The 62363-nt window shown below is 42.6% G+C and overlaps 4 protein-coding genes across 10 annotated transcripts in view; 2 read left to right on the forward strand and 2 right to left on the reverse strand.

Moving 5' to 3' along the window:
- The window catches only part of c1qtnf4 (C1q and TNF related 4), a gene marked incomplete at both ends in the record, with an annotated part of 29915 nt that extends 25404 nt beyond the window's left edge, over window positions 1-4511 (reverse strand). The window contains one exon of the mRNA XM_079496233.1: window positions 4424-4511. Within this exon, the coding sequence (XP_079352359.1) occupies window positions 4424-4511 (88 nt within the window). The remainder of the gene's footprint in view (window positions 1-4423) is intronic.
- Window positions 4512-7436: 2925 nt separating this feature from the next.
- On the reverse strand, window positions 7437-40314 carry celf1 (cugbp, Elav-like family member 1). Of its 7 annotated transcripts, none has more exons than XM_079497975.1 (17): window positions 40088-40314; window positions 38628-38677; window positions 36605-36741; window positions 29129-29316; window positions 27708-27790; window positions 27068-27116; window positions 25617-25751; window positions 25204-25283; window positions 23841-24002; window positions 23229-23298; window positions 22972-23085; window positions 21775-21891; window positions 20789-20974; window positions 19819-19842; window positions 17881-18024; window positions 16294-16438; window positions 7437-10015 (listed from the first exon to the last, which is right to left on the reverse strand). In XM_079497975.1, exons 3-16 carry the CDS (start codon window positions 36709-36711, stop codon window positions 16311-16313), a joined length of 1587 nt encoding a protein of 528 aa, XP_079354101.1. In that variant the 5' UTR covers window positions 36712-36741; window positions 38628-38677; window positions 40088-40314; the 3' UTR covers window positions 7437-10015; window positions 16294-16310. The 7 variants fall into 7 exon arrangements, with proteins under 7 accessions (XP_079354101.1, XP_079354103.1, XP_079354107.1 ...); XM_079497977.1 differs by lacking the exon at window positions 40088-40314 and adding an exon at window positions 39635-39833; XM_079497976.1 differs by lacking the exon at window positions 7437-10015 and adding an exon at window positions 13729-15541.
- Window positions 40315-45049: 4735 nt separating this feature from the next.
- ptpmt1 (protein tyrosine phosphatase mitochondrial 1) lies at window positions 45050-49659 on the forward strand. The gene is made up of 5 exons (XM_079497983.1): window positions 45050-45350; window positions 45902-46059; window positions 46921-47001; window positions 47625-47816; window positions 48720-49659. Exons 2-5 carry the CDS (start codon window positions 45910-45912, stop codon window positions 48849-48851), a joined length of 555 nt encoding a protein of 184 aa, XP_079354109.1. The 5' UTR covers window positions 45050-45350; window positions 45902-45909; the 3' UTR covers window positions 48852-49659.
- A 579-nt stretch (window positions 49660-50238) lies between these two features.
- On the forward strand, window positions 50239-60388 carry ndufs3 (NADH:ubiquinone oxidoreductase core subunit S3). The gene is made up of 7 exons (XM_079496591.1): window positions 50239-50397; window positions 55419-55508; window positions 56067-56164; window positions 56551-56700; window positions 56952-57077; window positions 58752-58871; window positions 59948-60388. Exons 1-7 carry the CDS (start codon window positions 50343-50345, stop codon window positions 60116-60118), a joined length of 810 nt encoding a protein of 269 aa, XP_079352717.1. The 5' UTR covers window positions 50239-50342; the 3' UTR covers window positions 60119-60388.
- The last annotated feature ends 1975 nt before the right edge of the window (window positions 60389-62363 follow it).

The following is a 62363-nucleotide window of genomic DNA, read 5'->3' on the forward strand; positions in this document are numbered from 1 at the left end:
AGGGAGTATATATTGTCTTTTGTCAAGGTCAATGGAGTGTGTGTGTGAGACGTGTGTGTGTGTGTGTGTGTGTGTGTGTGGGTCCAGTGTTACTGACTGAAGGGGCTCATCCCATTGGCTGGCCAGATGCCGCCAGAATTATTTTTCCTTTTTTTCCCCCATAGACCATTCTCACATGTCCCTGCAGGAATGGGTCGACCAAAGGATGTTAAAACAATACCCACATTTTTTACAGATTTTGCCTTCCATAACAATTTACCACTAAAAAGAAAAAGAGATAGACCTTTATTATCAACATTTAATGATGTGGGATAAATAGCAGTGGTTTTAACACATTCAATCTTCTCTCTCTCTCTCCCTCTATTTCCCTCCCCTCTGTCTCTCTCTCTCCCTCCCTCCCTCCCTCTCTCTCTCATCCATCCATCCATCCATGCAATTCACACTGCAAACACCTTCTAGAACAAGTGAGAGAGAGAGAGACAGACAGAGAGAGAGACAGACAGAGAGAGAGGAGAGAGGGCGAGAGAAAGACTACTGCTTGTGTGTGTGTGTGCGTGCGTGTGTGTATCATTCTCCACAGTTAACGTGCTGTTGCTAAGATACGGGCCGCCCATCTTTACTCCCACGCACAGCCCATGTGTGCATGTGATGTGTGTGTGTGTGTGTGTGTGTTTGGTCTACAGTGTAGACCAAACAGAGGTAAGATATAGCCTACAGTAAGCACACACACACACACACACACACACACACACACACACACACACACACACACACACACACACACACACACACACACACACACACACACACACACACACACACACACACGTGACAGGTGTCAAGAGGATGTTTTTCTTTTTTTTGTTTATTCCCTTATCTTTATTGTCTTTTGTGATTCATAATCATTTCGTATGATTTACCTTAATTCGGTAATATGTTGTCTCATGTACTGTTACCGTCTGATTATGTAGATGTGTTGTACGTGTGTTGTTTAACATTTGTGTTCTTGAACGTCCTCTACCGCTGATGAGTGCCGGTTCTCACTTCTGGCGGGCCTATGGAAGTTTGAATGGACAAGCGACCAGTCTTAACCCATTTAGACCTGAGGACGAATCTACAAATGCCTTCTAAATTCTGACAGACAGACAGTAGGCAGAGAGGTTGTGTGTGGGAGAGGCTCTGTGCGAGTGAACACTGCCGAGGACTGTGCCAGTGAGACGGGGGTTGACAGACGGTTTCCACGCCATCCCTTCGAGTTGGAACCAGGACAACTCGAGCGTGACCGTGTAGTGAAGTTAGTGAGTGAAACTAGTGAAGATAGATAAGTGACAAGTCATTCTGTGACAGGCATCGCTGTGAGGAGAATCCAGTGATCGAGACCAGGAGAAGACTAACCCAGACGGAGACGACCTTTGGAGAGACGAGAGAGCTGGAAGGAGGAGCGGGTACTGCACGCCGTGTTCAGAAGGGAGGCAGGGTCAAACATGCCTTCGTCTGTAAGTAACCCATCTACGCAGTACCTTGGCTATTCACCTGTCCCCAGAATCGTCATGTGGAACAGTTGAACTGGTGTGAGCTATTTGTGTGTTGCAGTACAAGAAGTAGACGAATGACCAGAAGCACCAGGCTGGTTTTTCCCCCTGACGTCTCAGCACGTTAACCTAATGAACCTCTGAGCTATTTCCCATTTTGTCTATATTGCAAAATTGTCTGAATGATATTTTAAAGGAAGTTATATTGATTTGATTTGGTTTCTTTTCTTTTCGTTAAATTGTTATTTTTAGGATTTAGTTTAGTTTAGTTTTAGGGAATCATAGCTTCAAATTGACATATTGGTTGTTCAGTTTGACCCACCAATTTTGGAGATCTGACTTATAGAGTAATGTCTTGCAGAAAACAGCGAGTTGAGAAAACAGGCTTGAAAGGTTCACTACGAGTCTGCCTGTGCTATTAACTCATTTTGGGGAAAAAAGGTTTTTCTCTGGTGAAAAGCTGGAGTTTGTGCAATGGCAGGCTCTCAGTCAAATCTGGTCACAAATGATAAAAGTTTCTATATGGCTCATTCGGCCACCAGTCGGTCTCTCACTCAAACCATTAGAAATACGTTTGAGGGACATAGACAATATGATATTAAATATTAAAAACTGTTTTAAAATTCATGTTATAACTGCTTTAAGACTATATTACGGCCCTATTTTCGTCCCCTAAAACGCGCTTGCATTTCTTGAGGGGCGTGCCCAGCTTTCTGGGTTTGTGTGTGGCTGATCACCCCATAGCGAGGATTTGATTGGCTGAGCAAAGTACATATTGAAGCTAAAAATGAGGGCAGAAAAGTAAAGACGCCAAAAGTGGCCGGAACGACTTTTGTGATGATTTGATTGGCTGAGCACGGAATGTGATGTGTGATGATGTATGATGAGATGAAGAGTGCCCCTCACTTGAGGGGTGCTAGCAGCACCTCCTATATTCAGCTTTTAGTGAATATATAGGAAACTTCGTCCTACACAAACATTAAATTCCAATTGACAATGAATGGAGAAATTTAAGTCATAGTGTCTGAGCTACAACATGTCTATTTTACAACATGATGATGTATAATGATAAGAGCGCCCCGGCTGAGAGGAACTGAGAAGTGACATTCTGCTAGTGGTGAGGGTTGACAGTGAGAAGTGACATTCTGCTAGTGGTGAGGGTTGACACTGAGAAGTGACATTCTGCTAGTGGTGAGGGTTGACACTGAGAAGTGATATTCTGGCTAGTGGTGAGGGTTGACAGTGAGAAGTGACGTTCTGCTAGTGGTGAGGGTTGACAGTGAGAAGTGACGTTCTGCTAGTGGTGAGGGTTGACAGTGAGAAGTGACGTTCTGCTAGTGGTGAGGGTTGACAGTGAGAAGTGACATTCTGCTAGTGGTGAGGGTTGACACTGAGAAGTGACATTCTGCTAGTGGTGAGGGTTGACACTGAGAAGTGACATTCTGCTAGTGGTGAGGGTTGACACTGAGAAGTGATGTTCTGCTAGTGGTGAGGGTTGACAGTGAGAAGTGATGTTCTGCTAGTGGTGAGGGTTGACACTGAGAAGTGACATTCTGGCTAGTGGTGGGGGTTGACAGTGAGAAGTGACGTTCTGCTAGTGGTGAGGGTTGACAGTGAGAAGTGACATTCTGGCTAGTGGTGAGGGTTGACAGTGAGAAGTGATGTTCTGCTAGTGGTGAGGGTTGACAGTGAGAAGTGACGTTTTGCTAGTGGTGAGGGTTGACAGTGAGAAGTGACGTTCTGCTAGTGGTGAGGGTTGACAGTGAGAAGTGACATTCTGCTAGTGGTGAGGGTTGACAGTGAGAAGTGACGTTCTGCTAGTGGTGAGGGTTGACAGTGAGAAGTGACGTTCTGCTAGTGGTGAGGGTTGACAGTGAGAAGTGACGTTCTGCTAGTGGTGAGGGTTGACACTGAGAAGTGACATTCTGGCTAGTGGTGAGGGTTGAGAGTGAGAAGTGACATTCTGCTAGTGGTGAGGGTTGACAGTGAGAAGTGACGTTCTGCTAGTGGTGAGGGTTGACAGTGAGAAGTGACGTTCTGCTAGTGGTGAGGGTTGACACTGAGAAGTGACATTCTGGCTAGTGGTGAAGGTTGACAGTGAGAAGTGATATTCTGCTAGCCAGCGCTGAAGGTTGACAGTGAGAAGTGATATTCTGCTAGCCAGCGCTGAAGGTTGACAGTGAGAAGTGACAGGCACTGGCTACTCCACCAGCACACTAGAAGACGGATCACAACAACACAACCTCCTTCAAATTCAGACACACTTTAGAAACAAGCCCCCCCAAAAACTGCACCCCCGCAACTAGTACCAATATTCACAAGAGACTTTACACTACAGACAAGCAAGCCCAAAGTTACTCACGTGAAGTGATGGGCGCCCTCTGTGGCTGCCACATGACATCACTGCTTAAAGCAAACATTGAAATAGACTCGGCTGCCACATGCCGTCACGACTGAAGTCCTGTTTTTTGGAGGGCATAAAAGTCCATAGACTAGGCTGCTACTGTGCCACATGACATCATTCCTTGGAGGCAAAAATCACACCCCAGAGTCAAGTGAGTGGTGCCTTTGATGAGTTGATCTGCTGCACCCACTAGCAACCCTATGGTGTCGTCATAGTAATTTATTGTTCCATTGACGAATGGGAATCGGGGGCGGGCATCTCTGATCGAAAGACACCACCTATAAATGGCAGCGTAGCTAGGCAACGGTTTCTGTTTGGGTGATGTCACAAGAACAGCCTACATAAAACCTTCAGACTCTGATATCTAACAATAAATTCACTTTATACTGAGATAAGTTCTGTAACACACATTCATTTGTACATTTATACAGCCACACACATACAGAGATATCTACAATCAGACAGTGAGAGATAAGTAGAGACATACCTAGAGAGACAACAAGAGTGGCAGAGGTAGAAGGAATGGTTTCTCTCGGTCTTCTGGAAGCAGTGCTGGTCATGTACCCTCTCTGCATTTTCTCCTGCATTGCTATTGGGATAGCCCCTTTCTTCATTAAGTGTTAGTTTTGGGCTTGCCCCTTTTTGCGTTAAAAAGTGCTATTCAGGACTGCAGTTGTCATTAATGGCCAGCAGGGCTCGCCATTTCCCCCCTGCAGACTGCAGGAGTTATGACGTCGTTGATTACAATGTAGGATTTGACCAGACTTCATTTAATTACCATAGTAATCATTGTCATGAGTACTTATACTACTTTATGCTTTCAGTCGCTAGTTTAGATTATCATGACATGTTTTTGTTAGATTATGTAATTATGTAGATCAGGTAATGCTTCTAGAGCTTCTATATTGACTCTACTGAGTAGACCCGCCCCCTCGCTGCCCTTCCAGCCAATATCATTTGTTTTCTGGTTTCATTCGAGACAGGAAATTCCAAGATGATTTGAATTAGCAGAAAAAGTATCTTCAAAACGAATGGGTCACGGTTCCCTTCGTCCCTTCCATAGACTGTAGAGAATAGGGTCCCTTCACACCAGCGTGAATGTAGTTCTCATTAATGGCCCAGCAGGTGCTGCTAATTACCCTCCTGCTGGCTGCAGGCAAAACACTTTAATTCCGTCAAAGTCGATGATGGGAACACAACTCGACTTTACACTTTGTTTTTTTCTTCAGTAAACCTTTTCATAAAGACGCTATGTTTTCAATCGCTAGTTTCGGGGTCTTTCACACAGCGTGATTGTTTGTTTGTTTAAAAAAAAATTATTGGCCCCAATAGTTCAAATTGATGATGAAGGGTATTCTTTCAGGGACGTGGCTATACATTTTGATTGACAATGAGTAGCCTATATAATCTGGGTATACTGAGTATATATACCCAGTGTTACTGAGTTAAGACCCACCCACCCTTGCTACCCTTTACTAAGTTTGTGTTTCTAGGATGAACGGGACAACGGTATGATGTGAAGGAGAGTTACCGCCGAGTGAGCTAAAGCGAGTGAGTCGCCGTGCCGAACGTTGCAAAGTCACCTTCAGTCGACTTGGAGCCATACGAGTTATGTTCCGATAGGGACAGAATCAACACCGCCTCACGTGCGGTCCGAGTGAACACAGCCAAACACTTCCTTCCCCCATCTTAGCCAATCAGAAACCGCCTCTCTCCTCATTCATCCCAGGAACAAAAATATCCCATTCACCCTTCACCTCCTTCTTTATACTCTATGCCCTTCACACCCAATAGGCTCTGAGCACAGCCACAGCAGCCATATTGGAAATAAATTGGGCCTCTTCCTTACCCTACTCACAGGTGTTACAACTGATATTAACAAAAGCTCTGTTCAATTTAGTGTAGCACAAGTTGTTCTCAAACTTTTTTATTTTATTTTATTTTAAGGACCTCCATAACTCAGTACAAAAGGAACAAAATATACTCACGAGACCCAACTCAGCATAGGTAGAATTTGTCTTCAAACCGGCGGCAATAATCCCTTTTTTGAGGGGCGCTATCCCCTCTAATGTCTGGCTTTCGGAATTACGTCGTATGGCACCCAAGTCTATGGACTTTAATGTTTGTTTAGAGCACTTTAAACAAAAAGTATAGCAGCAATGTCTATGGACTTTTAATGTTTGTTTAGAGTACTTTAAACAGGGTACCCGGCCCCCAACTCGGTCAATAGCTCCAAAACCGAAGCCATAGGCATCCTGATCCTCATCACCTTCAGGACCAAATTCAAGATCTTCCATCAGTGCATCTACAGAAATGCCGTACAGATTCTTTTAAATATCTCACTCAAAACATATATTTTTGACAAAGCTTTTTATTAGGTATTTTAATTTAATTGAGGGGTGATAGCCTCTCCATGTCCAGCTTTTAGTGTGTGTGAAAACACAAACTTTGTCCTAACACAAATATTAAATGACAATGAATGGACAATTTTGATTCATTGTGCATATATAATTATATAATGTATATAATTATAATTATTTTGAGGGGCCCCTCCTATGCCAGCTTTCTGGGTTTGTGTGAACACAAACATTGGCTTGTGATTGGCTGATGACCCCGTAGCGATGATTTGATTGGCTGAGCAAAGTACATATTCTCCAAAAGTGATTGGCCGGAATTACTTTTGTGATGATTTGAATCACTGAGCACAGAATGTGATGTATGATGATGTATGATGATAAGAGCGCCCCTAACTTTTTGAGAGGCGCTAGCCCGTCCTACAGCCTTTGTCCACACGTGTTCAAAATATGCCATGTTTTTCTGTATATTGTTGTGGGAATGTTAAGATAAACGTCAGAAGGTGGATATATACATTTAACATAGCCTACGTATGACTATGTATGTTTAATTCTTTATAACAAATCCAGTGTGGCAGGATGGTGTATGTGATTTGAGCCCCTGCCTATGTAAATTGTGCAGCCTTTTATGGCAATAACCAACATTTGGTGATCCAGATAGGGCCGCTAGATAGTGCAGATAAGAGTCCATGGGATTATGAGATGTATGGGGCGGGTCACCCAAGCATGGATTAATTGCGTTAATGGTTTTTAATCTAATTAATTTCAGAAATGAATTAACATTATTTTGACAGCCCCAATATATATATATATATATAGTGTAGTGAATTGATAGGCGCAGGTAGCAGCTTGAACCCCAGACTCCAACTCGCCAGGGCAAACGCACAACCTATCTTGGCAGGGCTACAAATACAATAGCATTCGAATGGGGTGATGTTCTCTTTTTACACGCCCTCTGCTGTTTGCATCACGATTCAAATTGCAATTGCGATTTAATTGCGATTGAATTTGTAGAAACCAGTTTGAAATTGAATCAATTTGAAAACTCTATCCCCCCCCCACACACACACTTTTTGTGATATCATATGCTTTTATCACAAGTGTGTGTACTATGAAAATTAAGACGTCAAAAACAGACATTTAATGTGAATCTTCTCAACCATTTTATTTTATTTGTACATAAAACAAACCAACCAATCAAACACACAAACAAACCAACTGCTTCCAGGGCCTCTACAGCTCCCCCTACTGGAGACAGCAGAGAATGAAAGCCTTAAAAACAAAAAAGCTCAAACATTCAAGACAGAATATCTACCAACCAAAAAAAAAAAAAACATTATTTTGGCCATCTAAATAAATGTCTACGCCTCACATCAAAACCACAACAATTAATGTAAAACGAAAACAAGAGCAAAAAAAGAAACAAACAAAAAATGCATTTAACTTAATGCAGCAAAAAAGGCGACTTCACAGAAATGTCATTTAAAAAAGAAGAGTTGTACGTGACATGTTGTAACATGTAGTACACATTATCCGTGTTGACGACGGGGAGTTTGGTCTTTGTGTAAATATGTCTTCAAACCTCAACATTATTTGTTCTAGTAGAAAAAAAGAAAATCTGTACACAATCTAAACAGAGTCCAAGTTGATCACCCAACTTTGTACCAAATTAAAGACAAATTAATATCTCACAGGATGCTCTCTAGATTAGCAGCAGAAATACTAGAATGGGGGGACGGGGGGTGTTACCTATTTATTACACAACATGATTATTTACTTACATTTATTCCTAGTTTTTTAATTCTTCAATTTATTAGAATGGGATCTGTAGTTTGTTGTTGCTGAGAACGATATGGATTGTCATTTTTTAATCAGACACTTCCGTGTCTGGTGCCGAGTTTGGTAACGTGTGTGATATTGTAACCATGTGTTTTTTTAAAGGCAGTATGCCCATTGCCCTGTTTACATTGTGGTGGTGGTGTTGTTTACCGATAGAAACACACAAGTGTGGTGTTGTTTACCTATAGAAACACACTACAGTAGCGTAAAAGTATTCATTGTTCTTCTACGTAAATGTAGGGCAAAGTTACAAACTAGTCCTTTAAGTGATGGAACTTTTTAGTCGACTAACTTATACATACCAACTAACCACAAAATAATTCAAATGCCATTTGTTTTCTGAAAAAGAGAAAATGTAGCATATCTTTCAGCTCACAAAGTGGCACTTTGTGAGCTTAAATATCTGCTATATTCACTATTTGTGGTAAGACAAAGGTACAGAGGGTCACACACACACACACACACACACACACACACACACACACACACACACACACACACACACCCCGCATCAAAGTGACTCATTTAAATGTGTATAACGTTGTGTAAAACTAGCTTTACCAAACATAAAACACTAGGTTGGATAATGCAAAAGAAACACCGAATAACCTCACCTCTAAGTCCCTATGAAGGGCTCCCAAACCAGAACGAACACACGCACGTACGCGCGCGCAAGGGAGTTGTGTTTAAGGGGAAAAAGAAAGTGCATAAATATTTGGCACCGATTTTATCCTCTTATTTCCAATTCTATAAACAAATGAACTCTCGTCACACGTCGCTGTGAATTTCAGTGCAGATATGAAGGAAACGTGCGCACTAAACAATATAATTACACTGTGACAAAAAAGAGGTAAAGATAAACTCTGCCCCTTGTGTTGTGTGATTGGTTCAATCCAAGACCGATTGTGATCAATGACGCCATCCGTTTACTGATGATGACATGCATGTGCCTGTGGTGACCACACCCCCAGTGTGGTGGCCACGCCCACTCTGAAAAGACTCATAAAAAAGGGTGATTCAAGTGTCAGTTTTCTTCTTAATAATCTCACTCAAATAGAAAGTCCTACAGGTGTGTTTTACTCATGCTAAATGAAGTTACAAAGTCCTCTCACATCCAACCTAATCATCATAAAAGGAACACTTTTTTTTATATATATATATTTTTAAATAATTTACAAGAAAGAGAGACGGGGGAGGGGGGTACAACTGCACTCACACACAAAAGTAGTCTAGAATCTGATTGGCTGCAGAAACAAACCCACAACAAACCAAAAAAACAAGAGTATATTGGGGCGGGGCGCTGGGACGACTGCTTGTTAAAAATGAAAGAAATAAAGATGACAACGTTGTTCGAGGTTGAAAGATAAAAATAAAACAAAATGTAAATAAAGAGATTTTAGTAAAATCTAGTGGTTATGTCGGCAAGTTCTAGAAAAATAGATTCTCTTCGCTCGTTTTTTATATTTATTTGCTCGTAACAATACTAATGTAATTTTAATACATTTTTGTTTGGCAGTCTCTCTAGCGCCCCCCTCCCCTCCCTCCCCCCTTTAAACGTTGGCAGCACAACAAGAGGACTTAATGGGTAAACAAACACAAACACAAGAAAAAAAAAAGAAAAACAACAGACACAAACCAACAGAGAGGGGGTTGTTGTGACACTGGGGGCTCCACTAGGGGGCGCCAGAGAAGCAGCAGCAGCGTAGAGGAGGAGACAGAGAAGGAACTGACGGAGACGATGGAGGACGATGGACGGACGGACGCCAACATCAACATGCTAGAGGAGGAGGAGCTAACCATGGACACAAACCAATAGGAGGGCAGGAGAGGAGGAGCCAACGATGGACACAAACCAATAGGAGGGCAGGAGGAGGAGGAGGAGAGATCTAGAGGAAAAAACAAACAAAAACAAAAACAAACAGAAACACAAACGGAGACAAAAAACCTAAAGTTAAAAAACGCAACAAACAAACAAACAAACATACAAACAGCAACAACAAAACGACATAAAGGAGGGAGGGAGGGAGGGGGGCAGAGAAGAGAAAGTCCAATGAGTGATGACCTGTGTGTGTGTTGGGGCGGGGTTGTGTCAGCTGTCAAAATTGTATACACACACACACACGCACGCACGCACGCACACGCACGTAAATCAGAGGGGGGGCGGTAGGAGCACAAGCGTCATGCTACCAGTGAACTGAGGTGACATGGGGGGTAAGGAGTTAGGGAGGTGGACACTTTTCAGACAGGGCATTAGTCCGACATTCATCCGCATGTCGGACTAGCGTCTGCTCCCGTGCTTGCGGTTATGGTGAGGTTAGGAGATGAGCAACAGTGAAAACACACGTGAAAAAACACACAACATGTGAAAACACAGCATAGGACAACATTAAACATGTGAAGAACACACTGAAAACAGCACACCACCTCAGCATCCTAAAAGTACCGTGACTCTCTGATAATAATGAGTAACTAGGACAAAAACAAACACCCAGCCAGTCGGTCCAAAAGGAGACATGATGTGATTACAAAGTCCTTTTTATGTGTAAGAATTTAGTTGAACTGGGCTGGTCTGAGTTTAGTTGAACTGGGCTGGTCTGAGTTTAGTTGAACTGGGCTGGTCTGAGTTTAGTTGAACTGGGCTGGTCTGAGTTTAGTTGAACTGGGCTGGTCTGAGCTGGTCTGCAGTAATGGTACATGGTCGTAGCTATTCATCAAACACTCAACAACGTCAAAACACAAGATAGTTGGATATTTAGATAGTATTAACGTCGGTAAAGAGATTAAATAGTCATCTACGATAAGCTTTGCCAAGTTCGGTTGAACTATACATTTCTGTCCAAATAATGCAGTTTATTTTGACAGCAAAATTTGATATAGTTTAGTCATTGTCTTTTGAATAAAATGTAATTTAGTCATCTGAATAGTTTTAGTTTTATAAGTCTGCTATTTTCAGAGTGCAACACCTGTGTGCAACCAAGAATAAAATGACTTCGACTTCTCCACTAGTCCCTCCCTAACATTTTAGTCTAGTTCGTATTTGGTGACAAAATTGACACAATAATTAGTCTTTTAGTCATCATAGCTTCGTTTTGATGTAGTTTTTGTCAGTGAAAAAGGTAGTTGCCGAATATAAAAGTTTTAGTCGAGGAAAATAACACATTTGAGGTTCACATTTCTGTCCGACAGATACAAATCTTTCGGTTTATTGTGGACAGTCACAGAGGGGGCGTGTCTTCAACACTGTCATAGTAACATGGTTTAAATTGAGCTATGATTGACAGCAGAGTGACAATCTCAATTGACAGAACTCTTTGGGTTTTCATTTTGTGCTTTTTTGTAGTTTTTTTAAAATAAATAAATAAATAAATAAATAGATAAATGAATAAATAAATAAATGAATAAATAAATAAAGCAACAAAACAAAACGCACATCACACAGTAGTCTTGTGCTATAATATAATGCAGCTAGCATGCTGTAGGCGAATGCTATGTCCTTGAGGGGGCGCTGTGTGCAACACAAAAGAGAGAGTGTTTTCAACGTGCTACTAAGACTCCACAACCAGGAGCAGGAACAAAAGGACACGTTATATTTCACACACAGATGTCTGTATATTACTTAGTAAACCTTTAACACTGAAGCCTCCGTTTTACCAGCGGTACAATGTTGTGATTCCTTTTGATTTGCACCAAAACATTTTGCAAACCACACCCCCATCGGTTTCATTGGCTAGCACTGTCCTCTCCTTGGTCGAACATGTGAGCCAGTATGTTTACATTATGTGTGGGTGTTGCTACACGACCCTCGTACAAAGGCATCGGGTGCCGAACATAACGGATGTACAAGCACACACTCGTGTGAGCTTGTAGATCAGCAAGTTATCTTTGGCACATTATAACAACTCAGGGCGGTTAAGACCTCTGCTGATTGGCAGTAGTAATATTTACATCATGACACAAAGATGCTTCAGTCCATCTGGAGGGGGTTCTGCATTGACCTAGAGGAGGTCCTCCGTCTAGTTCCTAGCGTTGGACCTTATACCCTGGCTTGGTGTTTTATGTTTCCTGACAATCTATCCATACATTTATTTATCCATACATTTGGGGGGGTAATAGGCACACAATGAGTTAATTTAAATATAGACTCCTTTCCTCCATGTTTTGTCCACTTTTAGCAATTTGTGGAAATTCTCCAAACAAACACACAGAAAAGTGTTTAGCAGCACTGGTGGGTCCTACGCATTGTTCCCATGGAAACAATGAAGGGAGGAGAGGGGCTAATGTCACGATACATGCCAAGACTCCCCACCCTAAAAAATAAATAAAAATAAAAAGAACTGAACTCAACTGTCAAGAGTCTCACATTAGGTTCTACAAAATACTGTTGAAGATTCGTCAGTAACTTTTTCTTTTCTTAAACAATTCAGAGAAATAATTTAGGCAATAAATAGTTTCCTGTCGACAAACAGGAGAAGTAGAAAACCTCTATAAAAATAGAAAATGCATAATAATAATAATAGTTTTGTAATATACATCATCTGGACAATTGTCTCCTGCAACTCTTTTGACATTTCTTTTGATTAGTATTAAAAAAGAAATAAGAAAAGGAAAGAAAAAATACATTTTGATGACGTTTCTGAAAAAATAAAAAACAAAAAAAACAAAATAACATCCTAAATTAAAGCCGATTGAATCCTGTTCAATGTTTGGAGTCAGTTAACAAACTTTAACTTCTTCTCCAATGATAAATGATACTTAAACAGAAAGGTACCACAGCGCCCTCTCATGGACCAGCTGGGAGGGACCTCGCCTAAGAATGCACCCATATGGAAATTCTAGACGGACACAGACCAATATTTAAAATGACTTAATAATTTGGCCAATTCTCGTTCATTTTGTTTTCATTGTTATTCATTCCCGTATTGTGCAGAGTGTGTTATGAATCTACAGCTCTGCAGATAAACCAACAGATCACAGTCAACGAGGTGAACATGGTCCAATACGATATACAGGTGCATCTGTAATGATGCAGATCTATGGCCGATATATGGGTGAATCCGTTAATACGATATACAGGTTAGATTTGGATTACTCTCAATAATTCAACATAAAAAAAGTTAAAATATCAATTTAAATGTATTTAATTGTGGAACCACATTTTTTAAAATGGTATGTACAGGGGGAAATTGAAAAAAGAAAATAGATTAAAATAAGTATCTTTATTCGAAGGTAAAAGTCTATATTTCGGTAGGGTCAAATTATTAAAATACAATATGATAATTTACTGTACTAAATATGTGTCCCTTAGATCTGGTGCAACATGAATATGGTAAAAGTTTTTCCAAAATAGCATACAAATTTCACACAATTTCCAACTCAATTTGAACCAATTCGGTAGAATAACTCATATACGGGTGAATCCGTAACGATAGCGATATACAGGTGAATCCGTAACGATACCGATATACGGGTGAATCCGTAACGATAGCGATATACGGGTGAATCCGTAACGATAGCGATATACGGGTGAATCCGTAACGATAGCGATATACAGGTGAATCCGTAATGATACCGATATACAGGTGAATCCGTAACGATAGCGATATACGGGTGAATCCGTAACGATAGCGATATACGGGTGAATCCGTAACGATAGCGATATACGGGTGAATCCGTAACGATAGCGATATACGTCCGATATACCTCCCTGCCTGCGGCCGGGCGTCACCCTGCCCAGCTGGGCCATCACTGAGGCGTAATGATGACATTACAAAACACCTGGATTCAATTACACATCAACACATCATCAGTACAAACAAAAACAAAACAAAAAGAACTAAGCAATAACAATCCAATAACATGAGATCTAATTCCATAACACTTTCACCAGCAGTACATACAGTGTGTGTAGTGTGTGTTACACATACAGTGTGTGTAGTCAAGTGTGTTAGTGTTGTTGTTTTTTACTAAAGACTGCGTTATACTTCCTTGCGAGCCATGTGTCGCCGCACACTGCAAACAGCAGATATACAAGCTCACAATGCCACGCGTTTGAGCTTGTATATATATATCATTCTCACCAGAATAATAGTTTGATGCGAGACATTCTCAGACATGATTGTCATATCGTTTTATTGGTCAGGCTCCTTTACCCATTAAGAGGTAGAGCTGAGGCTGATTCTACAAATGCCTTCTAAATCAGTAGTTTCACTTTTAAGATTTTTCTAAAATGTTCAAAAATAGCAGATGTACAAGCTCGCAGCGTGGCATGAAATGATGCACTGTGAGCTTGTATATCTCCTATTTCTGAATAGCCAATGCAAAAATCTAAAATGACAAAAATTGCTTTCCCGTTTTGTTTAAGGAAGTATAATTCAGATGTAAACTCTCTACTCACAACAACAACAATAGCGCTCCAGTGGAACAAGCTCGTTTTGCTTCCTTTTCTTTGCCATGGCTTCACAATATCTCTGCATTCATTCATTTATTTATATTATCATTATTAGGGGTAAAGCCCGTATTATGGGTCAAGCCCAAAGTGTGTAGATCCCTCAATTTTGTTATCGTGACAATTCCGCCATTTTAGCAGTTTTGGCAGTTCTTTCGTTTTTCACGAAATTCTGCAATATGGTAGAGAGCCGTGAGGATCCCTCAGGAACTGAAGCTCACACTTTTGGAGAGATACTCTGCCACTATCGGACATCGGAACATCTTCCTTCCTTTCTAAACTATAGTTGATGCATGCAATTTTTGGTTGCCGGGGATTTTTTTGGGGGGGGATTATATATTTCCCAACTAGTCCACTTATAGCCTACATCTTCCTCTTGTAAATGCAGTTAATAATAATAACAACAACAATAATAATAATAATTCCCTTGAGAAAGAAAAAACAAGCAAAAAGGAGCTTGTTTTGTCATTTTCTTGTGTTTTGTGGTCAGTCCATCCATCTTGTTAAGGGCTCGTTAAAGGCTGCTAACAACCTCGTTAAGGGTCTTAACAATGCAGGGGTGGGGCTTGGAGCACAGTTTAAAGCAGAAGGTGTATTTTGGCAAATGGCTGTATAATGTGCAACACATCATAACTAAAAGATATATTTATATATAGATATAGATATATAGAACACAGCAAACTGATGACATCTCAACTTAAATAAAACATTACCATTATTCATCTCAAGTAAAAAAAAAAGAATCAAAAACAAAACAAAACAAAATAATTGCCACAACAGAACGATAATAATAATAAGGATAATAATAATATTAATAGCATCCAGTGTGTGAAACGGTGACTCAACATAAATGTTTGTGTCTCTTTTTGCTGCCGAGTAGCGTGTTTTACAAAACGGAGGAGAGCGATTGGATTGGCTGGGTTGGAGTGGAGCCACGCCCCCTCCCCCGGCAGAGAAGAACCTCCCCCTGAAACGCACAGAGTGGTGAGGAGGCGGAGCCACAGTGATGGACAGGAAGTGGAGTACTGTTTTAGTAGTATGGTGTACTTTGGGTTACTGCTTGATACTCATGACTCAATCACTCCACTACATTTCTGACAAATATTGTACTTTTGCTATTTTCACTCTATAATTGATATGTTTTGAAAATAGCTGGAAAATCTTAGCTTTTCTGGGGGGGAGAGGGATTTCAATACAGCAATGCATCAATATTAAAAACAGAATGCACTTTGTACTCTCGAAAACGTTATATATTTCAGTATTGTAGTGGAGTAATATTTCACCAGGAGTATCTTTTGGGGCGGGTAGAGTTGGGATCCTTTAGAATTTTAACCATTCCGGTTCCTTAACAATTCCCTTTAACCATTCTTATATTTAAAGAAATCAATATCATTTTGGCCTTCATTATATGTTTTTGATAGTTACAAATGCAATCATACAAAGTGAGGTCCAGGGACCCTCGGGCTTACTTGAGGGGGTTCCTAAATGGACCCTTACAGGTCTGTAACTCTGAGAGTGTAACAAATGGAACCAAATGGACCTTTACAGGTCTGTAACTGAGTGTACAAATGGAACCAAATGGACCCTTACAGATCTGTAACTCTGAGAGTGTAACAAAATGGAACCAAATGGATCCCAACCCTCCGGAGAAGGTGGGTGTGGTGTTTTGGGGGGAGGTGAGGGTGGTCTTGAATCTTCTCATACAGCAGCAGAACTCACCCTCAGCAGTCTCTCTCTCAGTAAGGCTTGCTGTCATTCTTGGATCGTTTGAGCTGAACCTTGAGTCTCTTCATGCCGATCTGGAATCCGTTCATGGACTGAATGGCAGCCTGGGACGACACGGGGTTGTCATAGCTGACGAAGCCTAGACAGAGAGAGAGACAGACACACGCGCGCGCACACACACGCACACGCACACACACACACACACACACACACACACACACACACACAGTCAAAGGGAGAAGTACTGAACTGCATGTCCAGGTGCGGCATAAACCTTTCACTTAAAAAAAACCCCTCAAAGTAATGATGTACTGTAACTACTGATATACATATCTTAGATACGACTGGACCTTCTCAAAGTGAGGGCCAGGAAGTGGTGTAGTGTTTTTTTTCCCCCCCAGTACCACGAAACGTCACGCGCACGCATCGCGGCATGCACATAGAACAGCTGCATAGCTGTTCTATGTATCTCATACACTATCTTCAATAGTGTATGAGAGTTTTAGACACACAAACACAAAAGTAGACTTAAAATAGTCAGACAAACATCTTTACTGCACACTAGTGAAACAAAAAAGTTTGCTTTGGAGTTTGGACGAATTAATCTCTACAAAACTCTGATGCTGGCATTCAAAGCAACCAAAGGTATGGCTCCCCCATATCTTGCAAGCATGATTGAACCCTACAAACCCTCCCGCGCACTCAGATCAGCCAACGCAGGAAAGCTGGAAGTACCCTCACTAAAAACGCCGGGACAACGCTCCACACGTCCCAAACTCTTCTCCCTTCTGGCCCCAAAACTGTGGAATGCACTCCCCGTTGCAATCAGAACTGCAGCATCACTCCCAATCTTCCGCCGTAGTCTGAAGACCCACCTTTTCAGACTCCATCATGGCCCATAGCACTTATCCTACCCCCTTAGATAGCACTTTTTAGACTTAGATAGCATTTGAAACAGACTTATAGCATGTCATGTAGACAGCACAATAATTGCATTGTATGTAGTCATAGCACATCATAGTACATATGTATAGCATAGTATAGTATATATGTATATTTAATAGGTATAGTGTCATTATATAGATATGTTCTAGTTACGTTCTTAGCTTACGCATGTTTCTTGATAAATGCATTTTATATATGTGATGTATTCCCATACTTTTGTTCTTGCCTAATGTAAGTCGCTCTGGATTAAGAGCGTCTGCTAAATGCCTAAATTGTAAATTGTAAATTGTAATCTGTTCTTTGATGGAGGAGGAGGCATTCTTCCATGGTCCTTGTTTTGTATATCCGTTTTGTATTTTCTGTGTGTTTGCTGTTGTTCTCTGTGTTTAGCTATAGTGTATTTATTTGTATTCTTCTGTACAGCACTTTGTAAACTCTGAGTTGTAAAATGTGCTTGGATTAAAAAGTGGATTGGATTGGACGTGGATATAATTTACCTCCAAGCACAGTGACACGGTGACATGGAGAGAGCGTTGTGGAACGTGATGGACATTGGAAGAACACATGCAAGTGACTAACAATGCTGGCATCATGTTGAAATGAAAACAAGCCCGAGAAGCCAATGGAGGAACATACCGAAACATTTGCTGAGGTTGGTCTGCTTGTCGATGAAGACTTTGGCAGAGATGACGTTCCCAAACGGCATGAACATCTGCAGCAGGTCCTGGTCTCCAAACTCCTGGGGGAGGTGGTAGATGAAGAGGTTGGCGCCCTCCGGACCTACATGAGAAACACCTGAAGTTAGGACTGTTGACCCACTACACCATGAGAAACAACTAGTTAGGACTGTTGACCCACTACACCATGAGAAACAACTAGTTAGGACTGTTGACCCACTACACCATGAGAAACAACTAGTTAGGACTGTTGACCCACTACACCATGAGAAACAACTAGTTAGGACTGTTGACCCACTACACCATGAGAAACAACTAGTTAGGACTGTTGACCCACTACACCATGAGAAACAACTAGTTAGGACTGTTGACCCACTACACCATGAGAAACAACTAGTTAGGACTGTTGACCCACTACACTATGAGAAACAACTAGTTAGGACTGTTGACCCACTACACTACAACCTAAAGTTAGTAAACTTAATCCCTTATAATATAAATAAATCATTATTTATATATAAAATGGTCAATTTAGACCATTCAGCCATGTTCAACTTTATCTTCATATAATTGGTTCTCACTAATGCTCATTATAAGATGACACCATTTCTGTCTACTCACTCTGTGTCTCATTAGTGGGCTGTGGACCGTTCAGAAACACAGTTTACCAGTGACATCATGAATGGGGAATCCAGGCTAATAGTAACTGCAGGTATTTCCAATTATATGAAGATAAGATATAATATAATGAGCATTGGTGAGGACCAATTATATGAAGATAACTAAAAAACTAAAATCTACAAAATCACGATGATGTGATGTATTGTGCGCTTGTAAGTCTGTGATTTTGATCATTTTTGTGTGATACCGTTCCGATCAACTGAATCAATTAGTGTGAATAACCTCTATAATATGTAAATCACACTAATTGATTCAGTTGATCATTTAAAGTGTTTTTCACATTGATTCTTTGATTCTTAAAAAAAAATGGAAACAACCAATAGAATAATCACAAATAAAATGATTCATAGTTGAAACTCTACATGCATGTCTACCTATTAAAACATTAAAGGCATTGTATGTTCCTTTGTTCAACAGATGGTAAACAAATATTATGCTGTTATGAGTTTTTCCCCTAGCAGACGTGCTGTGATTGGCCAGTAGTCACTTTGATTGGCAGTTGTGCCGAATACTCACCCCAAAACATGATTTACTAGACTCTGGTTGCTCGTGTGGCACAACCAAAACCTGGATGTGTGCGTAATGACATCTAATAACACATTCATGGGGGGGAAAATAAATAACTTTTGACCGCAACCAATAGCGTAAAAGTGATATGCTTATGAGCTCCGCTCTATGCTATGAGGGCTGCTGGGGAAACTGGACGACAGGGGAAATTCTGATAAATAGACCCCATGGCAAGACATTGGTTCTTAATGACAATAAAGCTAAAAGGCTCAAAAACAAACAAAACATTGACATCAGACGTCTGGCAGACAAACGGAAACAAACAGAAACATGAGAGACAGACGAGAACAAGCCTTCTGGTATGGACTTCTGCTTGTTTTAAAGGTCTGGTATGGACTTCTTGCTTGTTTGAAAGTGTATAGACTTCTGCTTGTTTTAAAGTGTATAGACTTCTCCTTGTTTTAAAGTGTATAGAATTCTGCTTGTTTTAAAGTGTATAGACTTCTGCTTGTTTTAAAGTGTATAGACTTCTGCTTGTTTTAAAGTGTAAAGACTTCTGCTTGTTTTAAAGTGTATAGACTTCTGCTTGTTTTAAAGTGTATAGACTTCTACTTGTTTTAAGGTGTGAGTGGAAAAACAAACAGAGCATGGTAGAATATATGGGGGGAGGGGAGGGGGTGATGGGGTGTGGTGTGGGCGGGGCTCTTACCGGCGCTGCGGCTACTGTCTCTGGCTGTGGCAGCAGATTAAAACAAGACAAAATCCTTAGCAGAAGGTGACAACAATAACAACAACAACAATAATAACAACACAACAATAACAACAACGATCTATAGACTACATTTCATCCGACCCATACAGAAGCCCATATTTTACCTTTTAAATTATGTTAACAACTTAACACATTGACTGCCATGGACGGAGATCTCTGCCTTTTAATATTTTTAAGGTTGGTCCCTTATTTTACCTTTCAGGTATATATTATGTAGACTACATTACTTCCGACCCATACAAAAACTCTTATTTTACCTTGTAGTATGCAACCGATTAGTCCGCTTTCTGTGTGTCTGTGTACTTACTTTTATTTGTGTATAAACATTTCCTTATAAGCTAAATGTTCTCAGGTAAAGGAACTAATCAAATTACTTATTTCAAGTCAAAACTAAAAAGTCATTAGTAAAAAATACAGACAAACATTAAAGTGAGGAGAAGAACAAACCTTGTGAACAAATAGACACACACACTTCACCTAATCCCCTACTTTTCTATTTTTAAAGCGCAGCTCAAGACCCACTTCTACACTCTTGCTTTTAATTGATCTTTCATTTTTTTTGTTATTCATGTCCTCACTGTATTGCATTACTGCTCTTGTTTTTTTAATGTTTATGCCTTGCTTTTCTTTTTTTTCTCCATTGCTCTGTAAAGCACTTTGAGCTGCATTTCATGTCATGAAAGGTGCTATACAAATAAAGTTTTATTATTATTATTATTTTCAGGGGGTGACCCCCAAAACAATCACATTTACTGAGCTGGCTGAGCCAATAATCTAATGACTGGGTCATCTGACTCAGTATTAGCATCTTTCTGCCGGTCATCACATTATTGGCTCAAAAACAAAAAACATCTCCACGGATACAAGGCTTCATGAGGTTAGGGTTAAATTAATTCAAGCCACCTACCTTCCTTCTGGCTGCCTGCAGCGGAGACGTTCTGCTGGGACAGCAGACTCTGGTTGTAGAGGGAGGGCAGGGCGGCTGCAGCATACTGCTGGATGCCAGAGTACGCCTGGCTGAGAGCCTCCATGGTGCTACCCGACCCGTTGGAGAGCCCTCCACTACCCAGGCCCCCGTTCAGTGCTGCCATGCCTGGAGGGAGGAGACAAGATCAGTGTTAATGACCCGTTGGAGAGCCCTCCACTACCCAGGCCCCCGTTCAGCGCTGCCATGCCTGGATGGAGGAGACAAGATCAGTGTTAATGACCCGTTGGAGAGCCCTCCACTACCCAGGCCCCCGTTCAGCGCTGCCATGCCTGGAGGGAGGAGACAAGATCAGTGTTAATGACCCGTTGGAGAGCCCTCCACTACCCAGGCCCCCGTTCAGCGCTGCCATGCCTGGAGGGAGGAGACAAGATCAGTGTTAATGACCCGTTGGAGAGCCCTCCACTACCCAGGCCCCCGTTCAGCGCTGCCATGCCTGGATGGAGGAGACAAGATCAGTGTTAATGACCCGTTGGAGAGCCCTCCACTACCCGTTCAGCACTGCCATGCCTGGCGGGAGGGGACTAGATCAGTGTTAATGACGTGTTGTTGACTGCGGAATTAATTCATCGCAATGCCCCGTTGACTGCCTAGATTTCACTAACCTTTGAAGAACCAACGCGCCGACGTCATTGTTCCTTTTAATGAAAATCCGCTTTAAAATGGTGTGATCCTGTCGTAGTGTTGAACAACAATCCAAAGTGGCGATCAACCACAACAGAGCGGAGGAGAAACGCACCCACTGAGCGCCACCGCCGCCATTGGAATGCATTGGGCCTCAATTTCCCAGAACCCTTTGCATACCAGTGCGACAAAACATTTTGCAGTGTCATCATCCGAACGTGTTACTAATCCCACTCTAACAATAGGATGTATTACTTAATAAAACAATACGTTGTATAATTTACCAGCCAGTGAACTCATGCTGAGTCCAGCTCCTGCTCCAGCTGCCAGGGATTGCAAGGCTCCCAGAGAGGCCATGGGGTTCATGCTGCTGGAGTTACTGCTGGACGATGGAGAGGAACCTGGAAAACACGGGAGACACTGGAGTTACTGCTGGATCTGGAAGACACAGAGACACTGAGGAGTTACTGCTGGAGGAGAGGAACCTGGAAAACATGGACACTGGAGTTACTGTTGGACCTGGAAGACACCGAGACACTGAGGAGTAATGCCACGTTCACACCAAGGAAGCTAGAAGCCGCTTCGTGCTCCCATGTAATCTCTATGCATACCAGCGTTTTCATTTTGAAGCTTGGAATGAATAGCTTTTTTTTTGTTTGTTGCTTTTTTCTCCTGAAAACTTAACTTTGACGCAGCTTTTAAAAGCTGGGTTCTGGCTTCAAGCTTCTAGAAGCTGCTTCTAGCCAATCAGAGCACAGCGTGGTTTGAGGAGGCGGAGTTTAGCTCATTTGACAAGAGCAGAAAACCTCCGACCGAAGCTGACCGCACCGAGATCGAATTAAATTATTTACTTTTTAAATAAGGGCTGTATATGTAATATGAATGATTTGGCAAGAACATAGCATACTTATGGAAATAAATAAAAGTTTATATGATCAACAAGTTGTCGAAGCGGTGAAAACTGGTTGCGTTCCCAGTGGAATGGCACAGTAGCTGGGGAGAAGTGCCCTACAGTCACCCCCCCCCCGGTTCTCACCGGAGCTAAGCATGGACTGACCACCGAATGCCGTCGCTGACTGTGGACTAAACACACACACGGTTTATAAATTAGCAGATATAGATCTAGACAAAGAACTAAACAATAAAAACCGGTTGTTTTTTCGTGTCTTTTTCCCCAAACGCTCTGTCGGTCGTGTGCACGTCCGTCGTGTGTGTGTGTGTGTGTGATATAATAGCCCTATTAACTATTATTGTTAATGTTAAGTAGCCTAAACAATATCACACACACAACAAGGTTGAAAGCCCTTCCTTCCACAGTGGATATATTTGAAAATGCTCCGTCTCACGTCTCTGTGTAAACATTCACTACGAGGACATGGTAAAACGGGTGACGTTGTGACTCATGTTGGCTCACGCCACGAATGCTGTTACATCGGTCTAAACAAAGCGTACAGTTCTCATTCGTGTCTGTGCGCGCATACCTGAGCTGGTGAGCACGCTGAGCGGGCTGCTGGAGGTGGTCATGGCGTTGGAGCCAGAGGACGTCTGTGTGGCTGCTGCCGCCAACGCTGCCAAGTTCTGCATGGCACTCAGACCTGCAAGCACACACACACACACACAGTGTGTCAAGGTTCCCACACATTTGTGTCTCCGTATCTGACATAGGTTCCTGTGTGTGTCTCCTTATCTGACATAGGTTGCAGGTCAGAGCATTGTGTGTATGTGTGTGTGTTCCTACCTGACATAGGGTGCAGGTTGTTCAGGGCGTTGCCCTGGTTTGCAGACTGCTGTAGCAACTGTAAATAAAGCTACACACACACACACACACACACACACACACACACACACACACACACACACACACACACACACACACACACACACACACACACACACACACACACACACACACACACACACACACACACACACACACACACACACACACACACACACACGTTACTATCCATGCCCTAAAATGTAGTTACTGTGGTTAGGGTGGCAGTACAGCCCAATCAAAAAGCCTTTTGTAAAACTTTTTTTTCCTTCAATATATTATGCATTTAAGTAACGCAGTACTTGACGTTTTTGACTATAATGAAACAACACCCAGGATGAAAGTGGTAAAGAGAGGAACAAAGTGAAGTGAATGATGATGAACACACAAACCACACACACAAGAAGATAGATGATGTTATAAATCAACTGTAGATTTAGTCGACTAAAATCTTATATTTGGTCAACTAGACTCAAACTAAAACATTTCAGATGACTAAAATATAACTAAAACTAAATGGAATTTAATTCCAAAGACTATGACTACAGTGTGTGTGTGCATGTCTTTACTCACTGCCAGGTACTGAGGTCCCAGGCTGTTGAGTCCTGCCAGGTTTCCCCACATGGAGGCAGCATTGAGCTGCTGCATCTGCTGCTGCAGCTGCTGAGCCATCCTCTTCTGTTCCTTATCCTTCTGAGTGTCTGCAAACTTTACTACAATGGGAGACGAACAGCCCTGGAGATACATACATATATTATTATCCTTCTGAGTGTCTGCAAACTTTACTACAATGGGAGATGAACAGCCCTGGAGATACATACATATATTATTATCCTTCTGAGTGTCTGCAAACTTTATTTATTCCCACCATTTTGAATTATATGAAAAACTGTTCAAATCGATCTACTCCCGGGATTTTTTATCAAATTGCAGGGAACTTTCTACACACAAACGAATATTTATGAACATATTGTGCGTTTGTATTTAAGTTTAAAAATGAAGGTTTGTGAGCCAATGAAAATTGCAGTTTTGTGAAAATTCTTCTTCTGCCCCTACATACATGCAGTCACATTTTTAGGATTTTTTTTAATGAAACCTTACAGTCCTTCTATACTTCTCATCAAACAGACAGTTGACCTGTCCAAGCGCGTGGAAGGAACACGTTATTCCAACCAGTTCCTTTCCCCTCCATCAGGCGCCCCGGCTGGCCAGGGGGAGGCAGTTTGTTTAGAGACCAGGATTGTGTTCTATGTTTCTAATAGCTGGGTCTGAATTCGTTAAAATCGTGCAGTTGGTGACAAGTTTTTGATTTTTGGTATGGTGGTATGTATGGTTATAAGGTTTTCAAAAACCATCGCAAACGAGTTGGGAGCGCCCCCTAGTGGTCCGTTTGCAATGAATCTAATATTAAATGGGTCAGTATAGAGTGTCGCAGTCCCGCCTCCTACCCTGGACCAGGAAATGAAACCCAATGCATTATTCTCATAGACATTTCTTAAAGTATTTATTTAAAGACGGTTACGCCGCGGACAAAGCCAACTCGAGTCGTGACAACTCATGACAACACAAACAATATTTTGGACCAAACAAATAATTAGAAAGAAGAAAAAAACGGCAGGTTACAACACTTTTTTTGTTGTTTTTCTTCTTTGTAATTATTTGTTTGGTCTGCGGACTGCGACGCTCTATATGGTTATAAATCAAAATAATTGATAAAAGAGGTTTTTGAAAACCTTATAACCATACCTACCATCATACCAAAAATCAAAAACTTGTCACCAAGTGCACGATCTTGTTGATTTTGGACGAATTCAGACCCAGCTATAATGGCTTATTTTGCATATTGCATAGTTATTTACTTATTGCTTGGCCCCTGTTATCGCTGCTTGCTATATTTATTATTATTATTATAATTATTATTGTAAAAGAGTCTTACCTCCATGGTCTGAGACTGATGCATGGACTTTATGGCTGACAGAGCCATCTGTCTGGCTGTGAACGTGACGAACGCACACCCTGCAACAAGAGGACACTGTTAGTTTAGTCCTATGTTAACAATGTAAACATAACGACACCTTTTACAATAGAATACAAACTTGAGCCCACTCAGCGGCCATAGCAATGATGTTTTTCCCCACACATGAATTAAATGGCGTTTGAATCTATTTTCGGACAACTTTAAAGGGAGGCAGTGTTCCTTCCACGCTAGTGTAGCTGCTAATGTTGTTTGTTACCAGCTGCCTGTGAGCACTCAGCTCGGGGATATCAAAACATCCCGCTTGCTCCGCCCCAGGATGAAGACGAGTGCACCTATTTCGAGTGTGTGTGTGTGTGTGTGCATTTACATACCTCTACTCAGACCGTCAGGTCCTCTCAGTATTCTACACTCCTCTATCTGTCCGTAAGGACTGAACATCAGTCGGATGTCGTTCTCGTTGCACTTCTTAGAGATCATCCCGATGAACAGCTTCCTGTCTTCCACCGCTGCACACACACACACACACACACACACACACACACACACACACACACACACACACACACACACACACACACACACACACACACACACACACACACACACACACACACACACACACACACACACACACACACACACACACACACACACACACACACACACACACACACGGGTTTGGTTACAAACTATTTCAATAAAAACATCCATCAAAGCCGAGAATCGGTGGCGAAGTGGTAAAGTCCCTGCCTACCACCACAGAGGTTGTGGGTTCGAGTCCACCGTGGTGGTCGAGTGTCTGCTTGAACACAATTGTCTCGTGTGTTCGGTGGAGGGAAGCCGGGCGGGGAGGAGGGTGATATTTGTCACTGTACGTAATCCTACAGGCTGGGGGGCGGCACCTGTCAGCAGGGAGTGTTGGGAGGGAGGAGAGGGACCAAGGCTCTACTGTATGTCTTCCCGGTGGGGCCTCCTCACTGGTAGGTGAGTCAGTAGGATACAACAGAACATCCTCCCGGTGGGGAGGATGTTCAACACAGAACTGTGTGTGGTGAATGAGGTGGAATTAATTGGCATAACATACGGAGCCAATCCAAGTTACACAACACACTGATTGGCCGAGCGACACCAGCAAAAATACACAATCCCTGATTGGCCGAGCGACGCCACCAAAAATACACAATCCCTGATTGGCCGAGCGACAACACCGACATATGTGGATGACGTAACCAATTTGAGTTTCAAACGTATATAGGACACTGAAAACATTTAGAACACATTGTAGTGGATATCGCCTGTTTCAATAACTTGATTGGAGTCTGCTTATGGCAAATTAAATTGATTTGACATAACTTAAAAAGTCCATGGATGCTGATACTCTGTCTGTTTCTATTTGCCCATTTGCCAAAGAAGTGTGCAATTTACAATGGAAAAGAGAATACTAGAAATATACATACTAGAAAAAAAACATACTAGAAATCCTCACACGGTCTAGAATAGACCACCAGTCAAACTGGTGGCAGAAGGGAGGGAGGGACGGTAAGTTGACAAGAGTCAGAGGTAAGTTGCGCACTCTGATCACGCACAAGTAGGCCCTTCATGGCCAACTTGGGTGCAAAGCGCAAGTTGACAGCTCGACAGAGTGCATTTCTAGTTAAAATAAATAAATCACACCCATGTGAAGTGAGGGCTGCTATTATTATCTCTCTTATCATCTCATTCTGGCCAATCACAATTTGCGTTCTCACTTTTCCATCTTCACTTTTGTATTTATTTTATACAAACCCGGAAAGCTGGGCATAGGAAAAAACAAAGTTCTCACCGTTATTTTTCTCACTGTCTGCAGGCTTCATCTGGATTGGATGATGCATCTGTACATGAACATACATGTCAACATGGTATAAATCTGTACATGACAATAAATACAAAATGGTTTAAATCTGTACATGACAATAAATACAACATGGTTGAAACATGTACAGTACTGTACATGACAGGATAAATACATGTCAACATGGTTTCAATCATTCTGAAAAAATGTTTGTCGAGCCTAATCTGTGATTTGGGAAATGGCGTGAAAGGAGCCTACCACCCAGTGTTTATTTCGACCAAATTTCGACTAAAACTATGACGAAAAGTGGCTGACGAAAACTAAATAAAAACGAAATAAAAAACTAAGCTATGACGACTTTGGACTATAACTAAGACTAAATATTTTGGCAATTTCGTCAACAAATAAAAACTAGACTAAAATGTTAGGGAGAGACTAGTGGAGAAGAGATCCAGTAGAACTAAAAGACAAGTCATTATATGATCAGTTGTGTGCAGGACTGCACACAACTGATCTACAAGCTCACGACATGTCGCAGCTTGTAGATCGGAACACAGCTGAGTATGAATCAGGCATTTCAACGCAAAATACATTTTAATCGACTAAATCAACTATAGATTTAGGTACTCACCCCTGGCAGGATCTTCATGTTGTGGAGGGCGTTCTGCGCTTCCAGCGCCGCTTTACGAGTGTAGTACGTTATGAAACAACAGCCTGTAAGACACAGTGTAGTACGTTATGAAACAACAGCCTGTAAGACACAGTGTAGTACGTTATGAAACAACAGCCTGTAAGAAACAGTGTAGTACGTTATGAAACAACAGCCTGTAAGAAACAGTGTAGTACGTTATGAAACAACAGCCTGTAAGAAACAGTGTAGTACGTTATGAAACAACAGCCTGTAAGACACAGTGTAGTACGTTATGAAACAACAGCCTGTAAGACACAGTGTAGTACGTTATGAAACAACAGCCTGTAAGACACAGTGTAGTACGTTATGAAACAACAGCCTGTAAGACACAGTGTAGTACGTTATGAAACAACAGCCTGTAAGAAACAGTGTAGTACGTTATGAAACAACAGCCTGTAAGACACAGTGTAGTACGTTATGAAACAACAGCCTGTAAGACACAGTGTAGTACGTTATGAAACTACAGCCTGTAAGACAGTGTAGTACGTTATGAAACAACAGCCTGTAAGACAGTGTAGTACGTTATGAAACTACAGCCTGTAAGACACAGTTTAGTACGTTATGAAACTACAGCCTGTAAGACAAGAGTATTGTATAGTACGTTCAGGGATGGCTCCGGGGGGGCCCATGGGGGGCTTTAGCCCCCTAGATCTGGTGGAAGCTTAGCCTCACTTAAACCCCCCCTCCCCACAAACCCAATTGACTGACTTATATGTAAACCAAAATTCATTACCCCCCGCTCTAAACAGCCAGCCCCCCATAATATTAATATTTGAAATCATGGCCAGGAACACAGAACAGGTCGGAGGGTTCCGTCTCTCAGGACACACCTTTACTCTGAGGAGAGGACAGTTCATACCTTTGCTCTGAGGACAGTTCATACCTTTGCTCTGAGGACAGTTCATACCTTTGCTCTGAGGAGAGGACAGTTCATACCTTTGCTCTGAGGACAGTTCATACCTTTGCTCTGAGGAGAGGACAGTTCATAACTTTGCTCTGAGGAGAGGACAGTTCATACCTTTGCTCTGAGGAGAGGACAGTTCATAACTTTGCTCTGAGGAGAGGACAGTTCATAACTTTACTCTGAGGAGAGGACAGTTCATACCTTTGCTCTGAGGAGAGGACAGTTCATACCTTTACTCTGAGGAAAGGACAGTTCATACCTTTACTCTGAGGACAGTTCATACCTTTACTCTGAGGAGAGGACAGTTCATAACTTTGCTCTGAGGAGAGGACAGTTCATACCTTTACTCTGAGGAGAGGACAGTTCATACCTTTGCTCTGAGGAGAGGACAGTTCATACCTTTACTCGGAGGAGAGGACAGTTCATACCTTTACTCTGAGGAGAGGACAGTTCATACCTTTGCTCTGAGGAGGGTTCTGGCTGCGGTCTCTCAGCACATTGATCTCGTACACAGCCCCATAAGGCTCAAACAGCTCCCTGAGCTGCTCCTCCGACCAGGAGCGAGGAATCTGCCCCACGAACATCTTGATGGCGTCCATGTCCGGTTGGTCGGGGTGGTCCAGAGACCCGTTCATCTTCTTACCTCTGAGGAGCAACACACACATCACAACATACGAATCAACTTCATGGTCACTGGAGTGGTTTCTAGGGATGCTCTGATCAGGTTTTTTGGGACCGATCCCAATCACAGATTGTTTTTCTCAGTCATGATTGGCCGATACCGACCTTGTGCGTAAGAGGAAAATAATTGAACGGCGCTGAGTCGGCTCTAGCGGCCATCGCAACGTCCGACACGGCGACTCTCTTGCCCTACGGCTCGCTCGTATAAACTATTGTACATTCCTGCTAATGTAGAATTTTTTTATTATTAATTATTATATCATTCACCTAATTTACTGAAAAATGTCATATTATTCAACTACTAGTACTGTACTGTAAATTTGTATTATATTATTCACCTACTGTACTGAAAATGCTGTGCATCTCAGAATGAATTAATTGAATACCAAAACTTAACATTTAATTAAATCAACAGAACACTGCTTTCACTTTTCCATTGTGACTTCACCCATTTTCAACCTATCCTACCTATAATTGGTCCTCACTAATGCTCATTATATTTTATCTTCGTAAAATTGGTCCTCACTTTTTTTTGCAACCCATTTTTTCATCCAGTGTCAATTATCTAATGTAATCCTGGACGCTACACTTCCTCTGCCAACCTGGGGGGGCAGCGGACTGACCTCGTGTTTCCTTCTATGCATGAGGAGTCCAAGCTGCTTCTTTTCACCTGACAGGGGGGGAAGTTTCCCCGGTCGGATGTAGCGAGTGGAAGGAACACGATATTCCGACCAGTTCCTTTCCCCTCCATCAGGCTGGCCAGGGGGAGGTAATTGGTCCTCACTAATGTTCATGATAAAATGGTATCATTTGTTTTCTTCTCGGTCTGTGCTTGTCTCAGATGAGGAGATACAGACTACAGAGTGAGTAGATAAAAATGGTTCCATATTATAATGAGCATTAGTGAGGACCAATCATATGAAGATAAAATATAATGAGCATTAGTGAGGACCAATCATATGAAGATAAAATAGTCATCTTCAGGTGAATGAAAAGTCAGTCATGGGTATGAGTCGCACGCACGCGCGCGCGCGCACACGCACACACACACACACACACACACACACACACACACACACACACACACACACACACACACACACACACACACACACACACACACACACACACACACACACACACACACACACACACACACACGGCAGTGTCACAGATCATTGCGGAACACAACTCAACTCAAGTGAAATTCAACTCAAAACACTGGAGTACATGACCTCTGACCTCTAAAGATGAGTACATGGGCTCTAAAGCTAAGCTACCCAAATGCCAAGGTAAAGACAAAAGACCTGTTTTTAGGATTAAAGGATATTGCATTGAGAGATGTAACGCTAATGTACTGCTCATTCATGCAAAAATGTACTGTATGTCTCCGGTCGCCTCAATGTAAATAGATTTACAAAAATGCACTTATCTGGGATTCTTTTCACAGATTGGGGGAAAATATGGTGAAGAGAGTTGGGGCAGATGGAAAAAATAATTCATCAAGTACAGTGAGACTCTGGTCCATTTTACTAAGCATAGAGAGGGTCTAAAGTGGTTAAACTGAAGTGAAACATATTATCAAAGTATTCTGAGGCACCCCTGGACCTGTGGCGTGGCACCCGCTGTGACTGGCAGGATGTGGGACACAGTTACTCACAATGGACTGGAGTTCAGGGAGCAGTGGTCCACCATCATTTCAACTAATAACACAGTTACTCACACTGGACTGGAGTTCAGGGAGCAGTGGTCCACCATCATTTAAAACACAGTTACTCACACTGGACTGGAGTTCATAGAGCAGTGGTCCACCATCATTTCAACTAATAACACAGTTACTCACACTGGACTGGAGTTCAGAGAGCAGTGGTCCACCATCATTTAAAACACAGTTACTCACACTGGACTGGAGTTCAGGGAGCAGTGGTCCACCAACATTTAAAACACAGTTACTCACACTGGACTGGAGTTCAGGGAGCAGTGGTCCACCAACATTTAAAACACAGTTACTCACACTGGACTGGAGTTCAGAGAGCAGTGATCCACCATCATTTAAAACACAGTTACTCACACTGGACTGGAGTTCAGAGAGCAGTGGTCCACCATCATTTAAAACACAGTTACTCACACTGGACTGGAGTTCAGAGAGCAGTGGTCCACCAACATTTAAAACACAGTTACTCACACTGGACTGGAGTTCAGAGAGCAGTGGTCCACCATCATTTATAACACAGTTACTCACACTGGACTGGAGTTCAGAGAGCAGTGATCCACCATCATTTATAACACAGTTACTCACACTGGACTGGAGTTCAGGGAGCAGTGATCCACCATCATTTAAAACACAGTTACTCACACTGGACTGGAGTTCAGAGAGCAGTGGTCCACCATCATTTCAGGCAGAAAGTCCAGCTTAAAAGAAGCCATGATGACGCCGACGGTCTCACAGTGAAGTCAAGAAGAACAACAACTGAAGTGGAAAACGGTCCAATTTGATCGACTGTAACTGTCCAGAAAACTGTCCAAGTTGACCGAGTGTAAAACCAGAAAACTGTCCAAGTTGATCGACTGCAACACCAGAAAACTGTCCAACTTGATAGACTGTAACACCACAAAACTCCAGAGTCACACAAAACGAGACTACCTGTGTGAGAGTTGGTCTCTCTAGACTGGAGAACACAACAGAACGAAGCGACGGAGAGACCAGACTCAAAACGCTAAACACCACGACGATGAGAGACTCGACAGCTTCACTCTGACTCGATCCTCATGGAGACACAAAGTGGGGTCCAAGTCGCGGAAAAAACTCCCCAAAAATGTTGAAATCCACAGAAAAAAAGAAACACGCACACAAAAATAAACTCACACACGCAACAAACACAAAACAAATCTCCTTACTCGAAACAAAAAGCGAGGAAAATGGTTAAATCTGAGGGGTGGGTTTGGGGGGGGGAGAACGTGGAGGTCAAAACACACACAAAGTGGTCAAGCTGCAGGGTTTGGCCTTACTGGACACTGGGACAAGATAGAGAGATAGAGATAGGCTAACTATACAGAGAGAGGGAGGGGGGGGAGAGGCTAACTATACAGACATGAGAGGAGAGAGAGAAGAGGACCCCTAAATTAACCCCCCCTCACTTAATCATCGTTTTAGTCACCATAGCTTCATATTTATTTCATTCTCATCCGGCATTAGTCAGTAATGGAAAAAGTACTCATATTTTTTACTTGTAACTTAACTATCAATGCTGCAATGCAGAAACACTGTTACAAGTAGCCCAAGTAGGGTGGGGGACAGGGGCAGTAGCCCCCCCTACAGGGTGGGAGGGAGGGACAATGAAAGTGCTGATGCTCCGGCTCTTTGTCAGAGTTTTCCACCAGAGCAGCAGATCTGAGCCGAGGATAAAAAGCTGCTGTCAGATGGATGTGTTGATAACAACTCACAGCTAATCCCGCTACGCATCCGACCTGGACCTCAGGACAATCAGGTTCCGGCGTGTTTGTCCTGTTGTTCTAGTGGGCCCGAGTGTGTGCGTGCGTGTGTATGTTCGTTGCGTGTGCGTCTGTCATACAGTTATATTTTGTCGACTAAAACTAAATAAAAAAAAGGCTATGATGACTAAAACTATGACTAAATATGGTTACAATTGCAGCAACAAATAAACACTAGACTAAAATGTGTCTAGTGGAGAAGAGATCCAGTAGAACTAAAAGACAATTCATTTTATGCTTGGTTGCGCTCTGAAAATATTATATATATTTTGTCACTAGTTTGGGTCCCGCACGGCAAAAACCTAAATACATTTTTGGGTTCTCGAATTAAAACATCTGGTAACCACTGTGATTGGTTCCCAATCCTTGATTCTGATTTTCTGGTTCCTGATTAGACCACGTACTAAATCTCACAATAACCTACATCTTAAATCAGTTATATCAATCCCAGGTGATCCAGCATATCTGTACAGTAGGCTGAACTAGAGATGGGGGAGCGCTTGATTTCCTTACAAACCCTGGCCGTGGGGGATTCTAAGCACAGTCCACGCACATAGCATGGTGACTGAGTGACTCCGGGTGGACAGCTTGTAAGGACAGCAAGCGCACCCAATTCCCTTGTCAGCACAGCTGTTTGTCCTGTATTTTGTTAGCTGTTTTTACTTGATGTTCACAGACATATCAGCTACATCTGCATTCAAAAAAATAGGCACATAGGTATTTATCTGGCACTGAATGTTAAAAGCGACAACCACATGTAGCTGTAGCATAGCCTCTCTGGCCTCTAGTCTAATATAGGCTTTTGATTCAGTGGACAGAGCCAAAATGTATGAAATTCTTAAATTATATGGTATCCCCGACAAAATTATCAATGCCATAAAGGTTCTATATACAAATACCTCAGCGATCACCCTTAGGGCCGATTCATACTCCTATTTTAGAGCCGAATAAAAGTCGGTTCGGCTCTGTAGAGCCTACAATGTGACGTCATTTGAGGTTCGGGGGGGCGGGTACCGTCCTAAAGTCGGCTCTTCGGTGCTACTGAAAATTTCTGACGAGCCGAAGTCATTTCGGCACTACAGCGCCAAAACAGCGGTAAAATAGGAGTATGAATCGGCCCTTACTCCTGACGAAGAAACACCATCATTCCCATTCCCATGATTCCATCAGGCTCTCCTTCAGTCTCTTGAGCAGGCCTCCAACTGTGTTAAGGTCTCCACACACCGGGCGCGAATCGGATGCGAATTCAGATTTTTAGCGGCGTTTCTCCATCGGTTTTCCGAAAAACGCTTCCAAACGCGACCACCTTTAGTCTTTATTTCAACGAGACAAAAACTGAATACGTAAATATATGCAAATCCAACAATAACCACATTATAAAAACACTTAACAACACTCCTCTGAAACAGGTTGATGACTACAAGTATTTGGGTTCATATATATCTTCTTCCCAAAAGGACTTTCAAACTAGGAAGGGTATGGCCTGGTCAGCCTGCAATGACATGCATAAGATCTGGTCATCCCAGCTTAGTAAGATGTTAAAAGTAAAAATATTTAGAACGACTGTTGAGCCGATTCTACTCTATGGCTCCGAGACATGGACACTTTCAAAGAAACTAGAGAAACGGTTGGATGGCACTTACACCCACCTTCTAATGAGAGCGCAAAATCTGTCTTGGAAGAGCCACCCATCGACTAATCTAATATACGGCAACCTTCCCCGTGTTTCTTCACTAGTCAGATCCAGAAGAACACAGTTTGCCGGCCACTAGAGCTGACAATGAGGTTATATCTTCCCTTCTTCTCTGGAGTCCTGGCTCAAAGCAGACCAGAGGTAGAAAACTGTTGTTCCCTGATGTCATCGCTAGGGACACAGGCATCAGTAAGCAGGAACTGGGGATGGCAATGAAAGACCGGGAAGTCTGGCGTAATATTGTGAAATCCACGATCTCGGCCGCGGTCGAAAATTATGATGATGAGTCTAGTCACGCTAACTGATAATTTTTATATATATATATATATATACTGTATATATATATATATATATATATATATATATAGCTACATCATACATGTATAACAACAAGTTATAGAAAAAGAGGTAGCATCCGGTTTCAAAGGTAAAACAATGTATAGGTTGCACCAGGTCTAAATGGGTTAAAGACAGAGAGACCCACAGACACACTCTGTATATAGACACACTGACTGACAGACAGACAGACAGACAGGCAGACACACTGACAGACAGACAGACAGACAGACAGACAGACAGACAGACAGACAGACAGACAGACAGACAGACAGGCAGGCAGGCAGGCAGGCAGGCAGGCAGGCAAGCAGAGACAGACAGACAGACAGACAGACAGACAGACAGACAGACAGACAGACAGACAGACAGACAGACAGACAGACAGACAGACAGACAGACAGGCAGGCAGGCAGGCAGGCAGGCAGGCAGGCAGGCAGGCAAGCAGAGACAGACAGACAGACAGACAGACAGACAGACAGACAGACAGACAGACAGACAGACAGACAGACAGACAGACAGACAGACAGACAGACAGAATGAATTCCGGTACCCAAGTCTACTGTCTTAGAGGACGTCTACACCCATTTTCAACATATCTTCATATAATTATCCTCACTAATGCTCATTATAATATCATTATATTTTATCTTCATATAATGCTCATTATATATTATCTTCATATAATTGGTCTTCACTAATAGTCATTATAAAATGTTACCATCATCGATGGGAGATCTGAAGCTAATAGAAACAGCAGGCTTTCTATTCCTGGAAAGTTAGCATGTTATAATGGAAGCCATTGTTCTCACGTTTCCCTCCCATTCACAAGTTATTACACAAGTTAATTGATGCTTTGACATGTCTTGAGTGTACGGGGTTTGATAAGGTCAGATCAACATATGAAATGTTAGAACAGGTCAGCTCCAGATCTAAGGGTGGACATTCTCTTGAGTGTACAGGGTTTGATGAGGGCCGGGCCTTAATTTTCGGGCCTGTTGAGAACTCTAGTTTTCGCCGGTTGCACTAATAACTTTGGGGCAGGCCCGTCTAGAGTTTAAATGGACAGGTATCAGTCAAAAGGGAGACATCGAAGAGGAAGGATGGACAGATGGAATGTCAGAGCAGGTTCTGACATATATCCATATGTCAGAGATCTAAGGGTTTGAGGTCAGATGTAGAGTTGCTGGCCAATACTGATGACATCAGGGATATTCCCATGTATGGGGATATTGAGTGACGGCATCCCATACATGGGGAAATTGAGTGACTGACGGGAAATGTATGATTTTATAGTACGGTAAATCATAGTAAATGTGACCTGCAGGTCGGATACAGTGGGCACCCCTCACTTAACACAAGTGTGATTTGGTTAGGGGCGCTAGCACCTCAAATGCATGGCTTTCCGAAATTACGTCATAGGCCGGCCAAGTCTACGGACTTGTTTGTCGAGAGCCTACTTGTAAATTTCCCGTCCCAGCCAAATCTATGGACTTTATTGTTTGTTTAGGGTACATTATGATGCCATTTGTGCCAGCTAAGTCTATGGACTTAGTTTAGGGTAATGGAAACATAAGACGGCATCTGGCTGATATAAATACTGCCCTCGCTGTGCTCCTCACTTCACACGTGTGATTTTTTGTTTCACATGATCTAGGTTGAAAATGGGTGAAGTCGTTCTTTAAGACCATGCACAAGCCAACAGGTGTGGGGGGCGGGCGGGTGGGTTCTTACCCCCCCAGTGCCACATCCAGCTCGGGGAGGGGGAGCTCGGACTGGGGCTGCCCGGGGTGCTCCGAAGGGGAGGAGAGGTACAGGGTTTCTGGGTCCAGAATATCCATCCAGGGCTGTGCTACGCTGCTACGCTAATACTGGAACACAACACAGACAGTCACAAGACAAAGACACACACACACACACACACAGGACAGAACACACATATGAACATATAACAAGACGAGACATAATTGAACATAAAAACATTCAATAGACATACAGAGATACGGAAGTATTGACTCCGTTACAGCGATGGGACTATGATCATTATTAGCGTTTATTGTGATAACATTTTAAAATCAGACCTGTCTGAAGTGAGTGGTGCAACAGCACCTCCAAGTCTGTGAACTCTAGTATGCTGATGACAGCATGCTGATTGCTCACTCCCCTGAGTCCCTACAGCATGCCCTCAATGTGCTGCCACCTACAGAGCTGTCGGTCTTCAGGTCAACATCAAGAAGACACAAATAGTCCACCAACCAAGCTCTACACACACACCCACACCTGTTTTCTACATTGACACACCCCTCTGGAAAGAAACGGTACCACACTTCCAAGTACCTCGGCAGCATATTCACTAACAGTTGTGTTAATTCAGACACCCAAGCCCGCATCAACATTGCCTCCGACGCGTTTGGTCACCTAAGGTCAGGGTCTTCACCAACAACAACCTGAAGGCATCACCCAAGGCAGCAGTGTACCAGGCAGTAAGTGTGCCCACACTACTGTATGGCTCTGAAGCCTGGACACCCTACAGATGGAAACGATCCCTGGAGGCCTTTCACATCCGCTGTCTGAAGGATCCTGGGCATCACATGGGAGCACCACATGACCTATAATGAGATCTACAAACGCACCAACTCTTGACTTCCAGCATAGAGATGATTCTGGCACGTGCACAACTCTGCTGGCTAAGTCATGTGATCACCCACAGTCCGTCTACCTCGACAGGTCCTCTCCTCTACGGCCAACTCCAATCCGGCCAGAGGTCTGCAGGAGGGCAACAAAAGCGCTACAAAGACCACATGAAGGGACTGCTAAAGAACTGCCAACATACCACCCTCCAGGTGTCGCCCACATGGAGAAGACATCCCTGAGACGAGACACGAAGAGAAGCACAGGCAGCGGCATGAGTGCGCTGCAAGGACTGTCCAACCAGGTTCAACACACACCTGCTGCCCCACGTGTGGAAAAGTGTGTGGATCAGCAATCGGTCATCACCAGCCACATGGGGTGGCATGAGCGCACCAAGCGCTGAAAACCCCCCTTTCCCCCAGGAGATGAAATCATTTATGGACAATGGTGGACTGACATAAGCAAATAAGTAAGTGTGTGCTATGATTGATCTGTGTGTGATCTATCAGGACTATGATTGTTTTATCAGACAGTTATCTATGTGTGATCTATCAGGACTATGATTGATTTATCATCATAGGGCGCTAAGGTCTTCAGAGGCACTTGCCTGACAGGCAAGTACAGGCAATACAATTTCCCAAAGGTTGCCCACTTGCCCGAAAAGTAACTTTTCCATTATAAAATGACACGTAAAATTTGAGCTTGTAGAAAAAAAAGAAAAAAAAGAGTGGCGACAATTACTTTGAAAAACCAGAATGAGTGAAACTGCTAGTTGAGTGCTAATGAGTAAAACGGTAGCATTGTTCTTCATAAATAGCCAATAATATTTAATGAAGACAGAATGCACTTGCCCGCCGGGCAACCTGGAAGAAAACTCCACTTGTCCGGACGTTGTATTTACTAGGTCACTACTAGGTTATTAACCCTAATCAACGGGTAGTCGGGCAACCATTAACCGTAAACCCCAACAGTGTGTGTGTGTGTGTGTCTTTCCAGTCTTTCCAGTCATCTGCACACTCACCAAAAGTCAACAAATTGAGACGTGCCATGGTCATCATCAACTGTGATGGACGGAAGCAAGGAAGGAAGGAAGGTGTGTGTGTGTGTGTGTGCACGCACATCTTACCCTGTGTTCTACTTGTATGAATAGAATCCACTCTACTGTCTTCTTTCTTCCTGTTTAGAAATACACAAAATATGAAGATAAATCTAAATATGTGGATAAATCAACTTACACAATAAACATAGTTAGTAGACTAACATAGTATACTGTATACATGACAGACACGCCCCCTTCCCATACAAACGTTCAAACTCCATTTTAACCATGTTAGATACATACACCCGTCCTTGGTTCTGTTTAGGTTGACCATCTGAGTGGTCCCTCTTTAGTCTCCATCTAAATTCTAAACCAATGAGGTGGATTGAGGATCAGCTGAGTTGCACTCGTGGAGAACATAATTATGTCAACACCAGGCCGCATATACAGTAACATTCTATTTTATTAGACACACACAGAGAACAGAAATATATACAGTATACACAGCAGATATATCACATCCCTCCCTGCTTCATCTCTCTCTCCGATAAGAGCTAAGGTGTCCCTGTAGTTGGGGAAAGTTGGCCAAATTTGTGACCAATCTGAAAAGTAAAAGCTACCAGCTTTCTTCGCAAATGTGTTCATAACTACTGCTTCATCTCTCTCTAAGATAAGGGGTCCCTGCTTCATCTGTCAGATGTAAGCCTCTCTATAGGTTGAGTTTGAACTTTTAAAAGCAGTTTTGTAGCATCAGACAGACAGGCAGCCTGGCTAAATGTGGACTAACTATAGTGGCATTTAAACCTAACCTCACCAGAGCTAACTGTAATGCTAATCCCTAGCTTCTCCTGGCATTTAAACCTAAGATTACTAACCTTTAACCAGAGCTAGCTGTAATGCTAACCACTAGCTTCCCTTCCCCTGGCATTTAAACCTAATATTACTAACCTTAGGACACCTTTAACCAGAGCTATCTGTAATGCTAACCACGAGCTTCCCCTGGCATTTAAACCTAATATTACTAACTTTTTACCAGAGCTAGCTGTAGTGCTAACCACTAGCTTCCCCTGGCATTTAAACCTAATATTACTAACCTTTAACCAGAGCTAGCTACAATGCTAACCACTAGCTCTTCCACGGCGCAGCTAAACTCATCATGACGCATGTATTTCATGTTTTTACTGCTAGTAGAAACATGGAGGGTATAGTTTAGCCCCGTGCAGAACCACAACCCAGACACAGAGCACCAATGTTTGGGTGTTTATAGAAGCAAGCACCGCTGGACTCAAAACATACAGCTGTTGGACGGCTAATGAGCTACAGCTGCTCTGCTAGCCAGCCAGCCAAGGTAACCGTTGTCAACAACTGTCTGTCGTTTGCAAACCTGACTGACAGTTAGCCTAATAGCCAGCTAGCTAAGATAGCCAAACAGAAGTTAAACCAGCGTAGCTTTCTAAGCTGGCTAACTGTTGTTTGGCTAGCTTTAGCTTAGGTGCTAGGTGTGATGTTGATGTTATATAAAGTTGTGGTTTTATAACTTCACTTACCAGAGCCAGTCCTTTATAATCCCACAGGGTGCCACGCACAGTGCACGGCGGTGTGTGTGGTATAGGTAGGCTTGTGTTTGTTATTGTGACTAGTGTTGTTGTGTGGTGTTGCTAGATAGGGTAGCAGCTGCCTATATCATTATTGTTATTATTTTATCATTATTGTCAGCAGAGGGAACTGTAGCTTCAGTCCTGTATGTTGGCTGTAAAATGGCAGTCTGCAGAGCACCCTGGCTGCACAGACACACACCAAGGATACGAGACTGACGCCATCAGAATGCTTCATCGATACCTGGATACGACGCTAACGTCATCAAAAAGCGTGTGTGTGTGTGTGTGTGTGTGCGTGCGTGCGTGCGTGCGTGCGCGCCCACGGAACTTCAACCAAGCTGTAAAGCAGGGGTTCTCAACCTGGGGGTCGCCTCGGGGCTCGGGGGGGTCCCGAAATGATTTAAAAAATATATACCGGTATATATTTTTTTGCAACTGGATGGCTGGGAAATGGAAATGTAGAGTTTACATAGCCTACCGGTAGTTGTACATGTACATGTACATGTACATGTACATGTACATGTACATGCACATAATGCATGCATAAACTTTCCTTAAGGTGTCAGTATTTATTTATGATGTATATTTTATTCAATTTGTATTGGTGGTGGGGAGGGGGCGGGGCGGGAGTCGCGAGACACGGCCAAAGCATTTTCGGGGGTCCCCAGCCAAAAACGTTGAGAACCCCTGCTGTAAAGGACCTGAGAAACAAGGCAAGAAGGGCCTTCTATGCCATCAAAAGAAACATCAAAATATACATGCCCAATTAAAACCTGGCTTAAAATACTGGACTCTGTGATATAACCAATTTCCCTATATGTTTGTGAGAGCTGGGGAACAATAGCAAGACCTCTGAAAAACACCAAACCGAGAGGTCCGAGACCCTAGCCTGGCGCAGCCTATAGGTCCCAGGCTTACTCATCTGCGAAGAGAAAGGGCACAGCCAGCCTTCATCTGCCTTTGCAATACATATCGCAACCCGAGGCTACCGAGACCCTACACACAGAATTGAGAATTCTGCAAATCCATTCTCCGAATCCAGCGGAATACACACATGCAGGGCAGGTGTGCAGGTTGGTGCCTTGCATGGTTTCCTCCGCCATCAGTGTATGAAAGGGTGAATGTAGCCTGATGCACAATCTATGTAAAGCCGCAAGCACCTTGGATAAAGGCGCTATACATGCACAATTTACCACTTTTTGCTTTGACAATGTTTTCTCATGCCAATAAAGCCCTTTAATTGAATTGCATTGTGTGTGGGGTGTGTATACTGTATACTGTCACTGTGTGCGCGCAACTTAATTTGTGGAGCACATTTCAACTTTGACTTGTATGGAAAAGTGTCTTCATTATGAAGACACTTTGGAGCCTGACTTTATATACATGATTCTAGGTCATCTGGAACAAAAGTTCATTTTTGGCTATGGCGCCGGGCGCCATTTTGAATTTGGTCCTCTAGCAAAAAATGCTGGGATTTTTGAGAATCTTTTATAATTGATTGATTGATTGAAATATTTATTAACAGTTTGCAGAATTACAGTACATTTCAAGCACAAACTCAATACAAAGGCTGTTAACTGTGAGTGGACGACCCAATTAAGCATTACACTTGTTTACAAGAGGGTCCACCATGTTCAATTCATCAAAACATTTAGAGACGTACAAATAGACACTTCTAGACAAAGAACAGAACAGGAATTCATCATAATGGAGGTAAAAAGGGAAAAGAAACATATACAGTGAGGGAAAAAGGGGGTGGGGGGATTCAGATTTTACGGGGGCCAGTTTTGAATTGCAGCCATCCGTAGGTGCCCTTTGAGAGCGGTTTTGAAGGGTACCGAGACGACTCGCCCCTTTTCCAACTCGCCCTCGCGAAAAGTGAAGACGGCTCGCCACAGAATTTCGAAAAGTGAAGACGGCTCGCCACAGAATTTCGAAAAGTGATGACGGCTCGCCCCGAGCCGTGGAGAGCCCGCCCCCATAGTGTGGACAGCTCGCCCCACAGCGTGGATATCTCGCCCCAACGCACGGATATCTCGCCCCGTGTTTATTTCATGTTTATTTTACCTTATTTATCATATTAGAACATTGTTTGTCAAAGGAGAACATTTAGAACCAGTTAGAACCCGTTCGTTTGTTGTTGGTCAAATTAAAATTATGCATGGAGCACATTTCAACTTTGACTTGTATGGAAAAGTGTCTTCATTATGAAGACACTTTGGAGCCTGACTTTATATACATGATTCTAGGTCATCTGGAACAAAAGTTCATTTTTGGCTATGGCGCCGGGCGCCATTTTGAATTTGGTCCTCTAGCAAAAAATGCTGGGATTTTTGAGAATCTTTTATAATTGATTGATTGATTGAAATATTTATTAACAGTTTGCAGAATTACAGTACATTTCAAGCACAAACTCAATACAAAGGCTGTTAACTGTGAGTGGACGACCCAATTAAGCATTACACTTGTTTACAAGAGGGTCCACCATGTTCAATTCATCAAAACATTTAGAGACGTACAAATAGACACTTCTAGACAAAGAACAGAACAGGAATTCATCATAATGGAGGTAAAAAGGGAAAAGAAACATATACAGTGAGGGAAAAAGGGGGTGGGGGGATTCAGATTTTACGGGGGCCAGTTTTGAATTGCAGCCATCCGTAGGTGCCCTTTGAGAGCGGTTTTGAAGGGTACCGAGACGACTCGCCCCTTTTCCAACTCGCCCTCGCGAGTTACTTTACTTTCAAAACTCAGAGTCAATAATAAGGCAAAGCAACATCATCACACATCATGTTGTATGTCAAGACTGAAGTAGTCGATCCCAGATAATCCCCCCAATCATCACAAACTACACAGGAATATGCAAGAGCGCAGCACAATCAAACAGCTGTCAGTGAGACATAACAGCTACATGTAAAAAATCTCTCTCTCTCTTTGTTGGGGCGACTTCTCCGGACTTTTGGGCGAATTCTCCGGACTTTTGGGGGCGAATTCTCCACGCGTTGGGGCGACCGCTCTTCCCGTTGGGGCGACCGCTCTTCCCGTTGAGGCGACCGATCTTCGCCACTTTGGGCGAGTTGGAAAAGGGGCGAGCCGTCTCGTATTCTTTTGAAGGAGTCAAGGGATTCGCATGTCTTAATGAATAAAGGGTCCATAGAGGTCAAATCAATCAGCAAAACGTCCTTGCCAGAGGATGGTCACAGAACCTTAGTTTGTGACTCTACTGTCCAAACTGCTCACTCACCAAAATCTGCACATGGCTTATCAATAATAACAAACTCTCACTACACCTGTTTTTTGCAACAATCTTTTCGGATCCAAACATTCCTTCAGTAAGGTCAAAGTAAATGATTTCAAGGTAATAGATGAGATAGTAATCTCCAGCAAAGAAGAGATGACATATTTGGGCTGTATTCTTGACAACAAACTGTCAGGTGAAAGCATGGCAACAAAGGTGATCAAAAAAGTAAATCAAAGAACAAGATTCCTGGGCAGAATTTCCTCTTTTGTCAACAACTGTGCTCTCAAGACTCTTGCAGGTGTTCTAATTCAGCCCTCCTTTGACTATATGCTTCTACCTCCTGGTTCGCCAGCATCACAATGTCACTGCAGGAGAGTCCTTGCATGTGGGCTATCCACCACCTAAAGGGAGAAATCAGAAATGTCATGTTAAAAGTGTGCAAAGTTCTAATTTGCAATTGTGGCAGAGTAATGGAAGTATATGCAGTTCTGGATGATGGTTTGGGGCGAACCATTTTGTTACACACAGTTGCCAAGCAGGTCGGATTGAAGGGTCAACCTGAAGAGTTGCGTATCAGAATCATGAGAGATCTTCAAGTTTTGCACAGGGTGGCTGTATCTTCCGAGGTATCTCCTGCCGCACAGCCAAACCAAGTCAATAATATTGAGGGAGCATTTATCGCCAAAGAGCTTGGATTGTGAGCATACACAGATTGTCAGCAGACTAATGGAGAGATATTAACATCTTCGAGGGTTTCCCTTGTTTAGTTTATTTGATCATCCTTCAGTTTCAAATACAATATTTAAAGACAATGAATGGAAGCTGTTACAAAACTCCCTTGCTGGATAACTATCAGGCCTGGCCTGTTAGAACTTATCCGAAAGAAAGGAAACTTCTGGATACGGTAGGCTATAGATTTCAATGTGAAATCTGGGGTGGCTGTAACGAAGTCTCTCACTTCCAGTCATGTTGTTGGATCTGAGTAGTGGCTCATTGGATATTTAGTCCCCATATGGGGATATCCGACTAGGACATGGGCGATATGACATATGACATGTCTAGCATGACAATCCCTATATTTGGCCCGAGCCGACCTAGTGCTGATATCAGATAGATGTCGTAGAACCATATATGGATAGATCTAACTGGCTTAGTCATCGTGACAAGCATAGTTGGAGAATATATAACAAGGGTCGGCTTCAGGGTGAAGCAGAAGTTGAAGCATCCTGGTTTAAGTTCTAACCGGGCACCACTGCGGCGGTTCGACCTACTGTAAGTAATCAGCAATAGAGCCTTGAGCTATTTTATAAGTTGTATTGTACTATTGTATTGTAGCCTATATATATTGTACTTTTGAATAAACAAACTAATTCAACACGTTGGGACACACCAATCTATTTTAACTATATATATTTTTTAACAATTTATGGTTATGTAGCTTTTAGGCGGTTTTATTTTTGTTTTGTTCTATGACATCCCGTAATCCCTAAAACAACGTGTAGAGGGCAGCAACGCGCCACCGATGCTTCTTTAGACTTTCGGAAAATAAAGAAGAGTCCAGATGCTGCCATCGTCCGAAGGGTTGTTAGCCGCTCTGTGATTGGCTAGTTTGGTTGTCATGGCAACCACATTTACTAATCAGCCAATTACAGGGCAACATCCCCCCGGGCTATGGGTTGAATGCTGGACCTTGGAAGCAAGCTGGAGAACCAAGAAGCAATGTAGAGAGACAGCACAGCATTTTGATGTATAGTGTTTAGTTAGTGAGTTAGTGAATTAGTGTGAGTGATTAAGTGAGTTAGTTAGTTAGCCGACGGACGGGAGGGCGCGGGGCGACCGCTAGTATATGTTATTTTATTTATTTAGTTGCAGATTCATGATAAAGTGTGATTTCAACTAATTAGTGGTTCTGAAACTTCATGTCAAGGACCTCCATCTGAAAACAGACCCCTAAGGACCCCCATATACAAGGTTTGTCTAGTTTTAAAAATAATGATTTAAACATCAGGCAGACTGCTGTTCTGCTGTTCTATGCCAGCCGTTTGTGTGTGTGTGTTCTGTTATTGATGTACAGATATTGTTTAGAGTCCAAACTTTAGACTGATGCTAGGTTCAGTGTCTGATATTAAATGACTAACCTACCTATACATAGTTTTAGGCTTCATATAGCCGCAATTTGCAACACTAGATTTATTTTTAAAATGTTGAATCTAGAGTTGCAACACCAGCCATTGACAGTCCATGCATCCATCTGTTCTACCCTACAACGTTGTGATGTAACCGATTTTGTAACCCATTTTTTCACCCAGTGACGTGTCAATTATCTAATGTAATCCTGGGCTCTACACTCCCTTTGCCAACCTGGGGAGAGTAACGGACTGACCTAATGCTTCCTTCAATGCATGTTTTTTTGTGAGGGTACTGGTTAGTACTACCCTAGGGGACACAGGGAGAACATGCAAACTCCACACAGAAGGGCCTTTTCTTCAACCCCGCTAATATTTATTCTATTTATTTTCTAGGTATAACAATGTTATCAGCAGCAGCAGCCAGGGTGTTGTTCTACCCTACCCTGGCCTACAACGTTGTGATGGAGAAGGTCTCGTCTAGACGATGGTTCAACAGGGTAGACGACACCGTGCTGCTAGGAGCTCTGCCCTTCAGATCCATGACTAAACAGGTGTGTGTGTGTGTGTGTGTGTGTGTGTGTGTGTGTGTGTGTGTGTGACTGACTGTGTGACTGTGACTAAACGGGTACTGATTAATGTAAACATTTTAGTGCATGGTCGGTATACTGTATAACTTCAGTCTATACACACACACACACACACAGTAGAGATGGCATGATTGATATCATTATCTTATTGACGAGGTCAGAGGTCAGATATGATGTTATCTCTATTATCTATTCTATGATGTGTTTCATTCAGCTATACACACATTATTGCACAACATACAGTACATGCATACCTTCACATCACATAAGTCAGTATGTAAGTAAGTAGGTCAAAGAGGGTTATTGTCGGTATTAGCCATCTATCCCTGTTATAATCAGTTTAATCACATCCATATATATGAAAGGTTTAGTTACTGTATTCACAAGGTATAGAAGGTATACTGTAAAGCCCAAACCGTCGCAACTCCTTAACAACCACACCGATGCAATACGTTATACAGTACGTGCTATGACAAACAAAACAAAAAGTAAGAACTTGTATGTCCCCTAGGGAAATTCCAGTGGTAAGCTATGTTGTTTTCACTGCATGAAGGAATAGCGGATTTGGCCAACCTCGAAATACCCGTAAATATGTTGTTTTGTTTGTTATACTTTTGAATCCGGGAGCTACCTCTGTGTCTCATTAGTTGTTGCTATACATGTAGCAACATATTTAAACAAAAATAATAATAATAAGTTGAATAAGAATTTGAAGATTTCCAGAAACCTTAGGTTAGCTAGAATTTGCCTCAGGTCTAAGTGTGTGTGTGTGTGTGTGTGTGCGTGTGTGTGTGTGTGTGTGCGTGCGCCTGCGTGCGTGCGCAGTTGGTGGAGCAGGAGCATGTCAGAGGTGTCGTCACCATGAATGAAGACTATGAGACCCATTATTTCTGCAACTCTGCCACGGTGAGTACATTATTTTATTTGATTAGACATATTGATATGAGCCAATCAGGTGCTCTGAGTCTTTGATTAGACAGATTGATATGAGCCAATCAAGTGCTCTGAGTCTTTGATTAGACAGATTGATATGAGCCAATCAGGTGCTCTGAGTCTTTGATTAGACAGATTGATATGAGCCAATCAGGTGCTCTGAGTCTTTCATTAGACAGACTAGACTTGTACGTGCCTGCCTGTGTCTGAAGAGGGCAAACTGACTGACTGTGAAAAGTGGACTGGTTAAGTAATCAACTCTGAGTCTTTCATTAGACAGATTGATATGAGCCAATCAGAGTAATCTAGAGTAACCAGAGTAATCTAGTAAGAGAGTGGCGACACTAGCGTTGACTCCCATTGTAACAATGGAATGCGGAAGTGCTCATTCTATCTCAATGGGATAGTTCCAATGTTTGGAACTATACATTGGCTATATTCAGAGTGCTCTGAGTCTTTGATTAGACAGATTGATATGAGCCAATCAGGTGCTATGAGGCTTTTATTAGGCCTGGGATACACCTATATGGGTCTTTTGCAAAACGCACATTTCTGGTTAGGGTATGTTAGATTTAATGCTCTGTGTGTCTCTACAGGAGTGGCAGTCTGCCGGGGTGGAGCAGCTGGTTCTGAGCACCGTGGACCTGACGGGGGTCCCCAGTCTGGTGGACCTCCACAGAGGGGTGGAGTTTACCCTCCGCCTCAGAGAGGAGGGGTCCAGTGTCTATGTCCACTGTAAGGCTGGACGCTCCCGTAGCGCCACCATGGTGGCTGCTTACCTTATAAAGGTTAGTCATACCTATACACATGGGTCCATTTGGTTTCATTGATACACTCCCAGAGTTACAGACCTGTAAGGGTCCATTGGTACACTCCCAGAGTTACAGACCCGTAAGGGTCCATTACTCATTTGTTTCCATGTATACACACTCAGAGTTACAGACCTGTAAGGGTCCATTTGGTTCGATCTGTAGTACACTCTCAGAGTTAAAGACCTGTAAGGGTCCATTTGGTTCCATGTGTACACTCTCAGAGTTACAGACCTGTAAGGGTCCATTTGGAACCCCCTCTTTGACAACCACTGTCCTCTTTTTAAATTAAACTCTTGGTATACTATCGAGTCGACCCATACGTAAGCTATGGGTATCGGGAAGTCAGAACAAGTATTGGTACATCTCTACTTTATTTTATACTGAGCTGTGAACTGTCCTCTCCTCTCCACAGGGTAACCAGAATGTTCGCCTTAAAACATGCTTGCCCTCATTTCTCCACGCCGACTGCACCGTTCTTGTATTCTTGTATTTGTTTTACTGAGGTTAAGGTTAGAAATAAGTTTAGGGTAAGTAAGGCATAGTTTTACTGAGGTTACGTTTAGGAATAAGGTTAGGTTTAGTTTAGGCATAGTTTACAGAGGTTAAGTTTAGGAATAAGGTTCGGTTCAACAGTTTAGGCATAGTTTACGTTCAGGAATACTAGGCAGAGACCGTTCTACCGTTCCGCCAGCTCTACGGCCGAGGCGACTGTTGAGGCGTTCTGGTATTCCTCCACAGAGACGTATACAATTGTATGTTATACTAATGTGTGAACTGTGAACCTCTCCTCTCCACATGTGTACACACATCTGTACTGTATGTGAACTGTCGTCTCCTCTGCACAGCTCCACAGATGTAAACTCTTCTCTCCTCTCTCAGCTGCACAGAGTCAGTCCAGAAGAAGCGTGCTCCAGGCTGTTCTCCATCAGACCTCACGTCCTGATCCGCTCTGCTCAGATGGACATGCTAAGGACGTTCCACCAGGATGTGTGTGGAGCACAGAGTCACTGATCTATGAGGACATACCACCAAAAAGTTATTTCTGAAGGAAGAGACGCTGCTGACGTCATGGATACGCCATGACGCTTTTATGGGCGCTTCCATGGGTGGCAAACCGAAAATGATGTCTGTGGCCTTACCTTCTTTTTTAATATACCTTGCATACCACAAGGATGTCTGCGGAGCACAGAGTCACTGATCTGTCCAAATTATTGTTCAGAACTCACAACTTATACGTTTACAAGATGGTGAAAATGGCCAATCTTTTTTTATGACATACCTCTGCCATCACAGTGAAACAAAACAAACCTTCTGGAAGGTGTTGATTGAACCTTTCTAGTATAATAGAGATGACCTGTACTGTTATTATTATACTAATATTACAGTCAGACTCCAGACTGTTAATATTATTATTGACATTGTGGGTGATTGTTATCAATACAATGCATTGTGATGAGATGACGGGGTGATTGTTGTTATCAATAGTGTGTGTGTGTGTGTGTGTGTGTGTGTGTGTGTGTGTGTGTGTGTGGTACCTCATTCTACAGACAGTGAGATGATTACTATATGTATGGGCCTATGAGATGAAAAGGGGGGAAAAAACTGAATAAATTAAATTGTTGTACCAACGTGTCTTAGAGTAATAGACATCACTCTGTCTCCATCATCACTGTCCTTAAAGTAGTATTTCACCCAACAAGTACTTATTTGCTATCAATTACACACCCCACGAAGTGAGACAAATATCAAGTTTAGTATTGAGGGTTTATGTTGACAGTAAATCCACAAAAGTCAAAATGACATTTTATTGTGTTCCAAATGTGGAAATAAAAATATTGGAAACAAACAATCTGTGGAAGTCAGAACAGCGCCCTCATGTGTTCACACTGTAATGATCTAATACCTTCACAAAGTCCACCATTACATAATATAAACAGCATTAAGACACAACCCCACGCCCCATACAAGTGTAATTAAAAAAAATAATAGCCTACATCTTAAAAGCAAAAGGTGAGGGGGGGGGGGGGGGGAATTATATAAATAACAGTCACATGATCACAGATGATCGCCCACCCAATAGGTCTAAATCTTGGGCCACGCCCACAAATGCCCTGTGTCACAAAATATTTTCAGATGGGGGTCTGACCTAACCTGACTCCGCCAGATGGGGCAGCAGAGAGTACACCCAGTGTACTCTCTGCTGCCCCATCTGGCGGAGTCAGGTTAGGTCTGACCAACATCCATTCCAAAATACATTATCATTGTAGGGGACTAGGGTCCAAATACATAGAAGTCCAAATACAATTTGTGGCGGGGTCCTTGAGAACTACACATGATGTAACTATTCAAAAAGGAGCTACCCGTTTGCTTCGATTCAGAGTCATTCAGACGGTTCAGACCAGTAAAGGTATGACTCCTCCACACCAGTAGGCGGCGTGGTGTTCCAACGTGTACAATCAGGGAGTAGAAGAAGAAAACAAGCATCGCGTCAGAGGTGCAAACATGGCGGCGTCTTTGGCCCGTTTGTTCAGAGGAGGATTCTCCAGGGGTCTCAACTGTACGTTTATTATGATATTTTATATTATGATGTGTGTGTGTAATCTGTGTGTTTAGTGCGTAAACAACAGTGTACAGTAGCCATTCAAAAACAACAGGCACAGACTGTGCTAATGTTGTCTGCTTGACCTTCGAGCTAAAGCTATTGCTAATGTTAGCCTGCTCCAGCACTGACAGAAACTGATCCCTGTTATAATGTGTTTCCCTGTATGATTAAATAATAGGCTACTGATGTAGGTCTGGATGTTGCTTCCCTCACTTCCCTGTTAGAATGTGTTCCCCTGTTTGTATGATTAAATACTGCTGCCTGTAGGTCTGATGGATGTTGTTTACTTAGAATGTAGGATTAGATACTTCTCTGTAGCTCTACAGGTTGGTTCCCTGTTAGAATGTGTTCCCCTTCCAATATAATGTATGGTTTATAGGTCTGATAAATGTTGTTTCCCTGTTAGAATGTGTTAAATACTGCTCTCTGCTCTTCATCTCTGTGGAGTGTGAGAGATGAAGCAGGGACCCCCTAAGCTGAGAGAGAGATGCTTCATCAATGCGTTGTGAGCTTGTAGATCTGCAATTTTTGGCTAATGTTAACCCGAGAATAGGAATGCTAGGCTTCAAGTGATTATAGCCCTGAAACAACTGTCAACTCAAAATGATGTCAGACAGTCTCATGCAGCAACTTCAGCCTGTTTTTTGGGACCCACTACATTTACAGAGCAAAACGTAAATAAATGTTCATATTTCAAATATAAAGCGATCACCCAAGTGCCACGGATGTTAGAATTTTGCTGGTCGAATGCACGGCACCCGTGGTGCAGTCCGCGTTGTTTAATAAAAGGCATTTTTATCTGAGCGCCCGGCTATTTTTCTCAAATGGGGTACGTTCAGAAAACTCAGTTGCACACCAGGAGCGTATTAGTTTGTATTGGCAGTGCGGTCAGTGTGCCTATATCGAACACACCCAGTGTATCAGAGTGCAACACACCTCCCAACCGATATAGTGCGGCGGTTAAGCTCATATATGGAAGGTATTGTGCATTTTATGACTAAAGCATGAAACTTTCAGAATATCATCTACACACCCCAAGGTTTGATTTCAGACGTGGAACCACTTTCTGACTGACTTCTGGTGACCTTGAGGGTTCATTGACCTCAGAATTGCATTTTTGCACGTTTTGCTCCATTATTTTCCACTATAATAATTATTTATGTTTGTTAAATGGAAGTTTTGTTCTAATGAATGACAACTTAAAGCCCAATAGTCTACAGAGATGGTGAATCATGTCAACTTTTATGATATAAATGTTATGACATTGTAATAACATTAAAAACATCTATAGAGAGCGGTTAAGCTCATATATGGAAGGTATTGTGCATTTTATGACTAAAGCATGACACTTTCTACAGTGCTAGCAAAATAAAATAAAGATGCAGCTCTTCATAGAGCTACAAAAAGGACTGTATGAAGAGGTATAAGGAGATGGTCAAAGCCAAGAAAGCTGCACAGGAGCTTGTGGCAGTGAAGAGTAAAAAATGACAAGAACCACAGAAGAGATAGTTGTCGTTATTTTAACATTAAGTTATGGAAGAAAAAAATACAGAAAGACTTGATTGATGAGTTATTTTGGTTTTTATATCCAATGAATATCGTTACAGTATATTCAAAGGTGCTATAGGGCATAGCAGTGGTGGCTATTTTATGGTTCCATCCATCCAGACTCCATTCATTTTTCACATATAGAGATTTCCAAACAATATATATATCAATCCAGGATCCAGGATCCTGGTAATTAATGACCATAAATGCTGTGAAAAACAAAGGCTATTGTATATTATATAATTCAATATTTAAAAATAAATCACAGAATCAAATGTTTTAACGTCATGATTCAGTACGGTCCTGGATCGCTTGATTCTATGGGCTTATTTTTTTTTTTTAATAAATATTCGTAGAAATCTCTATGGGGGAAAAAACAATGGGGTCTGGAACGATGGAACCCGAAAATGGCTGCCACTGCTATTGTATGCCCTATTCATCTCATGATTTTGGTTTTGGGGGCAGCATGGCGAGCTTTCAGGGTTCATACGTTTTGGGGGCAGTATAACTGTTGGATACTCTTAAGCCTTCTATACCAGGTGGCAGGAATTTAAGGAGATGTTGGGAGATAATATGGTACCATTTCTGTCATAACACTTGCTACCAGTGACATCGATGGAGAATCCAAGCTAATATAAACTGAAGACTATATTTTTGGAAAGTTAGCTATTATAGAAGTCATTGTTCTCACATTAATACAAAATCAAATTAAAACATTTAAATGTTCGAAATGAAAAACCTGCCTACCGACAATGTCACCGGTAGGCAAGTCTCTGAACTGTCCACAGCCCTACTCTGAGACACAGACTGAGTGGACAAAAAATGTACCATAATGAGCACTAGTGAGTTCACTTAGAACCACAACCTCACACTCAATGGTCTTTTTCCACTATCTTCATCATCTCTCTCCTCATTCCCTTCAGCCTCTACATCTTCTTTGTCTTCATCTTTGTGTATTAGACCTTATATTAACCATATTGGAAAATTCTGTTTTCTGCTTCAATTAGGTTATTGCTGCTCAAGGCCGTCAGACCTTTGAGGTCAGGGGTAGTTGGGATTAAGGGTCTTGCTTATGTATACCTCGACACATTGCCGGGGCCTGGAATTGAACCTGGGACCTTCTGTTTCCCAGGTGGCTCATTCAGCTATGGCCATCCTTCTTGTGAATGGGTTGTAGAAGTTCCAACAGGAACTGTATTGAGAGACTAGGCATGGTACTTTCTCACAGGGTAGGAGAGTAAGGAGACAGTATCACAAGCACAAGCATCTGATAACACTCGATGCCTGCTTTTATCACATGCAGACATGTTCATCAATGTTCCAATGCAGAGTGTGCATCATGCCGTGCTTTCAGATTCCAAGACGTCCGATCATCTACCTCATGAGCCACTGCTGCTCCGTCACTCCACTGGATTAGACATGTCATAAAATAGACCGAAAGACGAATTATTATATACTTTATGCAAATTATGCAAATGAGGAACAATTTCATAATGTAGTTATGGCAAGAGATTCATTTATGTAACATACTATAGATGTAGACTCTAAAACAACCTTGATATGTTGACTAAAAGCAATAACACTATAGCTAATTCCTAATTTGTTTTACATAATTTATGCCAATTATGCTAATGAAGAAAGGGTGTATGACTTCACCATAATAACAGATGCATTTCTGGATATCACAAACATAGACTTTGACTCTTAAGTCACCTTTCAAAGTTAAATGGATGCAAAATGATAGCCATTTCCAGTTAATTTGCTCATTAAGCAATTGATTTGCTCATTATGCTAATTACTCAAATTGTCCAACATATAACTTTTAGCAAACAATCATCATCTGCCAGCCTATAGATGACCTTTTAATTATAGAAGTTTAAAGCAAAAAACATTTCTGGGTTTAACATGGGCAGTTTACAGCATGGTTTGACAGCCCGAAATGTGTACAGCCTCTGACAATTTCCAGATGTAAATTCAGAAGTGTTTCCACGTCTAAAACCAAACTTCATGGTATATAGAAACACTGTAGAAAGTGCCATGCTTTAGTCATAACATGCACAATACCTTCCATATATGAGCTTAACCGCCGCACTCTCTCTCCTAGATGTTTTTAATGTTATAACAATGTCATAACATTTATATCATAAAAGTTGACATGATTCACCATTTATGTAGACTATTGGGGTTTAAGTTGTCATTCATTAGAACAAAACTTCCATTTAACAAACATAATAAATTATTATAGTGGAAAATAATGGAGCAAAACGTGCAAAAATGCAATTCTGAGGTCAATGACCCCTCAAGGTCACCAGAGGTCAGTCAGAAAGTGGTTCCACGTCTGAAATCAAACCTTGGGGTGTGTAGATGATATTCTGAAAGTTTCATGCTTTAGTCATAAAATGCACAATTGGTTTGGTTATCCGCCGCACTAATAGAGGCACGTAATTGAAAGCCTATGGCGGGAAAAAAACAGCTCGGATAAAAATGATTTTTATTAAACAACACGGAATGCACGGGCGCTAATCAAGGGGCCAGTGAGGCACTCCAACGTTGAAGCACTGGGCCCTAGTGGTAAGAGGAGGGACTACAGGCGGACCCATGGATTCATGACCGGGAAACCCTGTGTAGCTGGGCTTTAACATTGAGCGCTCGGTTGCACTTCCGCATTGGACCACCAAAATTTGGTGGTCCAATGCGGAAGTAGACGTTTTGAAACGGTCCTTCCGGGTGCTTCAAAACGCCACTGAGCAACTTCCACTGACATGAATAGCGGAGGGGGCGGAGCTTCGCGCCAGATCAGTCTCTATCCTTCTTTATACTCTATGGCGCTAATAGCCGATACAGGAAATTTCTAACATCCGTTTCCCAGGGGTGAGCACTTTTATATTTGAAATCTGAAGGTTTATGTACACGTTTGCTCGGTAAATGTAGCAATCCCAAAAAACAGACATGACGCTCGTGAAGTACGAGTGTCATGTGAACCATGGCTGCAAGTGGTTATAATATAAAAACAACAACAAACTAGAAATGCACTCTGTCGCATTGCACACAAGTAAGCCTACTTGTGCGCAAGCAGAGCGTGCCATGAGTTGCACTCACCACTGCTGGCACGACTGCTGCTCTGAGTCCTAAAGCTCTCTGCTGCTGTCTAGGTTTGAAATACAGCAGTGGTCAGTGGTCCCTCATTGCCGGGTGGAGTACACCAACATATACATACCCAGCCTATCGCTGTTCTTCGTCCCTGATTGGCCGAGCGACGCAACCGACATACATACATACATACTTGTTCCGTGATTGGCCGCACGACGCCACCGACATACGCAGCCGATTACAGTACTTGCACGCTCTTCTTGCGCAAGTACTCTGTAGTGACTCTGGACCTCCGTTGAAGACCCCTGCTCTAATATAAAGTGTTTTGTGTTTTTCAGTTGCAGGTGGCAGTGCGTCATGTCTCCACCATCCAGTAGGTGGCAGTGTGGTCAGGTTGCAGAGCAGCAGTGCTGAGCCTGAGACTAGACGTGAGTATGTTCTAGTGATAACGATTGTTGACAAATAAACCCTGACAGGATGATTAATAGATCTATAAACCCTGACAGGATGATTAATAGATCTATAAACCCTGACATGATGATTATTAGATATATAAACCCTGACAGGATGATTATTAGATCTACAAACCCTGACAGGATGACTAGATCCCGACGTGGAGTGATCTAATCATTGCTTATTACCGGGCTAGTTTTTTTGTTTTATATTGAATTAAGTTTGATCGTTCTCTTCTCCAGCATTTGAATAGCTCTCGGTTGCTAGCTGATCCATAAAAAGGCTCCCCCCCCCCCCAGCCCGGTCATTACATCCAATGACCAATATCATCCTCCTCCCAGGGGTCCCCACCTGGCTTACCTCCCCGAACACGAGCCAATTGTGCTCGCATAGACGCCCGACAAAGCCGCATGCACCACGGTGGATTCGAACCCAAACCTCTGTGCTTGGAGACAGGCATTCAACCATTGTGCCACCTGAGCGCCTCTCATCCTCAGTGTGTTAATATTAACCCTTGTCTTCTTTTCTTGCAGCTACTGTGAGGCCAAAGGATGCTGTCATGCACAGCCAGCTGGCTGCGTTCGGGGAGTATGTGGCCGAAATGATGCCCAAATATGTGCAGCAGGTCCAGGTTAGTGCACTGTGTGTGATGAAAAGTAATTCTGTCAGAACCTTACCCTAAAACACCCTGGACAACGATCCACACGACCTAGACTCTTCTCTCTTCCCTAAAACACCCTGGACAACACTCCACGTGTCCTAGACTCTTCTCCCTTCCCTAAAACACCCTGGACAATGCTCCACACATCCTAGACTCTTCTCCCTTCCCTAAAACACCTTGGACAACGCTCTACAAGTCCTAGACTCTTCTCCCTTCCCTAAAACACCCTGGACAACACTCCATGCAGTGTATGTTGTTTACCTGCTATCCTATAGTGTCTATTGTCACTATGTACACTGTCTCTCTGTGTCTGCATTCTACTTATGTGAATATTTTTGTGTGTGTGCGCGCGTCAGGTGACCTGCTTCAATGAGCTGGAGGTGATGATCCACCCGGACGGGGTCATCCCCATGTTGACCTTTCTGAAGGACCACAGCAACGCTCAGTTCAGGAACATGATCGACCTGACCGCCGTGGACATCCCGTCTCGCCAGAACCGCTTCGAGGTGCTTCATGTCTGATATAACAGTGGTTCTAGAACTGTTTAATATGAAAGACCGCATTACTCGCTGGTTTTGCTTCAGTGCCGCTGGTCCCCCCCCCCCCCCCCCCCCCAACACCGACCAATTATTGGCAGTGGCAGAAGAGCTCCAAATCATATTTATAGGACGCACAGATACATTTCCGAAAATAGGTGAAGTTGTGACTATGTCATGTCATGTTTATAACTCTACTGTATGTCATGTGATGTTTCCAGATCGTCTACAACTTCCTGTCTCTACGTTATAACTCTCGTATTCGCGTGAAGACGTACACTGACGAGTTGACCCCCATGGACTCTGCTGTTCCTGTCCACATGGCGGCCAACTGGTACGAGAGAGAGGTGAGGGGACTGCTTATATTATGTAACCATTCCACACACAGTGCTTATATTATGTAACCATTCCACACACAGTGCTTATATTATGTAACCATTCCACACACTGCTTATAGTATGTAACCATTCCACACACACTGCTTATATTATGTAACCATTCCACACACACTGCTTATATTATGTAACCATTCCACACACAGTGCTTATAGTATGTAACCATTCCACACACAGTGCTTATAGTATGTAACCATTCCACACACAGTGCTTATAGTATGTAACCGTTCCAAACACAGTGCTTATACATGTAGTATGTAACCGCTTCAGACGCAGGGCTTAATCTCCTGCACTCTGGTACCTCTAGATAGAAGGCCTACCGTCACCTCAAAATTTAGACTATTTACTATTAATTCAGCTTTCACATTTCCCCCTCAATATCCCTTCCTGCAATGGAAAAGGGACCGTGGATGAAATTAAACTGAGTTAGGTTTGTAAATCTTCACAAAAAACAAAACAAACAAACACTATTATCCGATGTTAGAAAAATTGCGGGTGGTCTGATCGAGTCCTACGCTAGGTGTGGAGAGCTCCTGCTCCACCTCCACCTCATGTCAAAACAGTTGTCAATGTTTACAACTTGACTTGATGAGAAGACATGTGGACATATACTTATGGAACCAGAGCGGGAGGAAAAAACATTGAATTGACGAGTGGTCAGGCAAGCGTGTGTTCTCTCTGCAGTAAATAAGTAACAGCTTACACAGATGCACATCTCTCTCTAGTAGTCTGGGTGTTTTAACCGAGCTGGCAGTGCAGAGCCTGGGACGCATACAATTTTGGGGGTTTCTGATCCGGTCTGGAGCGGATGGTAACTTACGTCATGTTGTAGTCTGGTTTGTCGTCATCAGGCCAGAACCCCCAAACCGGAATCAGAACTTCCCCAAATAATTCCCAGTAATCAAGGGCATGATCATTTTAGGGCCTACCCAATAAAAGCCTTGATGCTATTATGGGACGAATACCAGGCTTTCCTCCGAGGTGGAAGGTCTGGTGACTCAAAGTTAGGCAGTGCATGTCTGTGTTCTGTGGCTATGTTCCTGAAAGTCCATGGATTCATGTGTGAAATTAAGCAATATTACATGAGAGGGGGTGGTTTAACGTCATTAATGCATGCCTGCGATGCGGCAGGAACCCGCCCACAGGGCGAGTTCCGAAAGCAAGAAGTGTAATATTGCAATTATACAACAGTTACCCTTAAAACTAAGATACTCTCTTTTTTTTTGAATGACGGATGTAGCCACTACAACCACAAATGTCCCAAGAAACTAGCTAGCCTAGCCACCGAGTCTGCTGCGCTCTGGGAGAACAGAGCAGCTGAATTCTTTGTTTTGATTACACGTTCCATGATGCTGGTTTGAAGCACGGCTAGAAGGCTGTTTCTATGAATGCTTCCTCGAAACGACCTGTTGAATAATGAAACTTGGTCATGCTGTCCAGTGTCAGCAGCTGGCCCTCTGGTAAATCCTGGTTAGGGTTGGACAGGTGGCAGGTTTAGGATATTAAACTGATAGGCTATTTTCAGCTAAAATGTTGATCCCCTCACAAGTATAGTAATACAAACGTGTGTGTGTGTGTGTGTGTGTGTGTGTGTGTGTGTGTGTGTGTGTGTGTGTGTGTGTGCAGGTCTGGGACATGTATGGCGTGTTCTTCTCCAACCACCCTGACCTGCGTCGCCTCCTGACCGACTATGGGTTCGAAGGTCATCCATTCAGGAAGGACTTCCCCCTGTCTGGATACGTAGAGGTGAGCTGTCAACAAACTATTGAATCTATGAATTGGCCTGTCACAATTATTACATAATTGTCTAATTGCAATTATTTGAGATAATCAATTATTCTTTTGCATAATTGTCAAAACAATGTACAAGCTTACAACGCGTCACAAAGTGACACATTGTAAGCTTGTACCCCAGGGTTAGTGTACCCTAGCGTTAGTGTCCTTGAGCAAGACGCTGAACCCCTGTGACCCCCTTTCCACCGGTTGGTTCCCAATGGGAACTGGTTAAGTTCTTTTTGGTTCTTAGTCCATGAGCCAGAGCTCCAAAATTGGTGGGAAAAACTAGCCCTATATTAAATTATTTATAGGATCAATAAAAGTAGATTATTGCATGATAACCCTTCCACAGTAGTAGCTTTTTCATATTTCGATTATTTTGCATATTTCCTACATAATGCCTCATTTCCATATTTAAAATTGCAAAATTTGTAATACAATAAATCATTGTCTTCGTGTAAGTACTCAATTGGGGAAGTTTCATGGTGATAACAATCTAATATAGGTATGGTTTTGCCCACTCAATTCATAATTAACGTTCCAATTTTGGAGCTCTAGCTCATGGACTAAGAACCACAAAGAACTGAACCGGTGGGGGGGGGGGGGGGGGATAAATAGCGCTATATAAATTCACCATTTATCATTCTTAGTCTAGTCTTATTCCACTAAATATCAAAATCTTTGTCTTTTAGTCTTAGTGTTTCAGTCAACAAAATGAACACTACTCACAGACAGATGTAACATTAGCGAGCGAGGAGATCATGCTCACAGACAACCAGACCAGTTACCAACAGCTGCCTCCACAAAAACTCCAGTCTGTAAATGGTGTATCCAAAGGGCTTTACATCGGGAGCAATTAGTGGTCTTGCTCAAGGACACTTTGACACTAACTCTGGTTAGGTGTGGGGTTTCACACTGGGGTTTAACACGGTTACTGAACAAACACTATAGCAATGACACAATATAGAGATATTTAACACTTATGGGAAATCACTTTTTCTATTTTAGGACAGAAAGACGCTGTAACATTCTCTGGTCTTTTCCAGGTTCGGTATGATGATGAGTTGAAGCGCGTCGTGGCCGAGCCCGTGGAGCTGTCTCAGGAGTTCCGGAAGTTTGACCTCTCGACCCCCTGGGAGGTTTTCCCCGCCTACCGTGACCCCAAGGCTGACGCCCCCAAACTAGAGGCCGGTGACCAGACCCCTGAGAAAAAGTAGACCCCTAGGAAGGTCCCTTGGGACCCCTTACAGGGTCTGTAGCTCTGAGAGTGTGCAAATGGAACCAAATGGACCATTACAGGGTCTGTAGCTTAGCTGTAGTGTACAAATGGATTGAGTCCATTTGGTTCCATGTGTACACTCTCAGGGTTATGAGTGGGTCCTTGAATATAAAAACTCACCCAGCTGTTGTACCATACAATAATTAAGATGTTATAATCTGATATATTATTTTATGTAAATAAAGAAAACTGATATAATAATTCTTGACCTTCTGTGTGTGTGTGCGTGTGTGTCTCTGGAGGGTCTCTGGTATAGAATAGATGTAATCATCTTCTTATGAGGGTCTCTGGTATAGAATAGATGTAATCATCTTCTCTCATGGGGGTCCCTGGCGCATGTTTTCAAATCGGGGTACTAATAACTTGTTATTTGCTATAACGGCCAGCAGGAGGCAGCGTTGCTCCAATGTGTTTCTCAATTCCATGGTTTCATCACTCATGTGTCCCAGCCTGTGAGTCAATTTACTGTATACACACACCTAGCATCAGTCTAAACAATATACTGTCTAAATAATAATCTGTACATTGAAACTATAGGATAGCAGGTGATCAATGCACCTGTGGTCCTAGTTTACTGAGGCACTACAATCTATGTATTCCATGTACTTGGCTCCCACCAGACCACCACTGCTGTGCTGATGTCAGTAAAGACCTTATAAATAATATTTTGCATTTTTATAGTGCTTTTTCTAAGAACTAAAATTGCTTTACAATGGTCCATTCATTCATACATTGGGGGGTGAAGCGGCAAACAGTTGATGACAGTGTCCTCTTGAGTCTCTTCACACCAATGGTGGCAAGCTACCATGCGAGGCACTGACTCATTGGAGGCAATATGTGACACAGGAGGAGCAGAGATTCAAACGGCCAACCCACGGATCATTGGACGACCTGCTCTACCTCCTGGGCCACAGCCGCCTCTGACTGCTTTACACCTACATGAGAAAACGGCAAGATCTTTCTTTGTAGAAAAAACAGTGGAATGGACTGAATCTGGAGCATTGAACTCAGGGGTCATCAGTGTGTCTGTACTCCGTATGTGGACAAATGTCTCCGGGGCAAAGACTTGGCCTTGTCCGTGGCAAAAGAAAATGTGTTGTGTTTTACATGTCATTATTGTCTCCACCATGGGGAGAGAGTATGTTTTGTTGTCTCCACCAGGCCGCCGAAGGCATGGGGAGAGATTATGTTTTGCACTCTGTCCGTGTGTGTGTGTGTGTGTGTGTCCGTCTGTGTACAGCTAATCTCTGGCACCGTTAACCCGGTCGATGCCACATTTTGCACACACACTCCCTGGATGCCAACGATGAACCTCTGCCCCAAATATTCCAGAACGGCCTGTTATAGCGCCACCAGGAGGCCGACTTTTGAAAAACACATTGTTTTATATTACTCCTCCAGATTCTGTCCAAAAATCCCGCAAATCGTTTCACAGTATCTCTATAGTCATAGTCAAAAACAAAGGAGATCATCTTCAATCCAAGGTCTGTGGGGGATCATAGCCCAATCCTTATCTACGAGGAGAGTGTGCAACAGGTGACCTCATATAAGTACTTATTTTGATTCTCAGTTAAACTGGGCCAACCAAGTTGACTCCGTCTGTTCCCGAATTAACCAGCGCATGCACTTTCTGAGAAGGCTTAGGGTCCATGGCGTGGCAACTAACAATGTTACTGTTCTACAGGGCAAACATAGAATCCGTTATCCGTTATGGCATCACCACATGGTTTGGTAACCTGTCCGTCAAACTCAAATCCCAACTTCAAAATCTAGTCAAGAGGGCTGGAAAAATCATAGGCATGCAGCCCCCATGTTCTCTTCAAGAGATATTTGAGAGTACAGTGAAGAAGCAGGGCCTCAAAATCACCCGAGACCCGAACCACATCCTCCATAAGGAATATGAGTTGATGCCATCTGGCAGACGGTACAGATCACCATTCTGCAAGCTAAACAGACAAATTCTCTTTTGTTCCACTGTCAATCAAAGCACTTAATAACAGATAACTAACTACTGGGAGAGTGCAATACTGCAATACTTGAACCTTGATATATTTGCACAGTGTGGGTAGGATAACTATTTTTGTACTATGAACTGTATTTTTTGTACTATGAACTGTGTGTGTATGTATGTATTTGGTTAAAATGGGTAAGGTTTTAAAAAAGGCAAAAACATGCTCTGTTGC

The sequence above is a fragment of the Electrona antarctica genome (assembly GCF_951216825.1).
Source record: "Electrona antarctica genome assembly, chromosome: 3".
Classification (NCBI taxonomy): domain Eukaryota; kingdom Metazoa; phylum Chordata; class Actinopteri; order Myctophiformes; family Myctophidae; genus Electrona; species Electrona antarctica.

Coding starts and splice junctions, on each gene's coding strand:
- celf1 (XM_079497975.1), bottom strand. CDS start 36,711: ATGGATATTCTGGACCCAGAAACCCTGTACCTCTCCTCCCCTTCGGAG. Junction 20,975..21,774: donor CAGCATGAGTTCACTGGCTG/GTAAATTATACA, acceptor TCCTCCCTCCAG/GCATGGCAGCACTGAACGGG. Junction 19,843..20,788: donor TGCAGGCAGCCAGAAGGAAG/GTAGGTGGCTTG, acceptor CTGCTGCCACAG/CCAGAGACAGTAGCCGCAGC.
- ptpmt1 (XM_079497983.1), top strand. CDS start 45,910: ATGTTATCAGCAGCAGCAGCCAGGGTGTTGTTCTACCCTACCCTGGCC. Junction 46,060..46,920: donor TCAGATCCATGACTAAACAG/GTGTGTGTGTGT, acceptor GTGCGTGCGCAG/TTGGTGGAGCAGGAGCATGT. Junction 47,817..48,719: donor TGGCTGCTTACCTTATAAAG/GTTAGTCATACC, acceptor CTCCTCTCTCAG/CTGCACAGAGTCAGTCCAGA.
- ndufs3 (XM_079496591.1), top strand. CDS start 50,343: ATGGCGGCGTCTTTGGCCCGTTTGTTCAGAGGAGGATTCTCCAGGGGT. Junction 50,398..55,418: donor ATTCTCCAGGGGTCTCAACT/GTACGTTTATTA, acceptor TGTGTTTTTCAG/TTGCAGGTGGCAGTGCGTCA. Junction 56,701..56,951: donor CTCGCCAGAACCGCTTCGAG/GTGCTTCATGTC, acceptor TGATGTTTCCAG/ATCGTCTACAACTTCCTGTC.